Here is a 72,089-nt window from a genome sequence, read left to right on the forward strand (position 1 = left end):
CACCTAGATCGGATATGAACTCCTTCATCCAGACTCCTTCATTTGCTGCTTCCGAAGCAGCTATGTACTCCGCTTCACACGTAGATCCCGCCACGACGCTTTGTTTAGAACTGCACCAACTGACAGCTCCACCGTTCAATGTAAACACGTATTCGGTTTGTGATTTAGAATCGTCCGGATCAGTGTCAAAGCTTGCATCGACGTAACCATTTATGATGAGCTCTTTGTCACCTCCATAAACGAGAAACATATCCTTAGTCCTTTTCAGGTATTTCAGGATGTTCTTGACCGCTGTCCAGTGATCCACTCCTGGATTACTTTGGTACCTTCCTGCTAGACTTATAGCAAGGCATACATAGGTCTGGCACACAGCATTGCATACATGATAGAGCCTATGGCTGAAGCATAGGGAACATCTTTCATCTTCTCTCTATCTTCTGCAGTGGTCGGGCATTGAGTCTTACTCAACTTCACACCTTGTAACACAGGCAAGAACCCTTTCTTTGCTTGATCCATTTTGAACTTCTTCAAAACTTTGTCAAGGTATGTGCTTTGTGAAAGTCCAATTAAGCGTCTTGATCTATCTCTATAGATCTTGATGCCCAATATATACGCAGCTTCACCAAGGTCTTTCATTGAAAAACTCTTATTCAAGTATCCCTTTATGCTATCCAGAAATTCTATATCATTTCCAATCAGCAATATGTCATCCACATATAATATCAAAAATGCTACAGAGCTCCCACTCACTTTCTTGTAAATACAGGCTTCTTCAAAAGTCTGTACAAAACCAAATGCTTTGATCACACTATCAAAGCGTTTATTCCAACTCTGAGAGGCTTGCACCAGTCCATAAATGGATCGCTGGAGCTTGCACACTTTGTTAGCTCCCTTTGGATCGACAAAACCTTCCAGTTGCATCATATACAATTCTTCTTCCAGAAATCCATTCAGGAATGCAGTTTTGACATCCATTTGCCAAATTTCATAATCATAAAATGCGGCAATTGCTAACATGATTTGGACAGACTTAAGCATCGCTACGGGTGAGAAGGTCTCATCGTAGTCAATCCCTTGAATTTGTCGAAAATCTTTCGCAACAAGTCGAGCTTTATAGACAGTAACATTACCGTCAGCATCAGTCTTCTTCTTGAAGATCCATTTATTTTCAATGGCTTGCCGATCATCGAAGTCGAAGGCCTTCTTAATCTCTTTCCTCTTCTACGCCGTCAGCCGCTTGCGCCCGTCCCTGTCCCTCCGGTAACCGGGCCGGGAGACCTCGGCCGAAGGCTCCTGCAGCCGCCCTCTGAAATAGCTCGACTACATGCCAAACGAAAAACAGAGCTCAGCTCAGCGTATCACTCTCCCATTGAGAAATTGAGCTCTTTTCTCCCGTGAAGTAGAACAAGATAGGCCAGGTAATCAATCAACGCAACAGCAAAGAAGAGCAGCAAGTACTAATTAGCTAGAACAACAAGAAAAAATCCCGTGATCGCAAGTAACTTTGCATCAGCTTATCTGCATACAGAATACATCAGTCGCGTACCATTTGGAGGAAGCGAAGCAGAGCAGAGGTTTGTTCCGAGCTCCCACCTGCGCAATTATTAGCCAGCCCGACTGGCACCTTCTTCTTCTCCTCCTTTCTTAAGACTCCCTTTCTTGGAGAAAGTGGGAGAACGATCGGATTGGGTCTTCTTCTTTCCACGAGCCAGAGAGAGCAAAGTAGAGAGGGGAATTGGGAAAAAAGATATGCTTGATGACTAATTTTTTTCATACACATTATACATTTTTTAATATATCAGGACTATTTTTTTAATACAAGATAAACAATTTTCAAATATACTATTAACATTTATTATACACGGTAAATATTTTTAATATTTTTATGCTCAAAAATTTAATACACATTCTACATTTTCTGTATACATCAGGAAGATTCTTTTTGTACAGCTTTAAAATTTGTGAAATAAATGATTAACATTTTAGAAAAATTGTTTGATGAATACTTTTTTCATACACATTGTAAATTTTCGATATATATCATGAACATTTTTTATAGATGTGTAACATTTTTAAAATATATGATTAACAGTTTACCATATGAGAAACATTTTTTAAAATTTTAAATTTGATGTTCTAAATTTATAATACATGTTTTACATTTTTTAGACATCAGGAATATTGTTTTTGTACATCCATGTTTGCTTTCACTAGATTTAGTGGGCCGGCCCATCAACGCATGCATGTTTCTGTGAAGCTCTCGAAAGGTTTTGGGAAGTTTTGAGAATCTTCTGTTCTGGATTTTCCGTTTGTGTTTTTTTTTGGGTCCGGTTTTGTATCGCCTTAGATACACCCGCTGGTCACTGGTAGTTAGTCCTGCATGATCTAGACTGGCCCCATAGATCAACACCAACCTTTCCTTTGCACTTTGTCCTCACTCATGCACATCTGGGGCCAATTTCCCAGTCGGCAACCATCCTAAGATTGCTCTAAACTGAGCATGCTTAACTTTTGAGTCTTTCCGAATGGGCTCCTGAAAAAAAGAATTCTTTATTCATATGAGTAGTCTACCATCCCTATTCACAGGTTTTTCTCTCGTTTTATTTCTTTCTTTTCTCAAGTGCTTCTTTTTTAAAAAAATCCAAAGCACATACTTTTTAAATACGATTTATTCAAATTTGTGAAATTTATACAAATTCAAGAATTTTCTGCAATTATTAGCAAGTTTTCCATCAGTTCATCTACATACCATTTGGAGGAGGCGAAGCAGAGCAGAGCAGAGGTTTCCTTCTAGCTCCTGCCTTCGCAATTATTAGCCAGCCCGATCGACTGGCATCTTCTTCTCCTCCTTTATTAAGACTCGGATAGTCAGATTCTTGGAGAAAGTGGGAGAATGATCAGGTTGGGACTTCTTTCCACCAGCCAGAGAGAGCAAAGTAGAGAGGGAAATTGTGAAGAAAGTGCTGACAGAATCGCGTTCCCTCGTGTTAAAAACAGAAAGGGGGTTATTAGATTTAGATAGCACAGGTGACAGACTAACGTGCAACTTTGGCACAACTTTTCCGGGGTTCAGTGGCTGTTTCGTGTTGCAGGAAACGATAGCGCCGTGCGTACTTGTGTCGCTTTTAATCACCCAAGGCCAGAATCTAGATTTTCACTATGAAGAACTAGTTTGAGTATATCCAAGAAATGCCTTAAATAAGGTAACAACATAAATTTGTAAGATTGATTGGAAGCGTGTCTACCCCGTAGGGCCGCGGTGGTTTATATTGATCGATGGCAAAAGCCTGCCGTGGCGTACAAGCACAGGACGATCGCTAGGATTCATCCAGATACACGAGGACATCAAGAAAGAGTTCAAACAGAGTTACACGAGGCGTGGAGTTACAGGAGGCGTAGAGAAGTCTATCTCTACTTTGTCTAACACTTCCCCTCAATCTAAACCCTATGAAATTTTACCAAGGTTGAGATTGTATTGGAAGTCATCTAACCTTCTCATCGTGAGAGGTTTTGTGAAGCCATCAGCAAGTTGATCACCTGTTGGAATGAACCGGATATCAAGCAATTTGCGCGCTACTCTTTCTCTGACAAAGTGAAAATCAACCTCAATGTGCTTTGTACGTGCATGAAAAACAGGATTAGCTGAAAGATAGGTTGCACCAATGTTGTCACACCACAATCTCGTAGCTTGTGGAACTTTAATTCCAAGTTCATGAAGCAATGTCTGAATCCACATCACTTCAGCTGTAGCATTTGCTAACGCCTTATACTCTGCCTCAGTACTTGACCTTGAGACTGTAGCTTGTTTTCTTGAACTCCACGACACAAGATTTGTTCCCAGAAACACAGCAAAGCCACCGGTGGATCTCCTATCATCAGCACACCCTGCCCAATCTGCATCAGAATAGGCAGACACAAGTAGAGATGGAGATTTCACAATCTGAAGCCCAAGTCCCTCTGTAAATTTGAGATACCTCAAAATCCTTTTTACTGCAGTCCAATGAGTTGTAGTAGGAGCATGTAAATACTGACATACTTTGTTCACAGAATAGGAAATATCAGGACGTGTAAGAGTCAGATACTGTAATGCACCTACAACACTTCTATAATTTGTTGCATCCTCTGATCCAAGTGCTTCTCCACTTTCAACAGTAAGTTTTTCTGAAGTAGAGATAGGTGTACTGACAGACTTACATTTTTCCATATCTACTCTTTTGAGAATATCAATGGTATATTTTTCCTGTGTAAGGAGAATGCCATCTTTGACCTTCTTGACCTCAATTCCAAGAAAATAATGAAGATCTCCCAAGTCCATGAGAGCAAACTCTAGTTTCAGATCCTTAAGCAGACAGGAAGTGGCATTTGGACTTGAGCTAGCAACAATTATATCATCAACATAAACAAGAACAAATATGGTAATATTGATCTTACTGTAAAAGAATAGTGAGGTATCTGCCTTTGATGGTGTAAAGCCAAGCTTCTGTAACTATGTGCTCAGCCTTGAGTACCAGGCTCTTGGGGCTTGTTTCAACCCATACAAAGCTTTATCCAACTTACAGACATAATGTGGCGTGCTTTTGTTTTCATATCCTGGTGGCTGCCGCATGAACACTTCTTTCTCAAGAACACCATGAAGAAACGCGTTCTGAACATCTAGCTGTCGTAGACTCCATCCTCTGGAAATAGCAATGGACAATACAAGTCGAATAGTAGGTGCTTTAATAACAGGACTAAAGGTATGTTCATAGTCAATACCAAATCTTTGCTTGAAACCCTTTGCAACTAGTCTAGCCTTGTATTTGTCTATGCTTCCATCAGCTTTTCTTTTGATTTTGTATACCCACTTACAATCAATCACATTGTTACCCCTTTTTGGTGGTACTAAATGTCAAGTTCTATTTTTAACAAGTGCATCATATTCACTATCCATGGCTTTCTTCCAATCTTTGTGAGCAAGAGCATCATGTAAATGAGTTGGCTCACCGGTGCTAGTAAGAAACACACGCTTGATTGTATCATACCTGATAGTACCATCAGTGTACTGTTTTTCCTTTACAATACCTGACTGAGATCTTGTATGCCGAGGAGGAGGAAGCACATCTTCTGTTGTTCGTGCCGCTGTAGACCTCACCACAGAAGATCTAGGGGAGGCAGGTTCTGTTGCTAAGGATCCCTCCACAGAAGATCCGGCCGGTTCAGCTGCAGAATCCGACATGAGATCCGAGGACGTAGACAGGATCGGACTCCCTCGTCCAAGATCAGTGCTCCACGCGGCACCTGATGCGCGGTCGAGCGTGCGTGCCCCGCTGCGGACCCCACTGGGCCCGACAAGCAGACTCGTGGCGCCGGGCGAGACGTCCCCGCCCGTGTCGGGTGGGCTCCGCGCCTGCTGGGCTGTCGGCCACCCAGCCGCCTGAGGCGCATGCGCCAACGAGATCCTCCTGGGATCCCGCACTTGTCGGCGCAGCAGGCCTGCAGGACGGATCAGTCTCGGATCGCGGCGATCGGCTGGCAGGACTGCAGCCAGCATCATCTTGGGATCCAGTGCCAGTTTTGGCTATATCTGTGTACATAAAATCATGCCCTGTTTCTGCACAAGTATCACCAAAATCAAAATTTTCCATGGATTTTTGCACATGATCCGTTCTAGTTAATTCACCCCATGATCAGGATTTGATAGGGAGTCTGGAAGAAGGGAAATTTCAGCACGTAATAAAGCTCCGGCATTAGGATGAAGTTTGGCAAAAGGAAATAGTGTTTCATCAAAAACGACATCGCGAGAAATATAGATACGACCTGTTGCAATCTCTAGACACTTATATCCTTTATGAAGATTACTATAGCCAAGAAAAACACACTGAGTGGAGCGAAACTCAAGTTTGTGGCGGTTGTATGGTCGTAGATTTGGGTAACATGCACACCCAATTTTTTTGAGAGAGTTGTAGTCTGGTTTTTGATGAAACAAACGTTCCAACGGAGTGGTGTTGCCAATGACTCTACTAGGTAAACGGTTGATAAGATAGGTAGCCGTGATGAAAGCTTCATCCCAGTATTTGAGTGGCATGGATGCATGAGCTAAAAGAGATAAACCAACTTCAACAATATGACGATGTTTTCGTTCAGCCGAGCCATTCTGTTGGTGTGCATGGGGGCAAGACACATGATGGATAATGCCTGTGTGGCGAAAGAAAGAGTTGAGTTTTTCATACTCTCCTCCCCAGTCACTTTGGACTGCAAGAATTTTTCTATCAAAGTGTCTCTCAACAAGTTTTTGGAATTCTTGGAAAATAGAGAAGACTTCAGATTTGAACTTAAGCAAATATATCCAAGTGAATTTGCTATAATCATTGATAAAACCGGCATAGTATTTTTTTCTTCCAAAGGAATCTCTTGCATGACCCCATACGTCACTAAAAATAAGCTCCAAAGGAGCATGAGACACACTATTTGAAATAGGATAGGGAAGTTGGTGACTCTTGGCACATTGACAAGCTTCACACACAGACTCATTATTTGAACTAGTTGACAATGAAAGATTGCCTTTATTGACTACTTGCTTGACTACTATTGAAGATGGATTTCCTAATCTTTGATGCCACCTTGCCAGGGAGGGCTTGATGACGGAGTGAACTTGATGATGATGCTTGCGACTAAAGACTCTTGATGTGATGGGGTAAAGCCCTCCAATGCATCTACCGTGATGAATGAGCTCCCTCGTTGCCCGATCCTTTATAAAAAAATAGGTGGGATGAGTCTCAAAGAAAACATTATTGTCAGAAGTTAAACGAGACATAGATGCTAGGTTTTTGTCGGCTTGTGGAACATGAAGGACATCTTTTAGAACTAGATCACACGTTTAAGGCTAGGGGAATTAATAGAAGCTTGAACAATGTGATGAATTTCCATACCTCCACCGCTTGCGGTGTGAATCTGATCGTTGTCGTGGTATCTCTCGCAGAGAGCGAGCTTTTCTAGCTCGTTTGTGACATGGTCCGTGGCACCAGAATCCGCATACCAGACCGTGTCACCATCACCTTCTCCTTGCTCCCGAATCGCAGCAGCTGCATGACGTGCATCAGGTACATAATCCTCATCATACCGGTGCCAGCAGTCAATGACTTCATGGCCCGGTTTCTTGCATAGCTGGCACCTGGTTCGGCGAGAGTTGGAGGAAGAGCCGTGGGCGTTATTGTTGCTGTAGCCGCCACCACGATCATTGTTGCTGTAGCCGCTACCACGATCGCCCGCACCAGAGCAGGCTGGACCCTGGTTGTTGCCACGCCCGCCATAGTCGCCACCGCTGCTGTTGCGGCCGCGCCCCTGGTGACCGCGTCCACGCCCTCGTCCACGGGACGCAGCGTTGGCCGAAGACTGACGCGGATTCATCCCTTGGAGCATACTATGGCAGGCGTCGGAGCTCAGAAGCTGACTGTACAATTCCTGAACTGAGACGGGCTCGAGCCGTGCCGCGAGCGCTGAAACAACGGGGTTGTAGTCGATGTCGAGGCCGGACAGGATATGGGAGGTGATCTCAGCATCACCGAGCGGTGCACCGGCGCATGCAACTTCATCTGTAAGAGCTTTAATCTTTCCAAGATATTCTGCCATGGTTAGATTACCTTTTTGCACATTGGTGAGAGCAATTCTTGTGTTGATTGCTTGGGCTTGAGTTTGAGCAGCAAACATGGCATGGATATGGCTCCATACCTCGGCCGGTGTCTGAAGCATCACGACCTGTGCAAGGACCTCGCTGGACAGGGACCCCATCAAGTAACCTTGAAGCTGCTGCTGCTGTGCGTACCAGAGGTTGCGGGCGTAGTTGACGACCTGCTCCCCCTTCCCCTCATTGGTGACGGTGAGTGTGGCCGGCGGTACTGGGCTCTTGGCGTCGAGGTAGTGTTCCATCTGTGCGCCCTTAATCTGGGGTAGCACGATGGCCTTCCATAGCAGGAAGTTGCTCCTCGTGAGCTTCTCTAATGGCGATGATCCGAGAGTCATGGTGGAGGTACTACTGGAGGGTGCGAAGGTCGAGGATGATGCGGTGGTGAGCGCACTTGAGGTGCTGGAAAGCGCGGAGGTGGTGGTAGACATGATTTCTCAGAAGCTAGATGCGATCTCCTTCAATCTATGAGGAAGACGCTCTGATGACCATGTAAGATTGATTGGAAGCGTGTCTACCCCGTAGGGCCGCGGTGGTTTATATTGATTGATGGCAAAAGCCTGCCGTGGCGTACAAGCACAGGACGATCGCTAGGATTCATCCAGATACACGAGGAAAGCAAGAAAGAGTTCAAACAGAGTTACAGGAGGCGTAGAGTTATAGGAGGCGTAGAGAAGTCTATCTCTACTTTGTCTAACAAAATTATCATCCTTGCCAGGTATAACCAATATGTGTCGGACCTAGGTTTTTGAAAGCTGAATAAAACTGTTGCTTATTGATGATTTGGTGCGGCATACAAGAGTATATAAGAGGGTACAAACCGACTTGGGGTAGGGGTACAAAACTGACTTGGACTAGAAGTCGTATACCATAATGACTACTCTAACATCCCCCCGCAGTATCAACGGCAGGCTCGACGACGTTGAGACTGAAACAGGTATCTTGAAACGGCTTAGTAGGCAGTGCCTTGGTGAAAATGTCAGCAAACTGAGCCGTAGAGGGAACATGAAGCACCCGAACCTGACCAAGAGCAACCTTTTCACGAACAAAATGAATATCAATCTCAATATGCTTTGTGCGTCGGTGTTGAACTGGATTGCTAGTCATGTAGACTGCTGATATGTTGTCACAGTAGACAATAGTGGCCTGCTCAATAGGCCTATGTAGCTCGGAGAGTAACTACCGAATCCAGATTGTATCTGCAACGGCATGTGCCACAGCGCGATACTCAGCCTCGGCCGACGAACGTGAGACTGTAACCTGTCTTTTCGAAGACCAAGAAATCAAATTGTTACCAAGAAAAACACAAAAACCGAAAGTGGACCTTCGAGTGTCAGGACAACCAGCCCAGTCTGCATCAGAGTATGCGGTAAGCGAGTTTGGAGAAGAATTATTGAGGTGGAGACCATGATTGAGAGTTCCTTTTAAATACCGAAGAATGCGTTTAACATGATTGTAGTGAGGAACCCGGGGATGATGCATATAGAGACATGCTTGTTGAACAACAAAAGAGATTTCAGGACGAGTAATGGTGAGATATTGGAGAGCACCTGTTAGGCTACGATAGAGAGTAGGATCGGAAAAGGGTTCACCGGTAGCCGAAAGTTTAAAACTAGTATCGACAGGAGTGCGAGATGATTGACAGTCAAGCATACCAGCACGATTAAGAATATCAAGAATATACTGGCGTTGGGAAAGAAAAAGGCTGGAGGAATCTCGAACAACAGCAATGCCTAAGAAATGATGAAGGAGTCCTAGGTCAGTCATAGAAAATTCAGATCTAAGAAGAGAGACAATATGATCTAAGAACTTTTGAGAGGAGGCGGTAAGAATGATATCATCTACATAGAGAAGTAAATAGGCAGTGTCAGAAGTTTGATGATACACAAAAAGACAGGTGTCGGAGAGAGATGGAGTGAAGCCTATTGTTTGAATGAAGGAGGAGAAGCGTTGAAACCAAGCTCGTGGGGCCTGTTTAAGACCGTAGAGAGATTTCTGAAGAAGACATACATGAGTTGGAAAGGATGGATTTTCAAAACCCAGAGGTTGCTGGCAGTAGACAGTTTCTTGAAGGGAACCATGGAGGAAAGCATTTTTCACATCAAGTTGGTGAATGGGCCATGAAGAGGAGACAGCAACACTAAGAACGGTGCGAATGGTGCTAGGTTTAACAACAGGAGAGAAGGTTTCTTCGTAATCAATTCCTTGTTGCTGAGAAAAGCCATGACAAACCCACCTGGCTTTATATCGTGAGAGGCTCCCATCGGAGTGGAACTTTTGGCGAAAAATCCATTTGCCAGAAACAATATTTGTATTGGGAGGACGAGGAACAAGTTGCCAGGTGTTGTTTTGAAGTAAAGCATTATATTCTTCTTGCATGGCAAAGTCTTCGCTGAGGCCGACGACGACGATATTGATTAGCTGTGAGTCGCTAACTGTATCGCCGAGTTCGCGGAGCTCATCGCCAATGGTCTTAACGCGCTGGCAGAACAGGTTCACCGGGGCGTCTCCTTGCACCATATTGCAAAGCTCGGTGTGGAGAGCGTTTTTCCGAGCGTCGGTGTTGCTTTGGAAGAGCTGACGGAGGGAGTGCCAGATGTTGGCAGCGGTGGCGCCGTCGTGATCGAGCATGTTGAAGATCTCGGTGGTGATACGGGTGTAGAACCACTGGACGATCGCGAGATCGTCTTTCAACCATTGCGGATCGTCGGGGCGGGGAAGACAGTTGGGGGCAACATGCGAGCGCAGGTTGCAGCGGCCGAGGTGGAGATCGAAGAGATGTCTCCAATGGTAGTAGTTGTGGGCGGCGAGATCAAGAACTATGGGGGTGTAGGGGCTGACGTCGGAGATTGTGTCAGCAAGAGATATTGGTGCGGCGAGGATGGGTGCAGGGTAGTTTTGTGGAGCTATGGTGAGGGCCGAGAGAGAAGCGGCCGCGGCGTTGGCAGCCTTGGCGATGAGTGCGGCCCGGCGCTCGAAGTAGCCGGGCGGCGGCGGCGGTGGCGTTGGCGAAGCCATACCCTAAACCCTGGGACCGGTATCTGATACCATGAAAGCTGAATAAAACTGTTGCTTATTGATGATTTGGTGTGGCATACAAGAGTATATAAGAGGGTACAAACCGACTTGGGGTAGGGGTACAAAACTGGCTTGGACTAGAAGTCGTATACCATAATGACTACTCTAACAGTTTTCACCCAGGAACTCGAGACCAGGTGCTTGAATAGCACCATCATCGATGTCACTAATGCATTGTCGCCACCACTTTTCTATGATCCCTGCAGCTACGTCCATCATGGACCACCACTACTGCAGAACCATCCCTTTGCGGCAAGTCATCGTCCATTGTTTGCATATCCCCATGAAGTCATCAACCAACATGAAGTCTGCTTGATGATCTGGCAGAAAAACTTTTTTTGTGTGTGGCTAGACCTTGGTCGATTAAGACTTAACCAAGTCTCAGTCGAGTGACAAAACATATTTAAAAGTAAAAAATGAAAATGAAAAGTTTGCATGAATCTCCATGTAAGATCCCATAAATATATCATCGCCTGAGACTTGGTTAAGTCGAGATTTAGCAATCCCTTTATTTAGATGTCTGATGGAAAAAACTTGACCCGTGTGATGATGAACTTGATGATCTTGATGCAAAAGAATACTTCAGTGCCAACATTCGTGCGATGTGTTGTATGCGCGGCCCATCCTACACAGTCCGACTGTAGTGTCGGGAATGTGCTCTCTCCCGTTCCCGCAATATTGCACCAAGCAAACCACAACGGAACAAAACAAAACGCGAAAAAAAATATAGTTTGTGGTCTTTGGGAGTTTTTACTTATATGCAAATAATAACATTAGATTAGTGATAAAACTAATTCACAATATGGTTATCTATGATCTCTTACTTACAAATGTATCGAAAACTACTGAAAATAATAATAATAATAATGATAAAATAAAATACGAAGATGTAAACTACATTAATTTTTAAGTGAAAAGAATATAAAATTATTTTGACTTCGACCAAACTAACATGTCGCATGCTCTCATATAGCAACCAAATCTGGAAAATGTTGCTCAACCGGAGTTCACGAAATAACATTATCTACCGTGACACAAAAAATACTTAATACTTATAAATATATTAAATAATGACATTACAGATAATTGTAACTTGAAATAAAAAAGATTGGACCTACAAATATATGTAATTAATTTTTGATCAATCATAACTTGGTGAACGGTAGGTAAAAAAAGAACATTTTCAAATAATATATCCAAGTCTGGTCACATTGTATCATCGGCAGAAGGTGGCCATGGTGTACGAAATTCGTGGTCGCAGAAGCCCCACGGAGCTGCATCGCGGTGGTGTCGTATACCATGGCGGCCTCCTCAACGATGTTCAAGGTGTCGAGCTGCATCCGCACGCATTTGTTCGGGTCACGGATCTCAGTCGTGTACTTATCCACGGCCGCCGCCGTACACCATGAAATTTTGGCTACAATGGAGGATTCGACCTCTTGGAGTTCAACTCCACCCATGAATAATATCCTTATGAAGATTCTGATAAATAATATTTTATTTGTTCGGTAATTAAGAATTATATAAATTTTTTCAATAATTAGAATTTATAAAAGTTTCATATTTATAATAAACTCTTCTACTTTTTGATAACTAAGTATGTTTACTAAGAGTGCAATTTGTTTAAACTTAAACAATGGCGAGCCAATTTTTTCCAAAACTCAGACCACATTTTGGTAGATTTGATGTTGATTGCCAAAGTTAGGTCCGTAGTTAGAAATATTTTGCTAAACCATAGTTTGAGAGATACAAAAGGTGAAACAAAATAATATTTCCCCAGTTAACTTATTTCTTTGATAGTCTTTATTTGTATGCATTTAAAATCACTTTAGTTTCTTTTTAAATACCTAGAGGCTTCTCTAGTGCATAATGATCTAACAAATATCGTGAGATGTGTTTATACTGTAACGAGATAGAGAATTACGAAGTGTTTGCGATATGTACAATTAGTTTGTTCTAGAAATATTTTTTCGTTTTTTCTTGGTTCTGTCAACTATCAAATATGCCCATGCCAGGTTAATAAACCAATTGGTACGGCAATGACTATGCATGCTACCCCAAGAGAAAACGCCTCGTAACATCTATATCTATACTACCAATATAAAAAGACTCAAAGGGGCAGATCCAATTAATCTCGGCCATCAAATCATGTCAATCCAACGACCTAGACTGCTTCAATGTCGAGCGCTCAACACGTTTAGCTTGCAATTAATTTCATGTCAAATATAGTGCTAACATAATAACACACAAATAATATCCTACTTAATGTCAGCTTCAAGATTTTCATCAAAGTGGCCACTAATCGGCTCAACACGGCTGCAGACCATGTTGTCCGACCATCTCAAACTGCTTTCATGCAAGGAAGAAATATACTCGATGGAGTAGTGATCCTACATGAGACTGTTCATGAGATGCATCGAAAAAACATGAGTGGAGTAGTTCTCAAGATTGATTTTAAAAAGGCCTATGATAAGGTCAAATGGTGCTTCCTTCAACAGGCCCTAAGAATGAAAGGATTCTCCGATAAATGGCGCGAGTGGATCCAAAATTTTGTTACTAGAGGTAGTGTGGCCGTCAAAGTAAATGATGACGTAGGCCATTACTTCCAAACGAAAAAAGGACTACGCCAGGGCGACTCCATGTCCCCAATGTTATTTAACATTGTTGTTGATATGTTGGCGGTTCTGATTGAGTGCGCTAAGCAGGATGGTCAGATTGCAGGAGTAGTGCCACACCTAGTGGATGGCGGCCTGTCCATTTTGCAATATGCCGATGATACAATTGTTTTTATGGAACATGACCTACACAAGGCTTAAAACTTGAAACTCTTGCTTTCGGCGTTTGAGCAAATGTCGGGCCTTAAAATCAACTTCCATAAAAGTGAATTGTTCTGCTTTGAAGAAGCCATTGAGGCGGCGGCTGATTATGCCGACCTGTTTGGTTATGCACAAGGCCAATTCCCAATTAAATATTTGGAAATTCCGATTCATTACCGTCGTCTCACAAATGCGGAGTGGAAATATGTAGAGGAGCGTTTAGGGAAACGATTAAGCAGTTGGAAAGGCAAGTTGCTCTTTGTTGGAGGACGACTGGTCTTGATCAACTCTGGTCTCACAAACATGGTTCTCTATTTGCTTTATTTTTTCCAACTCCTAAGAGGGGTCTTGCAAAGACCGGATTATTTCAGATCCTGATTCTTTTGGCAAGGAGACAACAAAAACAAAAAATACAGACCGGCAAAATGGAGCGTGGTTTGTAGGCCTAAGAACAAGGTGGCCTTGGCATTCATGACCTGCAAGTCAAGAATGATGCCTTACTTAGTAAATGGTTGTTCAGACTTCTTACTGAGGATGGTGTTTGGCAAACCCTGTTGCGCAACAAATATCTATGCCAAAAAGCTGTGTCTCGGGCCTATTGGAAACCTGGTGATTCACACTTTTGGGCAGGTCTAATGGCGGCAAATAAACATCTTTTTCGCTTTGGATCTTTAGCGATTAAAGACGGGTCTGAGATTCGTTTCTGGGAGGACATCTGGCTAGGCAATGCCAGTCTCCGGGAACAATATCTAGCTTTGCACCGCATTGTTCGCGATAAGAATGAAACTGTTGCACAGGTGCTCAGTTCCTTTCCACTAGATATTTCTTTCAGGTAGGATTTGATTGGCCCCCGTCTTGTGTCATGGCAACATCTTTTGTCCCGATTGGATACGATTAATCTGACACAAGAACGAGATGTGTTCTGCTGGAACCTCACTGCATCTGGGTCCTTCACAGTCGACTCGATGTACCGTGCGCTCACGCATTCAGAGGTCCTAGTGGATAATAACAAGAAAATCTAGAGATCAAAGATTCCACTGAAAGTTAAGATCTTCATGTGGTACCTTCGGAAGGGAGTGGTGCTAACCAAAGATAACCTCTCCCGTCGCAACTGGCATGGAAGCAAGAAGTGTGGCTTTGTACTCACGACGAGACAATCAGACACCTCTTTTTCCAGTGCAAGTTTGCATGTTCTACATGGTCAATCATCCAAATAATGTCTAATCTTTGTCCGCCCACAGATGTTGCCAATATTTTTGGTCACTGGCTGGATGGTATTCCTTATAGATTAAAAACGCTAATAAGGGTGGGAGCGTATGCCTTATTATGGTCGCTGTGGCTATGTAGAAATGGTGTGATTTTAATGGCAAGCACTCTCCTCCTTTGCAGGTTATTTTTCGTTGTACGCAATCGCTTCGTACGTGGTCTATGCTTCACCGACAGAGTTCCAACCGCTGTTCAAGGCAGTGTGTACGCAATTGGAGCGAGTGGCCATGGAGGTTTTTTCCCAACATGGGTGGCAGCATAACCTCCATATCGGCCCATCACATCCTTCAACATAGGCATAGTGACGGTCTTATTTGACTCTACTATTGCCGATATGTCATCTTTTTATTTTCTTTCAGACTATTTGTGTTTGGCTGTGTGCATCCTAACTATGCAGAGACCGGGTGTTACCCATCATGATTTGTATCTTCTTAATGCTATGTTTTGAGTTAATAAAGACGCCCTTTATCGAAAAAACTAATAGTCTTCGATCCGTGCACTCAGAAAAACTATCGCTTTTCCGGATCAATTGATCGCACCCCCAAACAACACACGAGGACGTGGGCTTCTACCATGGCTAGGGCTTGCTTGACGCACCGCATGAGAACACGCACGAAGAAGCGGCTGATCTGGCACTTGAACGCAGAGATAGAGCGGGCTGCAGGGGGTTGTATCTTGACGGTGACCATGATCGCAGAGTTGCATCATGGATGAGGATGGCCGCGGCAACTCTTCGACCTAGCTCGGATGCCAATGTTGGAAATTTATCTGTGGACCGTGCCACTCACAATGCATTACTGAGGTTAGGGGGTAGGGACCTTCTTATACTGTGTTTCCAAAAAGCCCACCTCTTATACAGATAAGATTCCTAGTCTTTTCAACTAGTTTTTCGGGATAGAGTCCAGATCAAATTACCAACCACGGTCATATTTGTCTGTTAACGAATTCTACCAGTTATGTCCCCGGAGCACGTGCCTGTGAGCAACGCGTCATAATAGAGTGTAAATTCCTCTAATTATGTAGACCAACATTAGAGCTGTAATCTAACTATATGATCTAGCTCCTTCCGATTATCACTGTACCCGGGTTATAAATACTCCCTCCGTCCCAAAATTCTTGTCTTAGATTAGTCTAGATACGGATGTATCCAACACTAAAACGTGACTTGGTACATCCGTATTTAGATAAATGTAAGACAAGAATTTTGGGACAAAGGGAGTAGTATATTATATTCCACTGATAATCGACCAGCTTCCTTAAGCATACAACTTAAATACATTCCAGCAAGTGATAATTCCATCATAATCATGTAAAGTAATTCCATGCATAAATACATGTATAATTCCATAACGAGGTATTCCGAATATTAGTAATTTCTTGTAATTTGAATATAGTTGCAGGACACATAATTCCAACACTCTCTGTTTAGCCTCCACCTCGCTGGGGGGTTTCTGCTTTGGACCTGTAGGACACCGAAGGGCACAGAATCAACCGAGTGGCATATCCCCGCACAACAACATGCCTTGCGGCACTCCGTCGTTGGCAGAGATACTTAGGCGTACATGATGTCAGCATGCCCTTGGTTTCTTCAGTTAGCACTTGATAATTATTCATCACTAAGCCGCGTATCTAGCGGTCAGTTGTTGGTATTTGCTCTAGAGGGAGGCCTACCTTCTAATCACAAAGACAACAAAAGATAATGTTTGCACTTGGGTTTTGCCTCGAGGGCACAACAAGGCACATACGTGGTTTATAAATCATAGATGACCCAAGCTGACTTCGAAGGGTTTCTCTCTCTAGATCCGATGGTTGACTTCAACTGGGAAATTCAAACTTTAAACTATAGACGACGACTTGACAAGGAGGGATGAAGGTACAATGATGGCAGTCACACATCTCATGTAGCTATTCGGTCGCGGAAAACTGGTGGCGGTAAGACATAAGTGAAGCCTATGGAGCAATCAGTCTCAAGCTCTGGGGTGAAAGCCAAGGTCTGATCTGAGTTGGTTATACTTGACATGACAATTTATTTGTGTCGTTACCCTGTTGAAGGCATTGCTCGAATATGCTCGGGCTAGTTTTCTGGGTGAGAGTTTAGATTCTAGCCTTGGATGATTTGATCCGGTGACAGTTTCTGGGTGAAATCTCGTCATCTATTTGGTGTCATCAGATGGTTGGTGCAGATATGATCAATGATGTAGTTTTCGATCGCGGATCTAATCGCTTTGTGGTTTGTTTTCCTCACCTGTACATAGCATTTGTCTTATATGGCTTTGGTATTTTCCGATGTGTATTTTGTGGGCGCGCGTTGGTGTTGGCTATATGCATCTTCGTTGTGTAGAGCTCAGGTGTGAACCTACTGTATTTGTATCCTCTTGATACGTCATCTTGAGCCAATAAATCCACCCTTTATACAAGGAAAAAAAGATCATCAAGAGTCATTCTTTGATGCACATGTTTAACGGCGATAATGCCCATGATTGGCCAAAATTTGCAAGAAAATGGACTACCGTTGTGACGCCCGGATAATTAAGCTACAGTGATTCTCCGCTAATGATGCACGTCACTTCGATTACTGTTGCTAATCTCGCGTTAGTTCAAAACCGATTCAAATTCAAAATTAAATTAAAAGCAAACATAAAAAATTCAAACTTTAAAACTAAAATGTTCGGGCCATGCCAAATAATGCATAGGTGATTATGGTGGTGAAACCAATTTTTTTTATGAAATGCTTAACTGCACTAAAATGATTTAAATAGTAGCAAACCTAATTATTTAAATGCCTTTACTAATTAGTAAAATATCAAAATAAATTATTTGGGGACTAGACTTTTTGTGACAGTGGACTAAATTGAAGAACTAAATGCTAAGTATATATTTTACAAAAACTAAAATAAAAGGAAATAAAACAAAAGGAATAAAAGAAAGGAAAAGACCCATGGCCAACTGGGCCAGACGGCCCCGCAGGCCAGTCCATTAACCAGGCGGCCCAACCGGCCCCACTCCCCTATAACCCCCCGAAACCCTAGCCGTTATCCCTCTCCTCCCCACTCTCCCCACGACTCCTCCCCTTTTCTCGATCTGGATTCGGGGCGCTCGGGCACCGACCCCGCGCCAGTCGCCGACGCCGGAGGCCACCTCACCGGAGCCTCTCCACCTCGACCACGCCGTCCTCGTCCACATCCCCGAACGGCCTCCACGAGCCCGCGTCGCCGACACGCCGAACCGCCGCCTCGACCTCCCCCATCCTCGACCACCCCTCGCCGGCCGCTACTTCCTCGTCCTCGTCGTCACCGTCGCCACCGCCGCCTCGAGCTCACTCTCGCACACCTGCAGGGCCTAGTGAGCAACCGCCCCCTCCCTTTCTCCTCTGCGCCTCTCGTCGTGTCTCTCCCCCATCGCCTCCCCCGTCCGGTCTCGTCACCGACCGCGGTCACCTCGCGCTGGCCGCGCCCAGCGTGCGTGCCCGGCCCCGTGACCTGCGCGCCCGTGCCTCGCCAGCTCCACCACGGCCCAACGCTCCCGGGCTGAGCTCCGACCGCCCTCGAGCCCCGCTGCAACTGCTCGCCGGCGAACGTCGTCGACCGGCCCCCGCTTCTGCTCGCCCCTGCATCGCCGCGCCCGCGTCGGCCTCCACCCCCTCCACGCCCGCAGCTGGGCGCCCGCGCCCTCCATTCTGCTGCCAGCTGCCGCCTACCTCGCCGGCCTCCCCTTCCATGCCCTGTCGCAGCCCAGGCCTGCGCCCGCCGTGCCTGCCGCCCCCCCACCGTCGCCAAACGCTCCGGCGCCCGGCATCGGACGCCCGCGCCAGCACCCTGGGGCTCCATCGCCCGTTCGGGCTGTGCCCTGCACCCGACGCCCGCTAGGCCTCTGTGCCACTGGACAGCGGGCCCCACCCCCAGAACGATTTTAAATAAAAAATAAAAATGAATTAATAAAATAATTAATTAATTAGTAAATTAATTAAGTTAAGTAATCTTGTTTAATTAATCTAATTAACTAGTTAGGTTAATTAAACAGTAATTAGATTAGCTAAATCCTAATAAATCTAAACAGAGTATGACAGGTGGGTCACACTGAACCCACACGTCAGTTTGACTAGTCAACACCTCTGTTGACGGCTGACGTCATGATGACGTCAGCACGCACTATTCTGGATAATATTGAATTAAATTAATTAAATAAATTCTAAAAATGATTTAAAACTTTAGAAAATCATATACAATAAACTGTAGCTCAGATGAAAATACTTTCTACATGAAAGTTGCTCAGAACGACGAGACGAATCCGGATACGGAGCCTGTTCGTCCGCCACACACCCCTAGCATATCGAACATGCAACTTTCCCCCTCCGGTTCATCTATCCAAAAACACGAAACACCGGGGATACTTTCCCGGATGTTTCCCCCCTTCGCCGGTATCACCTCTTACCGCGTTAGGGCACACCTAACACCGCTGTTTGCTTTGTCATGCATCGTTATGCATCTGTTTGCATTGTATTCATTGTTTCTTCCCCCTCTTCTCTCCGGTAGACTACGAGACCGACGCCGCTGCTCGTGCCCCGACCGACTACGCTGTTGACGACCCCTCCTTCTTGCCAGAGCAACCAGGCAAGCCCCCCCCTTGATCACCAGATATCGCCTATTCTTCTCTATACTCTTGCATTAGAGTAGTGTAGCATGTTACTGCTTTCCGTTAATCCTATTCTGCTGCATAGCCTGTCTTTGCCACTACTGTTGTTACCTTTACCTGCAATCCTACATGATTAGTATAGGATGCTAGTTTTCCATCAGTGGCCCTACATTCTTGTCCGTCTGCTGTGCTATACTATCGGGCTGTGATCACTTGGGAGGTGATCACGGGTTTATACTATATACTTTATACATTATACATGTGGTGACTAAAGTCGGGCCGGCTCGTGGAGCACCCGCGAGTGATTCACGGATTGGGGGCTGAAAGGACCTATGTCCCGACGGCCCTCTGGGTGGATCTTTGTGGCGGAGCGACAGGGCAGGTTGAGACTGCCTAGGTGAGAGGTGCGCCTAGCCCTGGTCGGTGTCCGTGGTTACATCAATTAACACGCTTAACAAGATCTTGGTATTTGATCTGAGTCTGGCCATTTGGTCTATACACACTAACCAACTACGCGGGAACAGTTATGGGCACTCGACGTCGTGGTATCAGCCGAAGCCTTCGTGACGTCAGCGACTGAGCGGCGCGCGCCAGGTTGGACCGCGTAACACAACTTCCTTTGAAATGGAGGTTGCTAGGTCTGCTCTCCGGCCGCGTACGCAACGTGCAGGTGTGCAATGGGCGATGGGCCCAGACCCCTGCGCGCATAGATTTAGACCGGCGTGCTGACCTCTCTGTTGTGCCTAGGTGGGGCTGCGACGTGTTGATCTTCCGCGGCCGGGCATGACCCAGAAAAGTGTGTCCGGCCAAATGGGATTGAGCGTGTTGGGTTATGTGGTGCACCCCTGCACAGAAGTTTATCTATTCGAATAGCCGTGTCCCTCGGTAAAAGGACGACCCGGAGTTGTACCTTGACCTTATGACAACTAGAACTGGATACTTAATAAAACACACCCTTCCAAGTGCCAGATATAACCCGGTGATCGCTCTCTAACAGGGCGACGAGGAGGGGATCGCCGGGTAGGATTATGCTATACGATGCTACTTGGTGAACTTACCATCTACTCTCTCCTACATGCTGCAAGATGGAGGTGGCCAGAAGCGTAGTCTTCGACAGGATTAGCTATCCCCCTCTTATTCTGGCATTCTGCAGTTCAGTCCACCGATATGGCCCTTTACACATATACCCTTGCATATGTAGTGTAGCTCCTTGCTTGCGAGTACTTTGGATGAATACTCACGGTTGCTTTTCTCCCTCTTTTCCCCCTTTCCTTTCTACCTGGTTGTCGCAACCAGATGCTGGAGCCCAGGAGCCAGATGCCACCGTCGACGATGACTCCTACTACACCGGAGGTGCCTACTACTACGTGCAGGCCGCTGACGACGACCAGGAGTAGTTTAGGAGGATCCCAGGCAGGAGGCCTGCGCCTCTTTCGACCTGTATCCCAGTTTGTGCTAGCCTTCTTAAGGAAAACTTGTTTAACTTATGTCTGTACTTAGATATTGTTGCTTCCGCTGACTCGTCTATGATCGAGCACTTGTATTCGAGCCCTCGAGGCCCCTGGCTTGTATTATGATGCTTGTATGACTTATTTTATTTTTAGAGTTGTGTTGTGATATCTTCCCGTGAGTCCCTGATCTTGATCGTACACGTTTGCGTGTATGATTAGTGTATGATTGAAACGGGGGCGTCACAAGTTGGTATCAGAGCCGACTGCCTGTAGGAATCCCCCTTCCACACTCCTTGGCCGAAGTCGAGTCTAGACATTGCAAAACTTTTTACTAACATGGCTGTGTGTCTTACGGGCCCACGTTGCCATTGGGTGGTATTAGGATCTTTTATTCCTCGACCTATACTCTGGGACTCTGATCTCTTTTCTATTCGGGTTAAATGATTTTTACTAACGCCGACTCTAGGTTCTCGTAACTACTTCCACCCGGAGAGCCCCTTACTCCAGATGATTACTTGGTGCACCGAAGAATTTCGAAGATACTCTCCGATGTTCTCTCGAGACTTTGTGCCCGTTGCTTTTTCAATTCCCTATCATCGATATATCCCTATGGATAAATACATACACTTGCCGTTCATACCTTCAGTCGAAGTTGCTCTTGTTATTCCTAGATACCACGGAAAATTTGCCAATATCTCAAGAATCCTTTGTGCCTACTGTTAGCTCCTTTCAGCGTGAATACACCTGCAAATAATTCCTCACACTTATCAAGGATTCGTTCATCCCCAGTTGATCACGTGTTTCACAAAATTCTTTGAAATACTATTCGGTCTCCCGAAAATCCTCAGCAGCCTATTGCTCTTGAAATTCTTGCTTGCTTGCATTATGGTTAATTCCATAAGTCTCGTAATCTTATTGACTTCCCTTGTCATTTTCATTTTGAGTCCGTTGATTCAATATGTTGCGAATGCCCGCAATCCTCAGTCAGATCCTAGAATTCATCCTTCCGGCTCAGACGTCATTTTAAGCATGAGCTTGTTCTCGACCAATCTATTTGCCGTCAATTTTACCCTTCGGTCTATTGAACTTATCCACCCTTGATCAGAGCGTCTGCTTCCGATCCTTCGATTTGGAATCATAATTCCTTTGCATTTAAGCTCTGAATTATTCCGATGATTTCATAACTTGTTGCATTTGCATTCTTTCCTCTTCTGGTTGAGTACCGATACTCATATCAAATCCTTTGTGGACCATCAAGTCCTTTGTTGGATTGTTATCCGACAGTGTCCTTCATATTTAATCACTGTGGAAGTTCTTTCCATGATACATAATACCATTTGTAAATCATATTCTTTGATTTGGCCAACCATGCTCTGCTTTCGAGCTGGTGGTATTTACTATTGAAGCTTGTGGTATATGTTTCCATGATACCCTGATGGGTTGAACCTTTGCCTTCCTTAATATGTGTGAACTCGGAAGTTTTCACGAGTCATACTCATCTGGTATTTCACCAGGTAAAACTTTCAACACTAATGCCTTTATCAAAGCGAGAAGTGAATGGAAGGTTATACATTGAAGAAGTGGGAGTCGACCTTGAACCTTGCGTTCATGCCCATGGACACGATGTATAACTTATCATGGAAGCTGCCCGTAAAAATAATTACCCCCTTGTTATAAGTTCATCTTGTATCCGTGGTTCGATCATTTATGATCGTGGTTTCCGACCATGTTCTCCTTTAAATACCATTTCTCGTGCAAGTTTAAGCACTTGTCTTCTGCAGAGTAATACCCCAGTCCAACCTCTACTTTGATTTGTCGTCGAGTATTACCCCCTGGTATCTCAAGATTATCACAGAACTGCATAACTTCGTATGAGTTCTTCATCAAGTGCTACATTCTCATTGATTCCAATTTTTCACGGGCTCTGAGTTATTTAACACTCAAAGACACCGATAACTGACTCGAGTCCGCATCGCGATTAAGCAACTCTTGGTAAACTTCATTACTTACGAGTTTGAACTCAATCACGTCATTCCTAGCCTGTTTGGCTATATCCTTGTCGTGTCGATTTTAACTGTGCTACCTGGTCCTCTTCCCAGAGCACAATTTTTGACGATGAGCTAAGCTTACGTCGATCTTTCCTCATCTTATCATTTCGCTTTGGACAGCAATCTTGCTTGGGAGTTTGTGTCGTACCCTTGGTTCCATTAACCTTTCGCTTCATCATTCCTTTGACTTGATGTCATCGCCGGTCTATTACATCTTCGTGGAGCCTCTCGACAAAATTTGTCGTGATCATCATCAACATCTTGACTCCTTCCTGGATATCAATTGAATTCATGATGAGAAATACCATCCTTGCCCTCGATGAATTTTATTATCATCGACCACTTTATTTCCTTCCCACCAACACAGCTTGTTCGTGTTTGGTGTTATACCTTGAGTTCCCTGCCATCCAGCAATTGTTCTTCTTTACTCGGAACATTACCATCTCTTATGTCATCAATGTTGTGAGAATTACACCACCTCTTAAGAATATGTGATACAGTGATGCTTCTCACCATCACCATTCTTTTCTTGGTCCCCGTGTTGAGTGAAATATGTTGTGCAAATTTAATATCTCTAGCAACCCTATTGCTTCAGAGTTATTGGACAATAATTCCAATTTAGTGTGTTGGGTTGCTCAATCGCCATTCCGACGTTGGGCGTGCAACCCAACCCATATTTCGAGTGCACCTTTCAACCCATGTTTAATTGTGTATGTTTTCCTCCAGCATACATCATTAAGTCATTTGATCTGGCTAATGTTATCTCCTTGTTCACATAGTTGTGGAAATCCATCCTTTTTCGAAATGTCAATGGATTGTCGCTGAGTCAATCAGTCACCTCCTCAACTCTCCTTGATTTAATGATGAACTCTTGTTTCGGAACTCGCTTCCATGGTTTAATTCCCGAGAATCATACAATGTCACCTCGACAATTTGTGTTGCACCTTTCTTCTCAGGCATCCTGAGTCTAAGGTATCTTGACACCAATCAGATCTGAATCTCGGTCAGATATGATGGTTGGAACATATTTTCAAGAGTTATAACATTGGTCCCTATATGCCCCGGTAAGGTGATGTCATGCCTAGCACGCCTGACCAGAGGACCTAGTGTTATAGTTTCCTTTTTAACAAGGTTAATCATTTTTCCATGAGGAAATTGAATGCCTTGTTTAATAAGTTTATCCTGATGGATCCTTTGTGTATCCAAAGTCTGATTTTTGCTTGAAGACCATGTCAATGCTATCCCGAAGCATGTCTGTGGTACTCCGATTTTCAATAAGAGCATTTGAAGCACAATGCTAAATTCTCTTTATCAATTATCCAAACACCGCTGTATGGGTAATGTCATGAACTTCCTCTCCCCTTAACTAAAGGGTTTTCTACATTATATCCTGTCATGGATATCATGCTCTGCTTGTCCTTGGGAAGGGTATGCCCTTGAAATATGTGTTTAAACACATTTTCCTTTCCATTGTTCTGTTTAATCTAATAATCATATTTTCCTTTCCATTGTTTGGCTTAACCTTTCTTGTGATCTATATGATCTAAGCAGTAATATTCTTCTGCTTAGGTAAACATCTCGGTGTACAATTCTGTCAGCAAAACCCTGTTACTATAGTTGATGACATTCCGGTAACCACCGATGGACGAGAACCTTGCCTATTGGTCCGCCTCGTTCAACGATTAGGAGAATGGTTCTCTTCGTCCCTTGCCCTTGGTACCAACGTTGTTACCAACATAACTGACAGGCTATTCTCTGACCTATCTTGCTATCATGACCATGCAAGATGTCAGTGCCCTTTCTACTTTTAACCCACATGGTGGGCCCATAACCCACAGTTCCACAGGATCGAAACCCGACTCTCCTGTACCCCCTGTTTCCAAAGTTATTCCTCACGCGCGACTTTGTATGTAATTCACGAGCCACCTTTCGAGAGATCACCAATTCTGGTATCCGAAACAATACTTATGCCCATTGCTCTGAACCCCTTTCACACTCTATTTCAGGCAACAAATGATTGCCTATCCGCTTGAAACTTCTTATTGCACCTTCCTACCTTGCTCTCGATATTTTCTTAAGTTTCAATTCGAGAGTTACTTTCAGCCACCTTCCCCGATGTTATCGACCAGATAGTCAACCTTGCAGAGATAGGTTCTTCCGGAATACCCACACGTTATTCTTTCATAAGTACGATGGAGTTCCTGAAGAAAGGATGCCGACTTCATCATGATGACCTGAAGCAGAGAAATGAAGACATCAATGTAATGGGTTGACCTCTCCGAGATGAGCAACAAGAATGAGAAGATCCGTTAGAATTTCGTAACCAAATCTTTCCCCCTTACTCCATCACTTAAATCTTGGGACGAGATTCGTTGTAGTGGAGGAGAATTGTGACGCCCGGATAATTAAGCTACAGTGATTCTCCACTAATGATGCACGTCACTTCGATTACTGTTGCTAATCTCGCGTTAGTTCAAAACCGATTCAAATTCAAAATTGAATTAAAAGCAAACATGAAAAAAATTCAAACTTTAAAACTAAAATGTTCGGGCCGTGCCAGATAATGCATAGGTGATTATGGTGGTGAAACCAATTTTTTTATGAAATGCTTAACTGCACTAAAATGATTTAAATAGTAGCAAACCTAATTATTTAAATGCCTTTACTAATTAGTAAAATATCAAACTAAATTATTTGGGGACTAGACTTTTTGTGACAGTGGACTAAATTGAAGAACTAAATGCTAAGTATATATTTTACAAAAACTAAAATAAAAGGAAATAAAACAAAAGGAATAAAAGAAAGGAAAAGACCCCTGGCGGACAGGGCCAGATGGCCCAGCAGGCCAGTCAATTAACCAGGCGGCCCAACCGGCCCCACTCCCCTATAACCCCCTGAAACCCTAGCCGTTATCCCTCTCCTCCCCACTCTCCCCACGACTCCTCCCCTTTTCTCGATCTGGATCGGGGCGCTCGGGCCCCGACCCCGCGCCCGTCGCCGATGCCGGAGGCCACCTCACCGGAGCCTCTCCACCTCGACCACGCTGTCCTCGTCCTCATCCCCGAACGACCTCCACGAGCCCGCGTCGCCGACACGCCGAACCGCCGCCTCGACCTCCCCCATCCTCGACCACCCCTCGCCGGCCGCTGCTTCCTCGTCCTCGTCGTCACCGTCGCCACCGCCGTCTCGAGCTCACTCTCGCACACCTGCAGGGCCCAGTGAGCAACCGCCCCATCCCTTTCTCCTCTGCGCCTCTCGTCGCGTCACTCCCCCATCGCCACTCCCCGTCCGGTCTCGTCACCGACCGTGGTCACCTCGCGCTGGCCGCGCCCAGTGTGCGCGCCCGGCCCCGTGACCTGCGCGCCCGCGCCTCGCCAGCTCCACTGCGGCCCTCCGCTCCCGGGCTGAGCTCCGACCGCCCCCGAGCCCCGCTGCAGCTGCTCGTCAGCGAACGTCGTCGACCGGCCCCCGCTTCTGCTCGCCCCTGCGTCGCCGCACCCGCGTCGGCCTCCACCCCCTCCACGCCCGCAGCTGGGCGCCCGCTCCCTCCATTCTGCTGCCTGCTGCCGCCTACCTCGCCGGCCTCCCCTTCCATGCCCTGTCCGCCCAGGCCTGCGCCCGCCGTGCCTGCCGCCCCCCCGCCGTCGCCAAACGCTCCGGCGCCCGGCATCGGACGCCCGCACCAGCACCCTGGGGCTCCATCGCCTATTCGGGCTGTGCCCTGCACCCGACGCCCGCTAGGCCTCTGTGCCACTGGACAGCGGGCCCCCACCCCCAGAACGATTTTAAATAAAAAATAAAAATGAATTAATAAAATAATTAATTAATTAGTAAATTAATTAAGTTAAGTAATCTTGTTTAATTAATCTAATTAACTAGTTAGGTTAATTAAACAGTAATTAGATTAGCTAAATCCTAATAAATCTAAACAGAGTATGACAGGTGGGTCACACTGAACCCACACGTCAGTTTGACTAGTCAACACCTCTGTTGACGGCTGACGTCATGATGACGTCAGCATGCACTATTCTGGATAATGTTCAATTAAATTAATTAAATAAATTCTAAAAATGATTTAAAACTTTAGAAAATCATATACAATAAACTGTAGCTCAGATGAAAATACTTTCTACATGAAAGTTGCTCAGAACGACGAGACGAATCCGGATACGGAGCCCGTTCGTCCGCCACACACCCCTAGCATATCGAACATGCAACTTTCCCCCTCCGGTTCATCTATCCGAAAACGCGAAACACCGGGGATACTTTCGCGGATGTTTCCCCCCTTCGCCGGTATCACCTCTTAGCGCCTTAGGGCACACCTAACACCGTTGTTTGCTTTCTCATGCATCGTTATGCATCTGTTTGCATTGTATTCATTGTTTCTTCCCCCTCTTCTCTCCGGTAGACTACGAGACCGACGCCGCTGCTCGTGCCCCGACCGACTACGCTGTTGACGGCCCCTCCTTCTTGCCAGAGCAACCAGGCAAGCCCCCCCCCTTGATCACCAGATATCGCCTATTCTTCTCTATACTCTTGCATTAGAGTAGTGTAGCATGTTACTGCTTTCCGTTAATCCTATTCTGCTGCATAGCCTGTCTTTGCCACTACTGTTGTTACCTTTACCTGCAATCCTACATGCTTAGTATAGGATGCTAGTTTTCCATCAGTGGCCCTACATCCTTGTCCGTCTGCTGTGCTATACCATCGGGCTGTGATCACTTGGGAGGTGATCACGGGTTTATACTATATACTTTATACATTATACATGTGGTGACTAAAGTCGGGCCGGCTCGTGGAGCACCCGCGAGTGATTCACGGATTGGGGGCTGAAAGGACCTTTGTCCCGACGGCCCTCTGGGTGGATCTTTGTGGCGGAGCGACAATGCAGGTTGAGACCGCCTAGGTGAGAGGTGCGCCTGGCCCTGGTCGGTGTCTGTGGTTACATCAATTAACACGCTTAACAAGATCTTGGTATTTGATCTGAGTCTGGCCATTTGGTCTATACGCACTAACCAACTATGCGGGAACAGTTATGGGCACTCGATGTCGTGGTATCAGCCGAAGCCTTCGTGACGTCAGCGACTGAGCGGCGCGCGCCAGGTTGGACCGCGTAACACAACTTCCTTTGAAATGGAGGTTGCTAGGTCTGCTCTCCGGCCGCGTACGCAATGGGCAGGTGTGCAATGGGCGATGGGCCCAGACCCCTGCGCGCATAGGATTTAGACCGGCGTGCTGACCTCTCTGTTGTGCCTAGGTGGGGCTGCGACGTGTTGATCTTCCGCGATCGGGCATGACCCAGAAAAGTGTGTCCGCCCAAATGGGATCGAGCGTTTTGGATTATGTGGTGCACCCCTGCACAGAAGTTTATCTATTCGAATAGTCGTGTCCCTCGGTAAAAGGACGACCCGGAGTTGTACCTTGACCTTATGACAACTAGAACTGGATACTTAATAAAACACACCCTTCCAAGTGCCAGATATAACCCGGTGATCGCTCTCTAACATGGCAACGAGGAGGGGATCGCCGGGTAGGATTATGCTGTACGATGCTACTTGGTGAACTTACCATCTACTCTCTCCTACATGCTGCAAGATGGAGGTGGCCAGAAGCGTAGTCTTCGACAGGATTAGCTATCCCCCTCTTATTCTGACATTCTGCAGTTCAGTCCATCGATATGGCCCTTTTACACATATACCCTTGCATATGTAGTGTAGCTCCTTGCTTGCGAGTACTTTGGATGAGTACTCACGGTTGCTTTTCTCCCTCTTTTCCCCCTTTCCTTTCTACCTGGTTGTCGCAACCAGATGCTGGAGCCCAGGAGCCAGACGCCACCGTCGACGACGACTCCTACTACACCGGAGGTGCCTACTACTACGTGCAGGCCGCTGACGACGACCAGGAGTAGTTTAGGAGGATCCCAGGCAGGAGGCCTGCGCCTCTTTCGGTCTGTATCCCAGTTTGTGCTAGCCTTCTTAAGGCAAACTTGTTTAACTTATGTCTGTACTCAGATATTGTTGCTTCCGCTGACTCGTCTATGATCGAGCACTTGTATTCGAGCCCTCGAGGCCCCTAGCTTGTATTATGATGCTTGTATGACTTATTTTATTTTTAGAGTTGTGTTGTGATATCTCCCGTGAGTCCCTGATCTTGATCGTACACGTTTGCGTGTATGATTAGTGTACGATTGAAACGGGGGCGTCACAACCGTGGGAAATTTGGTGCGGGCATGCAAAAATAAGTGGCATTAATCCAAACAAGGGTCAAATTTGGGGGCATAGTTGGTTTTGGTCACCAAACAAAAAAGGTACAAATTTCTATTATGTTACGAGGCGTTTTTGGTTGGTGTATCATGCATAGTCATTGCCGTATCAATTGGCTATTTAACTTGGCATGAGAATATTTGATCATTGATAGAACCAAGAAAAAACGACAAAATATTTCTAGAACAAACTAGTTGTACATATCGCAAACACTTCATAGTTCTCTTTCTTCTTATAGTATAAACACATCTCAAGATATTTTTAGATTATTACCCTAGAGAAACCTCTAAATTGGTATTTAAAAAGAAACTAAAGTGAATTTTAACGCATACAAATAGAGACTATACTACAGATATAAGATAACTGGGGAAATGTTGTTTTGCTTCACCTTTTGTATCTCTCAAACAACGGTTTAGCAAAATATTTCTAACTGCAGAACTAACTTTGAAATCCAACATTAAATCTACCAAAATGTGGTTTGAGTTTTGCAAAAAATTGGTTCACCATTGTTTAAGTTTAAACAAATTGTACTCTTGTAAAACATAATTAGTTATCGAAAAGTAGAAGAGTTTATTATAAATATGCAACTTTTATAATTTCTAATTATTGAGAAAAATTATATAATTTTTTATTGTAGAACAAATAATATATTATTTATCAGAACCTTTAGACTCAAATTTTTCATTGTTAATAATTAGAGTTGAACTTTGTGAGGTCGAATCCCCCATTGTAACCAAAATTTCATGGTGTACGACGGCGGCCGTGGATAAGTACGCCTGATATCCGTGACCCTAACAAAAGTGTGCGGGTGTGGCTCGACACCTTGAACACCGTCGATGAGGCTGTCATGGTGTACGACACTGTCGTGCCTCAACTCCGTGGGGCTTACGCGACTACGAATTCCCTACACCATGGTCGCCTTCTGTTGATGATCCAATGTGACCAGAGGATGTCTTAATTAAATATGTTTTTACTTAACACTTACTGACATATGATTAATCAAAAGTTAATTCGATATATTTATAAATCAAATATTTTTCTTTCAAGTACATCTATTTGTAGTGTCATTACTCGATATATTTATAACTAGTAAGTATTTTTTGTGTCATGGTAGATAATGGTCATTCATGAACTTTGGTTAAGCAGCCTTGTCGAGATTTGGTTGCTATACAAGAGCATGCGATAGGTCAGTGTTGTCGAAGTCAAAATAATTTTGTACTCTTTTAATTTAACAATTAATATAGTTTCCATCTTTGTATTTTATTTTATCATCATTATTAGTATTTTCATTATTTTTTGATATATTTGCAAGTAAGAGATCATACATAACCATATTATGAATTATTTTTATCACTAATCTAATATTATTATTTGCATCTATACCAATATAAAAAGACTCAAAGGGGTAGATCCAATTAATCTTGGCCATCAAATCACGTCAATCCGACGACTTAGACTGCTTCAATGTCGAGCGCTCAACACGTTTAGCGTACAGTTAATTTCATGCCAAGTATAGTGCTAATCACATAATAACACGCAAATAATATCCTACTTAATATTCGCATGCACTTAATATACTTCCAAATTAACATGCATTGCACGTACACATTGACTAGTAATAGAAGTTCCCAAGTGGTTAGCTTGGTAAGCTATCAACATAAATTTGCAAACATAATAGAAGTTTTGAACCGGTTTTTGTTTGATGACCAGAACCAACTATGCCCCAAAATTTGACCCTTGTTTGGATTAATGCCAATTATTTTTGCATGCCCACACCAAATTTCCCACGGCAGTCCATTTTCTTGCGAATTTTAGCCAGTCATGGGCATTCTCGCCGTTTGGCATGTGCATCAAAGAATGACTCCTGATCCTGATGCGATATTTTTTCTTTATAAAGGGTGGATTTATTGGCTCAAGATGAAGTATTAAGAGGATACAAACACAGTGGGTTCACACCTGAGCTCTACATAACTAAGATGCATACAGCCAACACCAACGCATGCCCACAAAATATACATCAGAAAATAGCAAAGCCATATAAGACCAAAGCTATGTGCAGGTGAGGAAAAGAAACCGCTGATATAATAACTCATCATGATCATAATAATATAATAATCTCTAAATTGCTACTGGATAAAAACTTGTATAACGATGTATAAATACATTACAAAACAAAAGATAAATGGAATGCGGAAGAAGAGTAGTAGCGTGGGGCCGGGACGCGCTGCTAGTAATTAACAGTAGCGCGTGTTGAAACACACACTACTGTTAAAAGTTAGTTGTAGCGTCATAGCAGTAGTGCGGTCCTCCGCGCTACAGCTTGGACGTTTTCCCGCCCTAGTAGTGCACCCGAGAGCTTGAGACGTCTGATTGCTCCATCGACATCACTTATGCCTTGTCACTGCCACTTTTCTGCGACCCAATAGCTACATGCGATGTATGACTGCCATCGCTACACAACCATCTCTCGATGTCAAGCCGTCGTACATTTTGTTTAACTCAAACATTGGCAAACACAATTTTTTTGAAAACTTTAACCACATTTTGCTAAAATTTATGTTGATTTTCAAAGTTAGTTCTGTAGTTACAAATATTTTGCTAAACCGAATTTAAGAGATATGGAAAGTGAAACAAAATAACATTTCCCCAGTTATCCTACTTCTTTAGCATAGTGTGTTTTTGTATGCATTCGGATTCACTTTAGTTTCTTTTTAAATATCATTTTAGAGGCTTCTATAGGGCAATAATCTAACAAATATCTTTAAGATATGTTTATACTGGCTAGATGAGAGTTACGAAGTGAGGGCGACATCTACAACTAGTTTGTTCTCAAAATATTTTGGTCGCTTTTTCTTGGTTCTATCGACGGTCAAATATGCTTGCGAAGTTAAAGAACCAATTGATAAGGCGATGGCTACGCATGCTACCCAGATCAAAATCGCCTCGTGACATAATGGGAGTTTTGAACGGGTTTTTGTTTGATGACCAAAATTGACCCTGCCCCAAAATTTGGCACTTGTTTGGATTAGTGCTAGTTATTTTGCATGCCCACAACAAATTGTGCACGGTAGTCCATTTTTCATGCGAATTTTGGTCAGTCATGGGAATTGTACATCAGCAGGTAAACATGTGCATCAAAGAATGACACCTGGATCCAGGTGCGATAATTTTATTGGCTCCAAGTGAAGTATAAAGAGGATACAAACACAGTGGGTTCACACTTGAGCTCTGCATAGTGAAGATGCATACAACCGACACCACCACACGCCACAAAATACACACCAAAAAATATCAAAGTCATATAAGACCAAAGCTATGTGTAGGCGAGGAAAATAAACCACAAAGCGAATAGATCCACGATTGACAAACTACATCATTGATCATATCTACACCAACCATCTGATGGCACCACATAGGCGACAAGGTTTTTTTAACAGCGATGCCTTCAGGAAGGGAGCAACGCTTAAGCGCCGCCGTCACCGGATCCGATCATCCAAGGCTAGAATCTAAGTTTTCATCCAGAAAAACCAGCCCGAGCATATCCAAGCAATGCCTTCAATAAGATAACAACGTAAATAAATCGTCATTGTTAGGTATAACCAACTCGGTCAGACCTAGGCTTTCACCCCAGAGCTCGAGACGTGTCATTGCTCCATCAACATCACTTATGCCTTGTAGCTGCCACTTTTCTGCGGCCCAATAGCTACATGCGACGTGCGACTGCCATAGCTACACAACCATTCCTCCACGTCAAGCCGTCATTCATAGTTTGAATTTCCTTGCCGAAGTCAACCATCGGAAGGAACCCTTCAAAGTCAACTCGGGCCATCTATGATTTATAAACCACGTATGTGGCCCGTTGTGCCCTCGAGGGAAAACCCAAGTGGAAACCTTATCCTTTGTTGTCTTTTTTATTAAAAGATAGGCCTCCCTGCAAAGCACACACTATTTTTAGGGGTTGGCCGCCTTGTTTGGTTAGGTCAACCCGGTGATCTTTTATTCGCCCCTGTAAACATCGTGCCGTCTTAATAAAGCTTGTGAGTTTTCCTAAAAATCGATCATAAAAAAATGGGGATGGTGGAGAGGTGGAAACGGGACAATAAAAAAATATGACATCAACTTAGACGTGTAATAACTATTTCTTATTTAGATGAGCGATGAAGGGACCGCTTATATTTTTTGACAGGGAGAATACTTTATTCATCAGACCATAATAGTGATACCATTTACAAGTAAGTATTTACGTGAGAAAAAAACATAGAAAGTGTATTATTATTATTATTGGCAAATGAACAGCACCACTTGTCTGGGCCAGGATGATTTTGGAAACCCGATTGCCAGTTTGAGGACTAGCCCAGTACATTTCTCAAATTGATGGACTAAAATGTTTCCACAGGACAAATTGATGGACCCTAAGCCGCAGTTACCACATGTTTTTTTCTTGAGACATGCGCAGTTACCACAGGTGCAAACATGCGAAACTACATGTACTACGTATGCAGCACGATCTAGTAGGCACATGTACAGTACAATCGACCAACTATGTCGGCCCAGTGCTTGGCACTCCTTCCACCCCGCACTTGTCCTCTGCTCATCAGCTCTAGAATCCGGCGCCGAAGCCCGTCCGCTTCATCATCTTCATGAACTCCTCCATGTCGACCTCGCCGTCACCTGCACGCATGATCAGATCGAGTCAGCGCAGATCAATACTTGAACCACAAAGCAACCTAGACGATACCAAAGAGAGAGAGATGTGCAGGTGCAGGTGCAGTACACGGACCGTTTTCGTCGGCGGCCTGGATCATCTCTCTGACCTCGTCGAGCGTGAAGTGCTCGCCGGCCTCGATGGCCAGCCGCTGGATGTCCATATCCGATATCTTCCCCTGCGGATGGATCATGGATGATTGCATTAACAGAGAGACAGAGATTGCCACAACATATCGCAAATTCCCAATCTCTTTGTTGTTTAATTTGGTTGGTGAGTGGTCGTGAGTAGTGTGCGTACGTTGGCGTCCTGGTCGATGATCCGGAAGGCCTTGTGGAGCTCGTCCCTGGCGTCCCTCTCGCCCATCTTGTCCGTCATCATGTGTATGAACTCGTCCAGGTCGATGGTCCCGCTGCCGTCCTTGTCCACCTCCGCGATCATCTGCTGGATCTGCTCCGGCGTCATCTCAAACCCCAGCGCTCTGCAAATCAAGAAACATATATATCAACACATCAAGGCACACGAACGAATCAGATGATGGACTCACTCCCTGGATGACTGAATCACAATCAAAATTCAAAGGTACAGGTTTCCGACGGCGCCGGAATCAAATCAAGAAGAGTAGACTGAGCAGTCAGTGGTACCTCATTGCGACGTTGAGCTCCCTTGCATCGATGGTGCCGGAGCCGTCGGTGTCGAAGAGATCGAAGGCCTCCTTGATCTCCTTCCTCTTCTGCGCCGTCAGGCGCTTGCGGCCGCCCCTGTCCCTCCGGTAACCGGGCCGGGGATCATCAGAAGAAGGCTCCTGCCGCTGCCCTCTGAAGTAGCTCGTCTACATGCCAAACGAAAAGCAGAGCTCAGCTCACCGTACTGTTACTCTCCAGTGGAGTAATTGAGCTCTTTCCTACCCTGACTACATAACTAAGGGGAAACAAGGAAAACTCTGCTTTCACTGAAGTCTACTCCTACATATCATTGGGCGGGTTATCAATCAGGGGTGGCAAGAGCAAAGAGGAGCAGCAAGAAATTAGCTAGAACAAATCCCGCGATCGCAAGTAACTTTGAATCAGCTGGTCAGAATACATCAATCGCGTACCATTTGCAGGGGGCGAAGCAGTGCAGAGCAGAGGTTTCTCCCTAGCTCCCGCCTTCGCAATTATTGGCCAGCCCGACTGGCACCTTCTTCTTCTCCTCCTTTCTTAAGACTCAGATAGTCAGATTCTTGCAGAAAGTGGGAGAATGATCGGGTTGGGTCGTCTTCTTTCCACGAGCCAGCGAGAGAGGAAAGTAGAGAGGGGAATTCTGAAGAAAGTGCTCACGGAACCACGTTCCCTTGTGTTAAAAACAGAAAGGGGATCATTAGATTTAGAGAGCACAGGTGACGGACTAGCGTGCAGCTTTGGCACATGCTTTTCCGGGTTTCAGTGGGCTGTTTCGTGTTGCATTAAACGATAGCGCCCTATGTGCGTGCTTGTGTCACTTTTACGGCCCGGACACGTAACAGGCTGCCCCCAACAGGCGACTGTGACCGGAGCGCTGGACGGCTCAAGGCTCAAGGCTCAAGAGTCAAGGGTGTGTGTGATTGTTCTATTTTGCAAAGTAGATGAATATTAATTGGATACTACTGTTCGCCATTTGATTCTGACGGCGACAGGTTTTTCGTGTTGTAGCTGCAGCTGACTGTGAGATACAAAAATCCGTATCCGCCACTTTCTAGCAGGGCCCACTCCAGCACTCTTTGCAAGATGCCCCTTTTATTTTCACCATTCTGCATCTTTAATAATTGATAGAAAAAACAATGTCCTTAACGAAATCGGCGTCCGCATGTTGTGGCGCGGCTTGGACGTACGGCATTGGCTCGGGGCGGCAGGCGTCTGAGCCGGCGTTTTTCTCCACGCGGCTCGCTTCCTCCCGGCCATCACATTTGCGGTCTACTGGTCGTAGGTGCACCGCTGTTCAAGTTTTTGTTTAGCTCTCCGCCGGCTTGATCCTAGTTTCCATGTGGTACCCTGCTCGCAGTTGCTCTACTATGTAGTTCTTGATCGTGAGCGAGCACTGTCTGTTATCTTTCAGTTTTTTCTCCAAGCTTTTGCCTTTGTAATCAGCATCACTGTATGCTAGCCGGTTGATGGCTTCATTAATTTAAAAAGGGGCTTTATGAATTTTCTCTAAAAAGCACGTGGACCCACAGGCCGCAAGCAATGTTCCAAACATGTACACCGCGCTTTTGGGACAAAATGTATTTAAACCCGAGTAGGAAATAAAGCCTGATAGGCCCAGTGCCCATTTGGGCAGATAGGATCGATAGAGACCCGGTCGATTCTACAAAAGAAAGACCCGACCCGTTTAATCATGAAATTAGTCATATAGTACAATTTTATAAACGAGACGAGACATGCAAAAGCAGTTAACAGAATTGAACCCGTGAAAATGTAAATTGTTACACTGACAAGAAACTTAATGCTGAATAGTAAGCACCTAATGAAAAAATAACACCTACGGTCATAGGATGACATGTACTCTCATAGCTTGAAAAATGAACTTATATTGTGGGACGGAGGGAGTAATTAATTAATTGTGTGATTAAATTGCACTAACTATTTTTGCCACGTCTACGTCAAACTGCACTAACTATTTGCTATTACGCGATGCTTTTTTCCTCTGTTGAGTAGAGTAGAAAGGGGTTTCGACAAAAATGATGGTTGTTGCATTTTCAAAATAATAATGGTGGTTGCATTGTTTATTGCTGTTGGGTACGTTTGACATTCATAATTTACTAAAACATCCAATTCGTAGTAGATTGGCCAAAAACTAAAGTATCTAGAATTCGTTCCTTAGAGCTGAAAGTGCTACTGAAGCATCTATTACAAGAAACACGGACCAAAACTTGAAGTCGTTGGATCGCCAAAACTGCACGAAGAACGCACCCATTACCAAAACCTCCATGGATCCTGGTAAGGAGGAACATATTTCTCTGTCGGGGGGAGGAGGTGAAAGGATGCCACAGCCTTTTGTAGCAAAGGTCCCATCTGTGTTCCAAGAGAGGTTTAATCGTTAGTAAGTAGATGAAATTACATAAGATAGGTTCAAAGAAAAAGACATGTTTCTGTTAAATGAAAATAATAAAATGAACCCACAATACTATTTTTTTGTAATAACATAAGAAGAAACTATCAAAAACAGTATAGAACTTACAGATTCCCACTGCTTGCTGAGAGTGGAGGCATTTAACGAGTAGAGGAAACCTAGTGAAAAGAAAGGGGAGTGAACAAAGCCATCCTGTAAATATAAGGGACTAAAATGTCTTGAAAAAGAATGCAAAGATGAAACAATACCATCTCGCTCAGCAGTACATGCTACATTGTGCCGAAACAGATTAGGTTCTGGTGCCTGAGACAACAAAGGTAACATGTTATCTTATATTCCTGCACAAGCCACAACCTCACACCAACCAGTCAACGCAGTGCTTCAGAAAAGCATTATAATGCAAAATTTTATCCCTTGATCTTTCACATGTATGTTTTGTTATCAAATACTACTCCCTCCGTCCGGAAATACTTGTCGGAGAAATGCATAAAAATGAATGTATCTAGAACTAAAATACATCTAGATACATCCATTCCTCCGACGAGTATTTCCGGACGGAGGGAGTACATAGATGGCTGAAAAACTTACAGATTTTGTTGGTGATTTCCGAACAATATATTCATAATACCAGTATGGCTCTCCATCAACCTACAAACAAATTTTACAAATGTGCCAGATGCATATCAGCTCCAAAAGAAAAACATGACTACGAGTCACCGGCGAAAGTCGCCAGAACTTACATCTGTAGTGTGTGCATCAAGGACGGAACTCTCCGCCATTCGCTGGCTTGTCGTTACCTTCTGCAAAGGGATGTAGTTTGTCATGAGTATCTGACCTGTGACTCTGTTTTTGGCTGAACTTTGCTTTTTAGATATACCAATATGTGAAAAGCATGATAAACATTAAACCAGAAATTTCTTCTGAAATTAATAATGTACGTATGTGATTGCTCTTGTCACAAAGAATGATACCCTTTTTCGAGATTAAGAATGATGCCATTTTCATTTACATAGATAGAAGAAATAGTTACCAATGAAGATTTGTCAGACAGAACGCAATCAGCAACATCTTTTGCAGCCCAAGTTTTCTTGTCTTTCGAAGGTAGAAAGCGTGAACTTGGTGGCCCAATCTGCAACAGAAAGCTGATGAGCATTGGTGTGTTGTATTATTGGTCGATTTGTTTTACTTTTGGGAGCTCAGCTGACACGAGACCATGTACACAATCTGTTTGAACATCATCAACTTGCACTAAACCACCAACCAAATTGCTAACAGAATCTTTTGCACAGAGCAAATTTGGACATCTCCAAGTACCAGATAGTACTCCCTCCGTCCCAAAATAAGTATCTTAACATTGTACTAACTTTGTAGTACAAAGTTGAGACACTTATTTTGGGACGGAGGGAGTAGTATTTTAGAAATTACCGAGACTGAGATGACAGCATTGTTGATCATGTCAAGGCGCTCCGATACGATGCGTTGCCGTGCATCAGCTGCAAAGAGTATGTCAGCTTCGCCTCCCATTCAAACCACACAGGAAGACTCTGAAAATGTGTTTCTGCTATACCGGGGACTACTCACGAGATAGTGGCGCCGCAGAGGAATATCGCTCCGATTTCCTCGACTCTACCCTGGAAAGCAAAACATTAGTAAGTTTTGTCTGGTGAAGAAGACAGCAGAGCATGTAAACAAAACATGTTTCATAGGAAGTTTCAGACAGGGGACTGGAAAAATACCATCTGAAGGAGGTTTTCTTCCCTGGCAGCTGAACCGGGTAAAGAAAAGAGTAGGCGTTGGTCTCGTCTACCAGCATGGCCATCTTCACGCCGTCGTCGTCCACCTCGGCAGCAGCAGCACACGATTCTACTACTGGATCAGCATGCATGACCAAAGAACTTTCACATCAGAAAGGTGAAACAGTAACACAAACCATCATCAGAATGTGAAGACGCTCACAATGCCATCTACAATCCACTGGTAAATCCGAGGACAAGGAAATCTACAACTTAGGAGAGATCGTGAGTGAAATGAGTAACCCACCTGAAATCGGGAGGACGATTGCAAAGGAGCAGGCGAGGCCGGACAGCACGAGCTGCCTCCGCTCCAGCCCGCGGCTCCACGAATCGGGCGCGCACGAGCACGAGACCGCCCTCCTCCTGGACGGCGGAGCGCACCATGCTGCACCAGCCGCGCCCTTGCTCCTACAGAGCTCCCAAGAATCAGGACGCTCCAACGGACAAGGTTGGCCATGGAACAATTGGCTGCACATGTGTGTGGATGGAACGATAAGTACCTGGGGTGGGCCGCGGAGGAGGAGCGGGGGAGGGGGGAGGCCGGGGAGAGAAGCGCCGCCGCCATGGCCGCCCTGTCGCCGGTGGCCGGCCTCACTCTCGTCGAGGAAGAGCAGAGGAGGACACGAGAGAGCTTCCCCCCGGCAACGAGGAAACGTTATCCTGATAGCACGGCACGGTTACACGCCTACTCCACGCCACGGACACGCGGTGACTCGTTGGCATTCACCCTGCCCCACCTTCCTTCTCTGCCCATCCAGTGGCTGGAGACCGCACACCTCTGCTTACTACTCCTATTCCACGCCTCGTCGCTGTCCGCGCGGTCGCTTGCCATGCTGCTCCGGCCAGAGCACCGCCTCCGCTCGCCGCCAGCGACCGCGCCCGCCCCTTCCCGAGCCTCCATTTCCGTCTCCGCGCCGGCGCGCCCTGCCGTCTCCCGCCTCCCTCGCGGCGCGCTCCGGCTCCCCCGCGCGGCTTCTCCGCTCAGGGGCAAAGCGTCGAGCGCCGTGCGCGCGTCGGCCGGACCGGCGGGCATGCCGTCCGTGGCGCACCGGGAGGTGGCGCGGGCCGTGGCGGGAGAGGCGGAGGCGCGGCTGGGCGACCGGCTGCTGCCCTCGGCCGTCCCCGCCGACGTCGCCGAGTTCCGCAACGGCGACGGCACCGCCCTCGGCTCCCTGGACGTGCGCCGCGGCGCGCCCGGCTCCTCGGTACTTCCTCTCGCCCCCGAGGTCTCACTCACAAAATACTACTACTCCCTCCGTCCGGAAATACCTGCATTGAAATGGATGTATCTAGATGTATTTTAGTTATAGATACATTCATTTTCAATCCATTTTAATGACAAGTAATTCCGGATGGAGGGAGTACTACTTACTACCCACCACGACTCAACTAGAATCGGAAGACATTTGCTCGGATGGAACTTTTGCGTGGCAGCTCCATCTGAAACTTTTGTTAACACGGTCGCCAGAAAGAACAGGAGCATTGGAATCATGAAAGCAAACTCACTTATAAAAACTTGCTTTACTTTGCTTGCTCCTTTTGAAATCATACAACAGCAAGGAACAACAGTTACAGCTCAAGTGTTCTTTCTTGTCTACAGATCGATTTCATGCTGCAGTCGTCGCTTCACTGCAAAGTCCCGAACGGTGCAATCGACATCACGTCTCTCTTCATTAACCTAAACGCCTCGACGGACGCGCCACATTTCGTCATGGAGTTCATACAGGGCAGCCCAACTTCAATGGTTGTGCTTCTGGACCTGCTGCCACGGAAAGACCTCGCGCTCCACCCGGAGTACATCGAGAAGTACTATGGAAATACTGAGGCGGACAAGCAACGCAAGATCATCGAAGAATTGCCGCAAGCCCGCCCGTACCTTTCGCCGTCCCTCTTCGTGCGCAGCGCGTTCTCTCCCACGGCGGTGTTCTTCACCATTGACTGTGGGCAAGGAGGGGAGAGTGTCTTGGAGGAGATAGTGCATGGTCATCTGGCGTCTGTTGTTAAGGGTCTTCTTCAGATATGGCTTGGTACTTGCGCCGGTGACACCTCTGAAGTGGACGAGGGCGAGAGGGAGATCATGGTTAAGAGGGACCGGACTGTAAGATCAAAGTCGATCGAGGTCGACCTGACCGCGAATTTGCCGAGGATGTTTGGCCCCGACGTGTCCGGCCGTGTCATCGCCGAAATTCGTAAGGCCTTTGGGGTGGAGGAGGCCTAGCATTCAGAAGTAGAAATGTGACTTTAGATTACAAGCCAATGGGAATGGAAATAGTTATTTGGTGGAAAATGTTTCTAATCTGTAATCCGTCTTGTCAGAATCACTGAACTGAATGGTGTGATGATGATTTGCCAACAAGATGCATTATCTCCATCATTTTTGTGTGTGTATGAAACGACCCTTGAGGCCTCACATTTGGTGATCTCCAGTTTTGGGTAGCAACTGTACAGAGGTTAGGCAAGGTTTCTTGGAGCTACACATTCCTTTCGCTTTCACTGCTTTGCTTTCCTTCTCTACGTGTCGAGTGGTCTGTGGGAAGCAAACATTATCCATTCAGACTTTTCTTAAGGAACTAAAAGAGTATATAATCAAAACAACTCCCGGAAAACATTGAGCAAAAAAGGCGCGAAGGTTTAGGCGCTGCTCGGATTCGGTGTAAGTTTATACACCCGGATTTAATTTACAGGTGTAAATTACCGGCCGCACTGTATTTTCCGTCTGGAATAGAAACCTCTGTATCGATTACGGAGGTATTTGGGAGGCAACCGACAATTCAAACGAGCCTTTGTTTATACTTTGCGGATGTTCCGTTTAGGGGCGGTGCCATTAAGGATTTGGATATGAACTAACTATTGTCTATATTGGGCGGAGCATGCTAATAAATCCAGGGTAAGCTCTACCAAATTCTTCACAACTTATTTCAAGGTTGGGAGCCAATGCCCCCCCCCCCCCCCCCCCACCCTTGAGTATATGTACATACACTGGTGCAGCGATGTACTATACAAAAGGGTTTGAGGTAAATACACTAGAAGTCACAGAACTTGCACACAACGTTCAGTTTAGTGCATAAACTTGTAGAATACGTGTTTCTGGTCATCTAACTTGTCCTCTTATTCATATACGGTGCTTTCTACGGTATCCAGTCGTATCCCTATGCGTGCCACATGGAGGGGCCCACTGTCAGTAGCTGAGATGGTGGTAATCCGCATGCACTTTTTTAGATAGCACCCTTGTATTTTATTTATTTACACACAAAAAATCTGAAATAAATGGAAAACATTGGAACGCTTGTGGGATTTGATCAGACGACCTGCTGTGATTCGCCCACTATAGACTGCCACTTGACCAGCTGAAGTTTTACATTAAATGTATACAATTTGCTTTATATAACATAGACCATACGAATTAAAGTAAAAAATCAAACCGGGAAAAGGGAAACCCCACTTCAAACCGGCGACCTGTTGCACTAAAGCGGGCGTCCTAACCAACCGCCTAATGTTACTTCATGTTTATTTGAGACTACAAAGATATATATCCAAGTGTAAAAGTACACGTTCTGAACTATATTTTCTCTTATCTAGATTATTAATTTAAATTTATTTGAATTCAGACAAAATTTCTGTTGATTTGTCTGAATTTTTTCATTACTAAAACCGAAGTTACTTGGACTACTATTATGAAAAAGTTCAGACCTCGAGCTCGAGCACGTAGTCCGAAAGAAATTTGTAAACATTCATTCTGAACAATATTTTCTTTTATCTAGATATTCACATTCAAAGAATTTCTTTTATGATTTGTCACAAAAAATTATGTGCATTCATTTTGACCTATATTTTTCTTTATCTAGATTTTAAAATTTCAAATTATTCAAATTCAAAACACAATGTCATTGATTTATCCAAAAGAATTTACGTACATTCATTCTGCACTATATTTTCATTTATCAAGATTTTAAAATAAAAATTGTTCCAATTCAAAAAAAAGAGTTGATTTGTCCGAAAAATTAACGTACATTCATTCTACACTATATTTCCTTTCATCTAGATTTTAATTTTAAGTTTTTTCGAATTCAAACAAAAAATATTTGATTTGTCCAGAAGAATTTATATACATGCATTCTGCACCGTATGTTCTTTTATTTAGATTTTTAAATTTACATTTATTCGAATTCAAGCATAAATGGAGTTTGTTTGTCTGAAAAACATACGTACATTCACTGTGCACTATATTTCCTTTTATATAAATATTTCAATTTAGAATTATTCGAATTCAGACAAACATTTCGTTGATTTGTCCAAAATAATTTACGTATATTCATTCTACATTTTATTTCCTTGATCCGATTTTAGAATTTTAAAAATCAAATTCAACCAAAAATTTCGTTGTTTTGTCCAAAATAATTTGCATTCATTCAATCTGCACTATTTTTTGCGGGAATATATATTCAAAGTTAGGTACTATGTGCAAAAAACATAGCTTGCTGCCATTGGAATACATAAAATTTATACTATACAATACATAGCACTTTTATCTTTTTTTATATCTATTTATCACTGATAAATTAAAATCAAATCTATCTTACATAGAAAAAAACAATACACAAGATAAAATTTGTTTATGTTATTAAGTGTCGTTGTGGCCTGATGGTTGGCACTTGTACACGATGCCATAGTATCAAACTGGGGCTTTCCCTTTTCAGCAACCCTTTTCACTAGTAGAAAAGAGGGCTTTGGTTCAGGCCGGGTCAGCCCATTAGTCCCGGTTCAGTCCAGAACCAGAACCCATGGGGGCACTGGTCCCGATTCGTGAGGCTAGGGGCCTGCCGGGCCTCGTGGGGGCATTGGTCCCGGTTCGTCTGGCTCCTTTGGTCCCGGTTGGTGGGACGAACCGGGACCAATGGGCCTCGCTCCTGGCCCACCACCATTGGTCCCGGTTGGTGGCTTGAACTGGGACCACAGGCAGCCCTTTAGTCCCGGTTCATGCCACGAACCGGGACCAATGAGGTGCCTATATATACCCCTCGCCCACGAGCAGAGCACTCCAGTGCTCTGTTTTTCTCTGGCCGGCGAGGGGAGGGCTTTGTGGTGCTCTACCTCACCTTCTATGCACATGAGGTGTTCGATGAAATGCCCGAGCCACACTAGTTAAGCTTTCTCGTCTCGAAGTTCGACCTCAAAGCTCCATTTTCCTCGAGATTTGTCTAGGTTTAGCGGCCCGTCACGTCCCATTCTCGTCTTCACCGCCGTCGATCGCCCGCGCCGATCTCGTCGCCGGCACCACCATGGTGAGCCTCTTGTTCTTATCTTCTTTCTGAAAGAAAAAAATTCTTACTTTAGATAAATACTTGTCTAATTTTTTTACTATTTTATTGCTTGTTATTATATAGTGCGATGGTTTTGGTATCCGCCCCCGTCGGCCCTCATCCTTGAAGGGGTTCGTAGCAGAAATCAAAAAATTTCTACGCATCACCAAGATCCATCTATGGAGTTTACTAGCAGCGAGAAGGAAGGAGTGCATCTACATACCCTTGTAGATCGCGAGCGGAAGCGTTCAAGTGAACGGGGTTGATGGAGTCGTACTCGTCGTGATCCAAATCACCGATGACCGAGCGCCGAACGGACGGCACCTCCGCGTTCAACACACGTACGGAGCAGCGACGTCTCCTCCTTCTTTATCCAGCAAGGGGGAAGGAGAGGTTGATGGGGATCCAGCAGCACGACGGCGTGGTGGTGGAAGTAGCGGGGATCCCGGCAGGGCTTCGCCAAGCGCAAGAGGGAGGGAGAGGTGTCACGGGAAGGAGAGGGAGGCGCCAGGGGCTAGGGTACTGCTGCCCTCCCTCCCCCCCACTATATATAGGGGTCCTGGGGGGGCGCCGGCCCCCTGGAGATCCCATCTGAGGGGGGGGGGGGGCGGCGGCCAAGGGGGTGGCTTGCCCCCCAAGCCAAGTGGGGCGCCCCCCCACCCCCAGGTTTTCCAACCCTAGGCGCAGGGGAGGCCCAAGGGGGGCGCACCAGCCCACCAGTGGCTGGTTCCCCTCCCCACTTCAGCCCATAGGGCCCTCCGGGACAGGCGGCCCCACCCGGTGGACCCCCGGGACCCTTCCGGTGGTCCCGGTACAATACCGATAACCCCCGAAACTTTCCCGGTGGCCGAAACTGGACTTCCTATATATAATTCTTCACCTCCGGACCATTCCGGAACTCCTCGTGACGTCCGGGATCTCATCCGAGACTCCGAACAACTTTCGGGTTTCCGCATACTAATATCTCTACAACCCTAGCGTCACCGAACCTTAAGTGTGTAGACCCTACGGGTTCGGGAGACATGCAGACATGACCGAGACGACTCTCCGGTCAATAACCAACATCGGGATCTGGATACCCATGTTGGCTCCCACATGTTCCATGATGATCTCATTGGATGAACCACAATGTCGAGGATTCAATCAATCCCGTATACAATTCCCTTTGTCAATCGGTACGTTACGTGCCCGAGATTCGATCGTCGGTATCCCAATACCTCGTTCAATCTCGTTACCGGCAAGTCACTTTACTCGTACCGTAATGCATGATCCCGTTACCAACCACTTGGTCACTTTGAGCTCATTATGATGATGCATTACCGAGTGGGCCCAGAGATACCTCTCCGTCATACGGAGTGACAAATCCCAGTCTCGATCCGTGTCAACCCAACAGACACTTTCAGAGATACCTGTAGTGTACCTTTATAGTCACCCAGTTACGTTGTGACGTTTGGTACACCCAAAGCACTCCTACGGCATCCGGGAGTTACACGATCTCATGGTCTAAGGAAAAGATACTTGACATTGGAAAAGCTCTAGCAAACGAACTACACGATCTTTGCGCTATGCTTAGGATTGGGTCTTGTCCATCACATCATTCTCCTAATGATGTGATCCCATTATCAATGACATCCAATGTCCATAGTCAGGAAATCATGACTATCTGTTGATCAACGAGCTAGTCAACTAGAGGCTCACTAGGGACATGTTGTGGTCTATGTATTCACACATGTATTACGATTTCCGGATAACACAATTATAGCATGAACAATAGACAATTATCATGAACAAGGAAATATAATAATAACCATTTTATTATTGCCTCTAGGGCATATTTCCAACAGTCTCCCACTTGCACTAGAGTCAATAATCTAGTTACATTGTGATGAATCGAACACCCATAGAGTTCTGGTGTTGATCATGTTTTGCTCTAGGGAGAGGTTTAGTGAACGGATCTGCTACATTCAGGTCCGTATGTACTTTACAAATATCTATGTCTCCATTTTGAACACTTTCACGAATGGAGTTGAAGCGACGCTTGATATGTCTGGTCTTCCTATGAAACCTGGGCTCCTTGGCAAGGGCAATAGCTCCAGTGTTGTCACAGAAGAGAGTCATCGGGCCCGACGCATTGGGAATCACCCCTAGGTCAGTAATGAACTCCTTCATCCAGATTGCTTCTTGCGCTGCCTCTGAGGCCGCCATGTACTCCGCTTCACAAGTAGATCCCGCCACGACGCTTTGCTTGCAACTGCACCAGCTTACTGCCCCTCCATTCAAAATATACACGTATCCGGTTTGTGACTTAGAGTCATCCTGATCTGTGTCGAAGCTAGCGTCGACGTAACCCTTTACGACGAGCTCTTCGTCACCTCCATATACGAGAAACATATCCTTAGTCCTTTTCAGGTACTTCAGGATATTCTTGACCTTTGTCCAGTGTTCCATGCCGGGATTACTTTGGTACCTTCCTACCAAACTTACGGCAAGGTTTACATCAGGTCTGGTACACAGCATGGCATACATAATAGACCCTATGGCCGATGCATAGGGGATGACACTCATCTTTTCTCTATCTTCTGCCATGGTCGGGCATTGAGCCGTGCTCAATTGCACACCTTGCAATACAGGCAAGAACCCCTTCTTGGACTGATCCATATTGAACTTCTTCAATATCTTGTCAAGGTACGTACTCTGTGAAAGACCAATGAGGCGTCTTGATCTATCTCTGTAGATCTTGATGCCTAATATATAAGCAGCTTCTCCAAGGTCCTTCATTGAAAAACACTTATTCAAGTAGGCCTTTATACTTTCCAAGAATTCTATATCATTTCCCATCAATAGTATGTCATCCACATATAATAAGAGAAATGCTACAGAGCTCCCACTCACTTTCTTGTAAACACAGGCTTCTCCATAAGTCTGTGTCAACCCAAACGCTTTGATCATCTCATCAAATCGAATGTTCCAACTCCGAGATGCTTGCACCAACCCATAGATGGAGCGCTGGAGCTTGCATACCTTGTTAGCATTCTTAGGATCGACAAAACCTTCCGGCTGCATCATATACAATTCTTCCTTAAGAAAGCCGTTAAGGAATGCCGTTTTGACGTCCATTTGCCATATCTCATAATCATAGAATGCGACAATTGCTAACATGATTCGGACGGACTTCAGCTTCGCTACGGGTGAGAAAGTCTCATCGTAGTCAACCCCTTGAACTTGTCGATAACCCTTAGCGACAAGTCGAGCCTTATAGATGGTCACGTTACCATCCGCGTCTGTCTTCTTCTTAAAGATCCATTTATTTTCTATGGCTCGCCGATCATCGGGCAAGTCAGTCAAAGTCCATACTTTGTTTTCATACATGGATCCTATCTCGGATTGCATGGCTTCAAGCCATTTGTTGGAATCCGGGCCCGCCATCGCTTCTTCATAGTTCGAAGGTTCACCGTTGTCTAACAACATGATTTCCAGGACAGGGTTGCCGTACCACTCTGGTGCGGAACGTGTCCTTGTGGACCTACGAAGTTCAGCAGTAACTTGATCCGAAGCTTCATGATCATCATCATTAACTTCCTCCCCAGTCGGTGTAGGCACCACAGGAACATCTTCCCGCGCTGCGCTACTTTCCGGTTCGGAAGGGGTGACTATCACCTCATCAAGTTCCACTTTCCTCCCACTCACTTCTTTCGAGAGAAACTCTTTCTCCAGAAAGGACCCGTTCTTGGCAACAAAGATTTTGCCTTCGGATCTGAGGTAGAAGGTATACCCAATGGTTTCCTTAGGGTATCCTATGAAGACGCATTTTTCCGACTTGGGTTCGAGCTTTTCAGGTTGAAGTTTCTTGACATAAGCATCGCATCCCCAAACTTTTAGAAATGACAGCTTAGGTTTCTTCCCAAACCATAATTCATACGGTGTCGTCTCAACGGATTTCGACGGAGCCCTATTTAAAGTGAATGCGGCAGTCTCTAAAGCATAGCCCCAAAATGAGAGCGGTAGATCGGTAAGAGACATCATAGATCGCACCATATCCAATAGAGTGCGATTACGACGTTCGGACACACCATTTCGCTGAGGTGTTCCAGGCGGCGTGAGTTGTGAAACGATTCCACATTTCCTTAAGTGTGTACCAAATTCGTGACTTAAATATTCTCCCCCACGATCTGATCGTAAGAACTTTATTTTCCTGTCACGTTGATTCTCAACTTCACTCTGAAATTCCTTGAACTTTTCAAAGGTTTCAGACTTGTGTTTCATTAGGTAGACATACCCATATCTACTTAAGGCATCAGTGAGAGTGAGAACATAACGATAGCCACCGCGAGCCTCAACACTCATTGGACCGCACACATCAGTATGTATGATTTCCAATAAGTTGGTTGCTCACTCCATTGTTTCGGAGAACGGAGTCTTGGTCATCTTACCCATGAGGCATGGTTCGCACGTGTCAAATGATTCGTAATCAAGAGACTCCAAAAGTCCATCTGCATGGAGCTTCTTCATGCGTTTGACACCAATGTGACCAAGGCGGCAGTGCCACAAGTATGTGGGACTATCGTTATCAACTTTACATCTTTTGGTATTCACACTATGAATATGTGTAACATCACGTTCGAGATTCATTAAGAATAAACCATTGACCAGCGGGGCATGACCATAAAACATATCTCTCATATAAATAGAACAACCATTATTCTCGGATTTAAATGAGTAGCCATCTCGAATTAAACGAGATCCTGATACAATGTTCATGCTCAAAGCTGGCACTAAATAACAATTATTGAGGTTTAAAACTAATCCCGTAGGTAAATGTAGAGGCAGCGTGCCGACGGCGATCACATCGACCTTGGAACCATTCCCGACGCGCATCGTCACCTTGTCCTTCGCCAGTCTCCGCTTATTCCGCAGCTCCTGTTTTGAGTTACAAATATGAGCAACCGCACAGGTATCAAATACCCAGGAGCTACTACGAGTACTGGTAAGGTACACATCAATTACATGTATATCACATATACCTTTGGTGTTGCCGGCCTTCTTATACGCTAAGTATTTGGGGCAGTTCCGCTTCCAGTGACCACTTCCCTTGCAATAAAAGCACTCAGTCTCAGGCTTGGGTCCATTCTTTGACTTCTTCCCGGCAACTGGCTTACCGGGCGCGGCAACTCCCTTGCCATCCTTCTTGAAGTTCTTCTTACCCTTGCCTTTCTTGAACTTAGTGGTTTTATTCACCATCAACACTTGATGTTCCTTTTTGATCTCCACCTCCGCTGATTTCAGCATTGAATATACCTCAGGAATGGTCTTTTCCATCCCCTGCATATTGAAGTTCATCACAAAGCTCTTGTAGCTTGGTGGAAGCGACTGAAGGATTCTGTCAATGACCGTGTCATCCGGGAGATTAACTCCCAGCTGAGACAAGCGGTTGTGTAACCCAGACATTTTGAGTATGTGCTCACTGACAGAACTATTTTCCTCCATTTTACAACTGAAGAACTTGTCGGAGACTTCATATCTCTCGACCCGGGCATGAGCTTGGAAAACCATTTTCAGCTCTTCGAACATCTCATATGCTTCATGTTTCTCAAAACGCTTTTGGAGCCCCGGTTCTAAGCTGTAAAGCATGCCGCACTGAACGATGGAGTAATCATCAGCACGTGATTGCCAAGCGTTCATAACGTCTTGGTTCTCTGGGATGGGTGCTTCACCTAGCGGTGCTTCTAGGACATAATCTTTCTTGGCAGCTATGAGGATGATCCTCAGGTTCCGGACCCAGTCCGTATAGTTGCTGCCATCATCTTTCAGCTTGGTTTTCTCTAGGAACGCGTTGAAGTTGAGGGCAACGTGGGCCATTTGATCTACAAGACATATTGTAAAGATTTTAGACTAAGTTCATGATAATTAAGTTCATCTAATCAAATTATTCAATGAACTCCCACTCAGATAGACATCCCTCTAGTCATCTAAGTGAAACATGATCCGAGTCAACTAGGCCGTGTCCGATCATCACGTGAGACGGACTAGTCAAGATCGGTGAACATCTTCATGTTGATCGTATCTTCTATACGACTCATGCTCGACCTTTCGGTCTTCCGTGTTCCGAGGCCATGTCTGTACATGCTAGGCTCGTCAAGTCAACCTAAGTGTATTGCGTGTGTTCCGAGGCCATGTCTGTACATGCTAGGCTCGTCAACACCCGTTGTATGCGAACGTTAGAATCTATCACACCCGATCATCACGTGGTGCTTCGAAACAACGAACCTTCGCAACGGTGCATAGTTAGGGGGAACACTTTCTTGAAATTATTATAAGGGATCATCTTACTTACTACCGTCGTACTAAGCAAATAAGATGTAAAACATGATAAACATCACATGCAATCAAATAGTGACATGATATGGCCAATATCATTTTGCTCCTTTGATCTCCATCTTCGGGGCGCCATGATCATCTTCGTCACCGGCATGACACCATGATCTCCATCATCATGATCTCCATCATCGTGTCTTCATGAAGTTGTCACGCCAACGATTACTTCTACTTCTATGGCTAACGTGTTTAGCAATAAAGTAAAGTAATTTACATGGCGTTATTCAATGACACGAAGGTCATACAAAATAAAGACAACTCCTATGGCTCCTGCCGGTTGTCATACTCATCGACATGCAAGTCGTGATTCCTATTACAAGAACATGATCAATCTCATACATCACATATATCATTCATCACATCTTCTGGCCATATCACATCACAAGGCACATGCTGCAAAAACAAGTTAGACGTCCTCTAATTGTTGTTGCAAGTTTTACGTGGCTTCTATAGGTTTCTAGCAAGAACGTTTCTTACCTACGTAAAACCACAACGTGATATGCCAATTTCTATTTACCCTTCATAAGGACCCTTTTCATCGAATCCATTCCGACTAAAGTGGGAGAGACAGACACCCGCTAGCCACCTTATGCAACTAGTGCATGTCAGTCGGTGGAACCTGTCTTACGTAAGCGTACGTGTAAGGTCGGTCCGGGCCGCTTCATCCCACAATACCGCCGAAACAAGATAAGACTAGTAGTGGCAAGAAAAATTGACAACATCTACGCCCACAACTGGTTTGTGTTCTACTCGTGCATAGAAACTACGCATAGGCCTGGCTCATGATGCCACTGAAGGGGTTCGTAGCAGAAATCAAAAAAATTCTACGCATCACCAAGATCCATCTATGGAGTTTACTAGCAACGAGAAGGAAGGAGTGCATCTACATACCCTTGTAGATCGCGAGCGGAAGCATTCAAGTGAACGGGGTTGATGGAGTCGTACTCGTCGTGATCCAAATCACCGATGACCGAGCGCCGAACGGACGGCACCTCCGCGTTCAACACATGTACGGAGCAGCGACGTCTCCTCCTTCTTGATCCAGCAAGGGGGAAGGAGAGGTTGATGGAGATCCAGCAGCACGACGGCGTGGTGGTGGAAGTAGCGGGGATCCCGGCAGGGCTTCGCCAAGCGCAAGCAGGAGGGAGAGGTGTCACGGGAGGGAGAGGGAGGCGCCAGGGGCTAGGGTACTGCTGCCCTCCCTCCCCCCCACTATATATAGGGGTCTTGGGGGGGCGCCGGCCCCCTGGAGATCCCATCTGAGGGGGGGCGGCGGCCAAGGGGGTGGCTTGCCCCCCAAGCCAAGTGGGGCGCCCCCCACCCCCAGGGTTTCCAACCCTAGGCGCAGGGGAGGCCCAAGGGGGGCGCACCAGCCCACTAGTGGCTGGTTCCCCTCCCTACTTCAGCCCATAGGGCCCTCCGGGACAGGTGGCCCCACCCGGTGGACCCCCGGGACCCTTCCGGTGGTCCCGGTACAATACCGATAACCCCCGAAACTTTCCCGGTGGCCGAAACTGGACTTCCTATATATAATTCTTCACCTCCGGACCATTCCGGAACTCCTCGTGACGTCCGGGATCTCATCCGGGACTCCGAACAACTTTCGGGTTTCCGCATACTAATATCTCTACAACCCTAGCGTCACCGAACCTTAAGTGTGTAGACCCTACGGGTTCGGGAGACATGCAGACATGACCGAGACGACTCTCCGGTCAATAACCAACAGCGGGATCTGGATACCCATGTTGGCTCCCACATGTTCCACGATGATCTCATCGGATGAACCACGATGTCGAGGATTCAATCAATCCCGTTACAATTCCCTTTGTCAATCGGTACGTTACGTGCCCGAGATTCGATCGTCGGTATCCCAATACCTCGTTCAATCTCGTTACCGGCAAGTCACTTTACTCGTACCGTAATGCATGATCCCGTTACCAACCACTTGGTCACTTCGAGCTCATTATGATGATGCATTACCGAGTGGGCCCAGAGATACCTCTCCGTCATACGGAGTGACAAATCCCAGTCTCGATCCGTGTCAACCCAACAGACACTTTCAGAGATACTTGTAGTGTACCTTTATAGTCACCCAGTTACGTTGTGACGTTTGGTACACCCAAAGCACTCCTACGGCATCCGGGAGTTACACGATCTCATGGTCTAATGAAAAGATACTTGACATTGGAAAAGCTCTAGCAAACGAACTACACGATCTTTGCGCTATGCTTAGGATTGGGTCTTGTCCATCACATCATTCTCCTAATGATGTGATCCCGTTATCAATGACATCCAATGTCCATAGTCAGGAAATCATGACTATCTGTTGATCAACGAGCTAGTCAACTAGAGGCTCACTAGGGACATGTTGTGGTCTATGTATTCACACATGTATTATGATTTCCGGATAACACAATTATAGCATGAACAATAGACAATTATCATGAACAAGGAAATATAATAATAACCATTTTATTATTGCCTCTAGGGCATATTTCCAACAGTCCTGTCTATGATTCGGATGTGGTATATATTATCTTGATAACTATTAGTTCATTTATTGTTTATGAAAATTATGCCGACCAACGTGACATAGATTTTATTTATCTAGGAGGTATGTGAACCGGAAATTCCAACCGACCCTATTGTCGAGAGGTTAAATTTAGTTGAAGAAGAAAACAATTTCTTGAAGGAAAAAATAAAAAAAATTGAGGAGGAGAAGATGATATTGGAGTTGCATGTTGCGGATGTCGTCGATGATCACAAGATCAAGATGGATGCAATGCGCTTGAAGATTAGAAAGATTAGAAAATATGCCATTCATACCGAGGCTTGGTATCATTATGCCGTTGGATCAATTGTTACCTTGGTTGCGATTATGATAGCATTTCTTTTCGCATTGAAATGTTTTACATAGTTTCAATGTATGGTTTAATTAATTAGATGCTCTGGAGAGCTATATGTTGTTAGCTGAGAACTATGTATGTACTTTGGTTTTAATGTGATGATGAACTTCTATTAATTTGGTCACTTAATTATCTATTCATGATGTTCTGTAATGGTTTTTGACACACTTAATTATATATTATGCACGCAGATGAACCGGCAATGGATGTACGGTGACAGACACACCTTTGAGTACATTAAGGGCGTGCATGATTTTCTCGAAGTGGCTGAGGCAAACAAGCAGAATGGTTTTATGTGTTGTCCATGCCCTAAATGTGGGAATACGAAGTCTTACTCTGACCGGAAAATCCTTCACACCCACCTGCTTTACAAGGGTTTCATGCCACACTATAATGTTTGGACGAGGCACAGAGAAATAGGGGTTATGATGGAAGACGGCGAAGAAGAAGAGGACGATGACAACTATGTGCCCCCTGAATACGGTGATGCTGCAACGAGGGAAGCTGCTGAAGATCAAGAGGAACCAGACGATGTGCCCAATGATGCTGCAACGGGGGAAGCTGCTGAAGATCAAGAGGAACCAGTGCCCGATGTGATGATCTCCGCCGGGTCATTGTCGATGCAAGGACGCAATGCGAAAGTCAAAAGGAGAAGCTGAAGTTCGATCGCATGTTAGAGGATCACAAAAAAGGGTTGTACCCCAATTGCGAAGATGGCAACACAAAGCTCGGTACCGTACTGGAATTGCTGCAGTGGAAGGCAGAGAATGCTGTGCCTGACAAAGGATTTGAGAAGCTATTGAAAATATTAAAGAAGAAGCTTCCAAAGGATAACGAATTGCCCGACAGTACATACGCAGCAAAGAAGGTCGTATGCCCTCTAGGATTGGAGGTGCAGAAGATACATGCATGCCCTAATGACTGCATCCTCTACCACAGTGCGTACAAGGATCTGAACGCATGCCCGGTATGCGGTGCATTGCGGTATAAGATCAGATGAGATGACCCTGGTGATGTTGACGGTGAGCCCCCCAGGAAGAGGGTTCCTGCGAAGGTGATGTGGTATGCTCCTATAATACCACGGTTGAAACGTCTGTTCAGAAATGAAGAGCATGCAAAGTTGATGCGATGGCACAGTGAGGACCGTAAGAAAGACGGGAAGTTGAGAGCACCCGCTGACGGGTCGCAGTGCAGAAAATCGAGAGAAAGTACTGGGCTGAGTTTGCAGGTGACCCAAGGAACGTATGGTTTGGTTTAAGCACGGATGGCATTAATCCTTTCGGGGAGCAGAGCAGCAATCACAGCACCTGGCCCGTGACTCTATGTATGTATAACCTTCCTCCTTGGATGTGCATGAAACGGAAGTTCATTATGATGCCAGTTCTCATCCAAGGCCCTAAGCAACCCGACAACGACATTGATGTGTACCTAAGGCCATTAGTTGAAGAACTTTTACAGTTTTGGAATGGAAACGGTGTACATACGTGGGATGAGCACAAACAGGAGGAATTTAACCTGCACGCGTTGCTGTTTGTAACCATCAACGATTGGCCCACTCTCAGTAACCTTTCAGGACAGACAAACAAGGGATACCACACATGCACGCACTGTTTAGATGACACTGAAAGTATATACCTGGACAAATGTAGGAAGAATGTGTACCTGGGCCATCATTGATTTCTTCCGACCAACCATCAATGTCGAAAGAAAGGCAAGCATTTCAAAGGCGAGGCATATCACCGGAAGAAGCCCGCCATGCGTACCGATGATCACGTACTTGCTATGGTCAATGATTTACACGTAATCTTTGGAAAGGGTCCCGGCGGACTAGCTATTCCGAATGACGCTGAGGGACACGCACCCATGTGGAAGAAGAAATCTATATTTTGGGACCTACCCTACTGGAAAGACCTAGAGGTCCGCTCTTCAATCGACGTGATGCACGTGACGAAGAACCTTTGCGTGAAACTGCTAGGCTTCTTGGGCGTGTATGGGAAGACAAAAGATACACCTGAGGCACGGGAGGACCTGCAACGTTTGCACGAAAAAGGCGGCATGCCTCCGAAGCAGTATGAAGGTCCTGCCAGCTACGCTCTTACGAAAGAAGAGAAAGAAATCTTCTTTGAATGCCTGCTGAGTATGAAGGTCCTGACTGGCTTCTCGTCAAATATAAAGGGAATAATAAATATGCCAGAGAAAAAGTTCCAGAACCTAAAGTCTCATGACTGCCACGTGATTATGACGCAACTGCTTCCGGTTGCATTGAGGGGGCTTCTACCGGAAAACGTCCGATTAGCCATTGTGAAGCGATGTGCATTCCTCAATGCAATCTCTCAGAAGGTGATCGATCCAGAAATCATACCAAGGCTAAGGAGTGATGTGGCGCAATGTCTTGTCAGTTTCGAGCTGGTGTTCCCACCATCCTTCTTCAATATCATGACGCACGTCCTAGTTCATCTAGTCGACGAGATTGTCATTCTGGGGCCCGTATTTCTACACAATATGTTCCCCTTTGAGAGGTTCATGGGAGTCCTAAAGAAATATGTCCGTAACCGCGCTAGGCCATCTCCATGGGCCATCAAACAGAGGATGTCATTGGGTTTTGTGTTGACTTCATTCCTGGCCTTAAGAAGATAGGTCTCCCTAAATCGCGGTATGAGGGGAGACTGACTGGAAAAGGCACGCTAGGAGCGGACTCAATAATATGCAGGGACGGGCATTCTTGGTCTCAAGCACACTACACAGTTCTACAGAATTCTACCGATTGAACCCATCCGGACAAAGGAAGCATTTGCTGCTCAGTGCGGGGTTCTTGTTAGGGACAAGATCCCGATCAGCATCCACCAATGGTATAAGCCTAAGAAGGAAGACCCTGAGGTGTCTTATGTCAATGATATGCAGAAAGATGATCTTTGGACTGAGCTGAAGGCAAATTTCACCCTACCGCCAGAGGAGGATCCGGAGAAGCCAGTTAAAGAGCAATTAATCAAGTCTCATGCTCTTAAGAAGATGGCAGACCTATTCAGGAGGTGGAAGAATGAGCTGAAAATGTTTGTCGACAAAGAAGAGACACCAGAATTCATCGGCAAATATGAGAAGATCAGAGATCACTGGCCCGCATTTGTGGCCCACAAGACATCGGAAAATAGTAAGAAGTTGTCAGCGACAAACAAGAAAAATGCTACGAAGAAGAAGCTTCACCATCGCACGGGGTCAGGTGGCTACCTCAAAGCCCGACCTAAGTGGGCCAAGGCTAAGAATGATCTGCTTGATAAAGGGATCGAACTAGAGACAATGAACTGGCCAGACCGTTGCCGGACTTGGTTCTTCGGGGCTGGGGGAACCTTGGACCCTGTATCAGGGAAGTGCATTTGGACGGACGAGCAAATGAGAATACCAGTCAAGAGGCTTCAGCACTATATCGATGCAGCGCACCAAGGGATGTTCGTTCCAGACAGAGAGAACGACGAGCTCACAATGGCCCTCGGGAATCCTGAGCACCCTGGACGGACACGAGGCACGCCAGGCTCCGTTCCATGGAAGGCTGGTTTTCCGGACGCAGGCGGTTACAAATGCCAGGAGAGGAGGAAAAAAGTGGAACAGACCCAAATTCAGAAGCTGCACGAAAGGGTTCAAGCGCCAGAGGAACGAGACGTAGCTCGCAATAATCGACCTGCCGAAACTACCCCTGAAGCTACCCCGCCATCTCAGCGGAGAAGCAGCATGGCTTCCACCGAGCTACTTCAGCCGGAGCATGTCTTGACGGCTCCTGCTAGCTACCCCGTGGATGCTATCACGGAGTCTCAACATTGCCACCTTATGACGCGATGGGAGAACTTCAAAGTCAAGGCGGCTGTCGGCTCTGTTCGACCTCCTGAACCCGGCGCAACTTTTCACTGTCGTCCGATTCCAGAAGGATATGCTAGGGTGACGGTGGACGAAATAACGGAGGGATTTGAGGACCTCCAGCTTGACCACCCTACCGGTGAAGGGGAGACTCGGCTGGGTTCTGCTCTGAAGACTCCATGCCTATGGCGGAAGGAGCTCATCAACTTTCCGAACTGGACGCCTCTGGCGAGTAAGGGCACTCCGCCTCCTCCTCCGGCGAGTGATCAGGGCACTCAGCCTCCTTCTCCGGTGCGTGGCGGCACTCCGCCTCCTCCTCCGCCTCCTCCTCCGGCGAGTGATCAGGGCACTCAGCCTCCTTCTCCGACGCGTGGCGGCACTCCGCCTCCTTCTCCGCCTGCGCCGGCGCGCCCGAGCTGCCAGCCTCCTCCTTCTCCGCCTCGTCAGCAAGGGCGGAAGAGACCCGCCGCCGCTCCGGCTGCTCCGGCGCATCGTAGTCCTTCTCCTCCGCCTCGTAAGCAAGGAAAGAAGACAGCCACAGCCACTCCGTCTGCTCTGCCGGCGTCTAGCAGTACAGCCAGAGGCGGGAGGCAATACAGATTCGGTCCTTCTCTGAAGACTCCAGAGAAGTTACCATACGAGAGGACCGAGGAGGAAACCACGAAGATCGTGTGAGCCGAAGTGACGAACTTCTTTGAAGGGGTGAAAGCAAAGAAACATCCACCTCCGGAGGAGAAGGTAGATCCGGTGAAAGCGAAGCGCACTCTGGCTGCCCTGACAAAACCACCAAAGTCTCCGCCGAAAGGCAACTATGAGCGCATTATTGCAAAGACATTTGTCGAAGCGGAGCGGTCGGGAAGTACTGTCAGTGATCAAAGGTTAAAAGAACGACGAGCTGGGAAAAAAATTGCCCAGCTCGGCGAACAAGCGAACCAATCGTTCCCCCCGCTCAAGGTGTCTAGCGACATCGTCGCTAATGATCCGAGGATGGTGCCCGGTTATAGCAATCTTGGAGATTACCTGCCCGATGATGTACATTATGATTTCTTGGAGGTGGACGAACACAAATACCATTACGGGAAGCCTCTCGTCAAAGATGAAAGATCTCTAAGAACGATGATGCGAAGATTACATGATTGGTACATGAAAACCTGCAGAGAGTCTGGGGGGAGGGATACTTTGACGCTGAGAGTTAAAGAGGAGCATGACCTCGTTGGAATTGAACTGTTGAATGTTCCATTTGAGGAGTTCTTCCAGTTTTTCAATCAAAAGGCCCTCGATAAATCAACGGTCACTTGCTACTGTCTGTAAGTAGTACTACTTCTGTCATTAAGTCTCTCTATATAGGTCAGCTCTTTCATTGCATGTATTTATAATTATCCTCACTATATTATGCAGATTGAAGATCGCCGAATTGAAGAAAAGACAAATCGGTGATATTGGATTCATTAACACAAATCTCATAGATGAAACTGAGGTTAAATATCATGCCGAAAATACCGAGGCCAACTTGCTACGATCGTTGGTAATAAATGAAAACAAAGATATAATACTCTTTCCTTACAACTTCAAGTGAGTGTTACTGTCTTGTGCATATTCGGTTTCCCTTATTAGTCCAGGTTATAGTAATGTAATTGATGACTTATGCATGCGTGCGCAACTTCCACTATATTCTCCTAGAGATTAAGCTTGAGCAGGGAGTAGTAATCGTCTTAGACTCGAGACGAAAAGATCCCCAGGACTATGCGGACATGACTCAAATGCTCGAGAAGTAAGTTAAATCGATCATTATCCACCATATCAGCAACTTTGTTCATTTCCTGATATCAAGTAATTGTTTTCTTTGTCTGGCAGGGTTTGGAGAAAATTCACCAAAAAAGCTCCGGGACTGCCGAAGAAGCTGCAATTTAGACACCCGAAAGTAAGTACTATAGTAGCATGTTCCGCGCATCTCCTAGTGATTCAAGCGCTAGTTTCATCAATACCATTTAGCATGCTTGCTTATCAGTTTGACTGACCTCTATTTCTTGTAAAGTGGTTGTGCCAGGAACAAGGGAATGATTTCTGTGGATACTACGTTTGCGAGTCCATCCGCCACACGACCTGTGAGTGGGGCTACTCTGACGAACAATATGAAGTGCGTAAGCAATAATATTCACAATTTTATTTTATTACCATCATTTGTGTTGAGTTTCATTTATTCATATATATATATGTATTGACCCCCTTCTTCAAATTAGATCTTTCGGATGCGGGATGAACTCCTAGCACCAGATCGTATGTGAGCAATTCAAGAGGAATTGGCGGCATTCTTCCTTGACCACGTGATCGCTGAAAACGGAGAATACTATGTGGACCCTGTGTTCATATATAATTAGGAGATTATATTGTAAGAGATAATTATTGTATATATGTAGCCGGTAGTGTCGGATAGATATACGAGAACTTGTTGTTCGACCAATCTCTCGGAGAAGGAGAGGTGGTCGATATCACTTCTCTCTGTATGCATATGTTCATGACGATCTTCTGTTTCCTTCATTTGCTTACTAGCTAGCGTGTCTAGTCCTCTCTATACGTATATAGTATGTAGCGTCGACCAAGCACGGAGATAAGAGAGGACACTTCTCTCTATTAATTAGCTAGCTAACACAATATATGAAACACCTAAATTAACCCCCCAAAACCCCCAACCCCCCCTTTCAAAAAAAACAAAAACCCCAGCCCCTGAAATGCTGACGCGTGGATGCCTATTGGTCCAGGTTAGTGCCACCAACCGGGACCAAAGGCCCTCCTGCCTGGGCTCGCCGCACCGGCCACGTGGAGGCCCATCTGTCCCGGTTCGTGTAAGAACCGGGACTAAAGGGCTAGGGCATTAGTAACGACCCTTTAGTCCCGGTTCAAAAACCGGGACAAAAGGCCCTTACCAACCGGGACTGACGACCCTTTTTCTACTAGTGTTTGTCGTTTTAATTTCTATTTTTATTTATGTAGTACGTGTTAAATAGCTTTAACTGTGCATTTTAGCGTCAACTGTTAGTTGGTCTAGTGGCTCTCTATGCTAGGCGGATCGTGCTAGCTCCTCGGTTTGAATCCCATCATGCGCTGCAGCTTCTTTCATTTTATTTGAGGATTTGTTGTGTAAAAATAAATAGAATGTATGGGTCCTTTCTTACAAAAAAACCAGCCTCAGCCACTGACGGTGGCCCTGCCACGTTGGCACGCGTAGGGATACGGTAGGAAGCACCGTATATGAACGAGATGACAAGTTAGATGACCAGAAACACGTATTTTACAAGTTTATACACTAAACTGAATGTTGCGTGCAAGTTCTGTGACTTGTAGTGTATTTACCTCAAAGGGTTTTACAAGTTTACCTCCTTTTCGCGACAGAGTTTTAACTCTCGTCTTGTCTGTGTGTATGGGGAGGGGAGCGCTCATCCCACATGACCTAGGAAACGTCTACGATAACTCCTCCGGTCACACATGCTTAGCACATATGCTCGTGTGCAATCGAGGGAGCTAACACAGAAGATTTCGTCGGACAAGCCGTGTGAGATCGTCTTGCCATCCTACACAGTAATTATGAAACAATTGTTTATGTTAGACCGCATCACACATAGCTTTATGTATAACCTCGTCTGTGATAGGTGGAGTGATCACAGACGCTCTGCCCTTAGTTAAGCATTTGTGTTATTCAAGTATATCACATACGATTCGGCGGTGAAGAAAACTATATGACATTGGGCTATCCATCACACACGCTTCTACTGCTAGAACGTTTGTAGAGTGTCATGACCCGTTTAGCAGGTTTACCACTTTCATATCAGGCACACAAATATATTTTAACACCATAGTACAATAGCAACGTCACAACAACACAGTACATCATATAGCTGTTGGGGAATGTAGTAATTTCAAAAAAATCCTACGCACACGCAAGACCATGGTGATGCATAGCAACGAGAGGGGAGAGTGTTGTCCACGTACCCTCGTAGACCAAAAGCGGAAGCGTTATGACAACGCGGTTGATGTAGTCGTATGTCTTCACGGTCGACCGATCCTAGTAGCGAACGTACGGCACCTCCGCGATCTGCACACGTTTAGCTCGACGACGTCCCATGAACTCATGATCCAGTAGAGCTTCGAGGGAGAGCTTCGTCAGCACGACGGCGTGATGACGGTGATGATGAAGCTACCGGCGCAGGGCTTCGCCTAAGCACTACGACGATATGACCAAGGTGGATTATGGTGGAGGGGGGCACCGCACACGGCTAAGAGATCAATGATCAACTTGTGTGTCTATGGGGTGCCCCCGTCCCCCGTATATAAAGGAGTGGGGGAGGGGGAGGGCCGGCCCTCTACTATGGCACGCCCTGGGGAGTCCTACTCCCACCGGGAGTAGGATTCCCCCCTTCCAAGTAGTAGGAGTAGGAGAGAAGGAAGGGGAAGAGAGAAGAGAAGGAAGGAGGGGGCGCCGCTGACGGTGTCCTGGACTAGGGGGTACTCACCACGTCATCTCCCGATCAGTTGGATTGGGCCGAGGACCCCCATTGCCGTTTACTCATGGGCCAGTTCGGACAGCCGATGACATGCACGAGGAAGATTCCACAAGACTTGGTGATCAAGACAAGGACTCCTATCCACCGGCGTATTCGACTAGGACTCTTGTTATCCTAGGCCTCTGGAACATTATATAAGCCGAGGCCAGGCTAGTCGCTAGATCATTACGACATTACTCATCATACCCTTAGGTCTTAGACCACAACATATGATCTCGAGGTAGATCAACTCTTGTAACCATATATTCATCAAGATCAATCAAGCAGGAAGTAGGGTATTACTTCGATAGAGAGGGCCCGAACCTGGGTAAACATCGTGTCCCGTGTCTCCTATTACCCATCAATCCATGACACATAGCTTGGGACCCCCTACCCGAGATCTGCCAGTTTTGACACCGATAGCCACCCCTCCCCTAGTCCAATTCGGACTAGGCCTTGGGGGGGGGGGGGGGCGGCGCCTGCCCTAGTCTGCCCCCCTCTCTCTCCCCTAAAGCGCAATAAGGCCCATATACTCCCCGGCGAATTCCCGTAACTCTCCGGTACTCCGATAAATACCCGAACCACTCAGAACCTTTCCGATGTCCGAATGTAGCCTTCCAATACATCGATCTTTACGTCTTGAACATTTAGAGACTCCTCGTCATGTCCCTGATCTCATCCGGGACTCCGAACAACCTTCGGTACATCAAAACACATAAACTCATAATACCGATCGTCACCGAACGTTAAGCGTGCGGACCCTACGGATTCGAGAACTATGTAGACATGACCGAGACTCATCTCCGGCCAATAACCAACAGCGGAACCTGGATGCTCATATTGGCTCCTACATATTTTACAAAGATCTTTATCGGTTAAACCGCATAACAACATACGTTGTTCCCTTTGTCATCGGTATGTTACTTGCCCGAGATTCGATCGTCGGTATCTCAATACCTAGTTCAATCTCGTTACTGGCAAGTATCTTTACTCGTTCCGTAATGCATCATCCCGCAACTAAATCATTAGTTACATTGCTTGCAAGGCTTATAGTGATGTGCATTACCGAGAGGGCCCAGAGATACCTCTCCGATATTCGGAGTGACAAATCCTAATCTCGATCTATGCCAACCCAACAAACACGTTCGGAGACACCTGTAGAGCATCTTCATAATCACCCAGTTACGTTGTGGCGTTTGATAGCACACAAGGTGTTCCTCCGGTATTCAGGAGTTGCATAATCTCATAGTCATAGGAACATGTATAAGTCATGAAGAAAGCAATAGCAACATACTAAACGATCAAGTGCTAAGCTAACAGAATGGGTCAAGTCAATCACATCATTCTCTAATGATGTGATTCCGTTAATCAAATGACAACTCATGTCTATGGCTAGGAAATTTAACCATCTTTGATTCAACGAGCTAGTCAAGTAGAGGCATACTAATGACACTCTGTTTGTCTATGTATTCACACATGTACTAAGTTTCCGGTTAATACAATTCTAGCATGAGTAATAAACATTTATCATGATATAAGGAAATATAAATAACAACTTTATTGTTGCCTCTAGGGCATATTTCCTTCAGTCTCCCACTTGCACTAGAGTCAATAATCTAGTTCACATCGCCATGTGATTTAACACCAATAGTTCACATCACCATGTGATTAATATCCATAGTTCACATCGCCATGTGGCCAACACTCAAAGGGTTTACTAGAGTCAGTAATCTAGTTCACATCGCCATGTGATTAACACCCAAAGAGTACTAAGGTGTGATCATGTTTTGCTTGTGAGAGAAGTTTAGTCAACGGGTCTACCAAATTCAGATCCGTATGTATTTTGCAAATTTCTATGTCTACAATGCTCTGCATGGAGCTACTTTAGCTAATTGCTCCCACTTTCAATATGTATCCAGATTGAGACTTAGAGTCATCTGGATCAGTGTCAAAACTTGCATCGACGTAACCCTTTACGACGAACCTTTTGTCACCTCCATAATCGGGAAACATATCTTTATTCCACTAAGGATAATTTTGACCGTTGTTCAGTGATCTACTCCTAGATCACTATTGTACTCCCTTGCCAAACTCAGTGTAGGGTATACAATAGATCTAGTACACAGCATGGCATACTTTATAGAACCTATGGCTGAGGCATAGGGAATGACTTTCATTCTCTTTCTATCTTCTGCCGTGGTCGGGATTTGAGTCTTACTCAATTTCACACCTTGTAACACAGGCAAGAACTCTTTCTTTGAATGTTCCATTTTGAACTACTTCAAAATCTTGTCAAGGTATGTACTTATTGAAAAAACTTATCAAGAGTCTTGATCTATCTCTATAGATCTTGATGCTCAATATGTAAGCAGCTTCACCGAGGTCTTTCTTTGAAAAACTCCTTTCAAATACTCCTTTATGCTTTCCAGAAAATTCTACATTATTTCCGATCAACAATATGTCATTCACATATATTTATCAGAAATGTTGTAGTGCTCCCACTCACTTTCTTGTAAATACAGGCTTCACCGCAAGTCTGTATAAAACTATATGCTTTGATCAACTCATCAAAGTGTATATTCCAACTCCGAGATGCTTACACCAGTCCATAGATGGATCGCTGGAGCTTGCACATTTTGTTAGCACCTTTAGGATCGACAAAACCTTCTGGTTGCATCATACACAACTCTTCTTTAAGAAATCCATTAAGGAATGTAGTTTTGACATCCATTTGCCAGATTTCATAAAATGTGGCAATTTGCTAACATGATTCGGACAGACTTAAGCATCGCTACGAGTGAGAAAATCTCATCGTAGTCAACACCTTGAACTTTGTCAAAACCTTTTTCGACAAGTCTATCTTTGTAGATAGTAACACTACTATGAGCGCCCGTCTTCCTCTTGAAGATCCATTTATTTTCTATGGATTGCCGATCATCAGGCAAGTCAACCAAAGTCCACACTTTGTTCTCATACATGGATCCCATCTCATATTTCATGGCCTCAAGCCATTTCACGGAATCTGGGCTTATCATCGCTTCCTCACAGTTCGTAGGTTGGTCATGGTCAGGTAACATGACCTCTAGAACAGGATTACCGTACAACTCTGGTGCGGATCTTACTCTGGTTGACCTACGAGGTTCGGTAGTAACTTGATCTGAAGTTACATGATCATCATCATTAGCTTCCTCACTAATTGGTGTAGGAGTTACAGGAACAGATTTCTGTGATGAACTACTTTCCAATAAGGGAGCAGGTACAGTTACCTCATCAAGTTCTACTTTCCTCCCACTCACTTCTTTCGAGAGAACTCCTTCTCTAGAAAGGATCCATTCTTAGCAACGAATGTCTTGCCTTCGGATCTGTGATAGAAGGTGTACCCAACTGTCTCCTTTGGGTATCCTATGAAGACACATTTCTCCGATTTGGGTTTGAGCTTATCAGGATGAAACTTTTTCATGTAAGCATCGCAACCCCAAACTTTTAGAAACGACAACTTTGGTTTCTTGCCAAACCACAGTTCGTATGGCGTCGTCTCAACAAATTTAGATGGTGCCCTATTTAACATGAATGCAGCTGTCTCTAATGCATAACCTCAAAACGATAGTGGTAAATCGGTAAGAGACATCATAGATTGCACCATATCTAATAAAGTACGGTTACGATGTTCGGACACACCATTACGCTGTGGTGTTCCAGGTGGCATGAGTTGCGAACCTATTCTGCATTGTTTCAAATGATGACCAAACTCGTAACTCAAATATTCTCCTCCACAATCAGATCGTAGAAACTTTTTTTCTTGTTACGATGATTTTCCACTTCACTCTGAAATTATATGAACTTTTCAAATGTTTCAGACTTATGTTTCATCAAGTAGATATACCCATATCTGCTCAAATCATCTGTGAAGGTCAGAAAATAACGATACCCGCCGCGAGCCTCAACACTCATCGGATCGCAGACATCAGTATGTATTATTTCCAATAAGTCAGTTGCTCGCTCCATTGTTCCGGAGAACGGAGTCTTAGTCATCTTGCCCATAAGGCATGGTTCGCAAGCATCAAGTGATTCCAAAATCCCATCAGCATGGAGTTTCTTCATGCGATTTACACCAATATGACCTAAACGGCAGTGCCACAAATAAGTTGCACTATCATTGTTAACTTTGCATTTTTTGGCTTCAATATTATGAATATCTGTATCACTACGATCGAGATCCAATAAACCATTTTCATTGGGTGTATGACCATAGAAGGTTTTATTCATGTAAACAGAACAACAATTATTCTCTAACTTAAATGAATAACCGTATTGCAATAAACATGATCAAATCATATTCATGCTGAACGCAAACACCAAATAACACTTATTTAGGTTCAACACTAATCCCGAAAGTATAGGGAGTGTGCGATGATGATCATATCAATCTTGGAACTACTTCCAACACACATCGCCACCTCGCCCTTAACTAGTTTCTGTTCATTCTGCAACTCTCGTTTTGAGTTACTATTCTTAGCAACTGAACCAGTATCAAATGCCGAGGGGTTGCTATAAACACTAGTAAAGTACACATCAATAACATGTATATCCAATATACCTTTGTTCACTTTGCCATCCTTCTTATCCGCCAAGTATCTAGGGCAGTTCCACTTTCAGTGACCATTTCCTTTGCAGTAGAAGCACTCAGTTTCAGGCTTGGGTCTAGCTTTGGGCTTCTTCACGGGAGTAGCAACTTGCTTGCCGTTCTTTTTGAAGTTCCCCTTCTTTCCCTTTGCCCTTTTCTTTGAAACTAGTGGTTTTGTCAACCATCAACACTTGATGCTTTTCTTGATTTCTACCTTCGTCGATTTTAGCATCACGAAGAGCTTGGGAATCGTTTCCGTTATCCCTTGCATATTATAGTTCATCACGAAGTTCTAGTAACTTGGTGATAGTGACTAGAGAACTCTTTCAATCACTATCTTATCTGGAAGATTAACTCCCACTTGATTCAAGTGACTGTAGTACTCAGACATTCTGAGCACATGCTCACTAGTTGAGCTATTCTCCTCCATCTTGTAGGCAATGTACTTGTCAAAGGTCTCATACCTTTCGACATGGGCATGAGTCTGAAATACTAATTTTAACTCTTGGAACATCTCATATGCTCCGTGGCGTTTCAAAAACGTCTTTGAAGCCCCGATTCTAAGCCGTAAAGCATGGTGCACTAAACTATCAAGTAGTCATCATATCGAGCTTGCCAAACGTTCATAACGTCTGCATTTGCTCCTGCAATCGGTCTGTCACCTAGCGGTGCATCAAGGACATAATTCTTCTGTGCAGCAATGAGGATAATCCTCAGATCACGGATCTAATCCGCTTCATTGCTACTGACATCTTTCAACTTAGTTTTCTCTAGGAACATATCAAAAATAAAACAGGCGAGCTAAACGCGAGCTATTGATCTACAGCATAGATATGCTAATACTACCAGGACTAAGTTCATGATAAATTAAAGTTCAATTAATCATATTACTTAAGAACTCCCACTTAGATAGACATCCCTCTAATCATCTAAGTGATCACGTGATCCATATCAACTAAACCATGTCCGATCATCACGTGAGATGGAGTAGTATTCAATGGTCAACATCACTATGTTGATCATATCTACTATATGATTCACGCTCGACCTTTCGATCTCAGTGTTCCGAGGCCATATCTGCATATGCTAGGCTCGTCAAGTTTAACCCAAGTATTCTGCATGTGCAAAACTGGCTTGCACCCGTTATATGTGAACGTAGAGCTTATCACACCCGATCATCACGTGGTGTCTCGGCACGACGAACTTTCGCAACGGTGCATACTCAGGGAGAACACTTATACCTTGATATTTAGTGACAGATCATCTTATAATGCTACCGTCAATCTAAGCAAAATAAGATGCATAAAGGATAAACATCACATGCAATCAATATAAGTGATATGATATGGCCATCATCATCTTGTGCCTTTGATCTCCATCTCCAAAGCACCGTCATGATCACCATCGTCACCGGTGCGACACCTTGATATCCATCATAGCATCATGGTCGTCTCGCCAACTATTGCTTCTACGACTATCGCTACCGCTTAGTGATAAAGTAAAGTGATTACATGGCGATTGCATTTCATACAATAAAGCGACAACCATATGGCTCCTGCCAGTTGCCGATAACTCTGTTACAAAACATGATCATCTCATACAATAAAATTTAGTATCATGTCTTGACCATATCACATCACAACATGCCCTGCAAAAACAAGTTAGACCTCCTCTACTTTGTTGTTGCAAGTTTTACGTGGCTGCTACGGGCTAAGCGAGAACCGTTCTTACCTACGCATCAAAACCACAACGATATTTCGTTAAGTATGTGATGTTTTAACCTTCACAAGGACCGGGCGTAGCCACACTCGATTCAACTAAAGTTGGGGAAACTGACACCCGCCAGCCACCTGTGTGCGAAGCACGTCGGTAGAACCAGTCTCGCGTAAGCGTACGCGTAATGTCGGTCCGGGCCGCTTCATCCAACAATACCGCCGGATCAAAGTATGACATGCTGGTAAGTAGTATGACTAGTATCGCCCACAACTCACTTGTGTTCTACTCGTGCATATAACATCTACGCATAAACCTGGCTCGGATGCCACTGTTGGGGAACGTAGTAATTTCAAAAAAATTCCTACGCACACGCAAGATCATGGTGATGCATAGCAACGAGAGGGGAGAGTGTTGTCCACGTACCCTCGTAGACCGAAAGCGGAAGCATTATGGCAACGCGGTTGATGTAGTCGTACGTCTTCACGATCGACCGATCCTAGTACCGAACGTACGGCACCTCCACGATCTGCACACGTTCAGCTCGACGACGTCCCACGAACTCACGATCCAGTAGAGCTTCGAGGGAGAGCTTCGTCATCACGACGGCGTGATGACGGTGATGATGAAGCTACCGGCGTAGGGCTTCGGCTAAGCACTACGACGATATGACCGAGGTGGGTTATGGTGGAGGGGGGCACCGCACACGGCTAAGAGATCAGTGATCAACTTGTGTGTCTATGGGGTGCCCCCTCCCCCGTATATAAAGGAGTGGAGGAGGGGGAGAGCCGACCCTCTACTATGGCGCGCCCTGGGGAGTCCTACTCCCGCCGGGAGTAGGATTCCCCCTCTTCCAAGTAGTAGGAGTAGGAGAGAAGGAAGGGGAAGAGAGAAGAGAAGGAAGGAGGGGGCGCCGCTGACGGTGTCCTGGACTAGGTGGTACTCACTGATGAAGCTATGTACCTAGGGTAGGGTCATAGGCCTGACCTAGACACCCCCCAAGGACATCACCCTAAAACCAGAAGTATTCGAAGGGTACCATCATCCACTCGACCATAAACATTCCACTCGGAAGAATCACAGTCACTCGACCGTAACGGGAACCACTCGACATACATAAGATCTAAAGTCAGTCTGCATGGCAACGGTCGGGCGTTTATTCTTAGACTTAATGATCATTTATAGCACTTTATTACAGACGTTACCTGTAACGCTCTTTCTTTATGTACATTGAACCCTGTGTAACGGAGGGGAGCTGGGGTCCTGGCGCACTCTATATAAGCCACCCCCTCCTCTGGGACAAGGGTTTGCACCCCATGTAACACACACACGCATAATCCAGTCGACCGCCTCCGGGCTCTGAGACGTAGGGCTGTTACTTCTTCTGAGAAGGGCCTGAACTCGTAAAACTCGTGTGTACAACTTCGCCATAGCTAGGATCTTGCCTCTACATACCTACTCCCCATTCTACTATCAGTCTTAGATCCACGACAGTTGGCGCCCACCATGGGGCCGGTGTCTTAGCGACTTGTTGGAGAAGTTGCGATTTTTCCGATCCCCATCATCATGGTTTCCGGCGGAGGGTTGGCTGAGGGCCGCGAGATCCGTCTCGGCGCGCTCGTGTTCGTCGCCGACGACTCCGCTTGGCTCCAAGAGGCTCCACTCGACGTCGAGGCGCTCCCCGTCCGCGGGGCAACGCACTTTCGCACGTGCGTCCGCGGTGTCCTTCTTCGGCAGCCGTCTACTCAGTATCGGTCGGCTCCTGTGGTGTCCTCGCTCCCCGATGTTCGCCGGCGCAAGCGTTCCGGTTGGTCGCGGCTCTAGCGGTGGGTGAGGCATGCGGTGGCCCGCCAACCGGCCACCCCGCAAGTCGCGGCAATCGAGCCTGACGAAACTCTCTACGGCATGTTCGACCTGTCGACTGGCTCCGGGAGCTAGCAGAGGTTTGATGCAGATCCGGGCTTTACTCCGGGCTGCGGGAGAGCAGAACATGGCAGTATCTCAATCGCGGAATAGGATTCATAGCAGGTATGTGATGGCAGACACAGTTCAGTCGGCTCACAACCCAAGATCGCCCCCGCGGCGTGAGGGACGTGGGGACCGGCGAGATCAGTACAGAAACCGTGAGCAGTATGATCATCGACTCGACCACGATGACCGCCGTCGAGTGCCCACACCTCCCCCGAGGAGTGGGTCATATGTGCCTCGACAGCACGATGACAGACGCCCTCACAGTGGCGAGCGAAGAATTCTACTCGACCCCAGGGAGCCAGGCTTTGATGCGAGATCTATTCTCGTTCAAGGTTTGGTCGACAGAAACAGAGCACACAGAGACGGTCATGACAGAGATCACCCGACTGGCAACAGAGTACATGTTTCAGGTCCAGAGTGTTTCAGCAGAGCCATCAGGGCTGCGGTGATTCCTCCCAACTTCAGGTTGGCGACTGGAGTCAGCAAGTTCACTGGTGAGTCCAAACCTGACACTTGGCTTGAGGACTACTGAGTGGCTGTGCAGATCGGTGGCGGCAATGATGAAGTAGCCATGAAGCACCTTCCTCTGATGTTGGAGGGCTCGGCCAGAGCGTGGTTGAACCAGTTAGCACCTGGCAGTATATATAGTTGGGAGGAACTTGCCCGAGTGTTTGTTAGAACCTTTGAAGGTACATGCAAACGACCAGCGGGGTTGACAGAGTTGCAGTCCTGTGTGCAGAAACCAAATGAGACCTTGAGAGATTATATCCTGAGATGGATCACATCGCATCACACAGTGGAGAATGTGTCAGATCACCAAGCAGTTTGTGCCTTCAAGGTGGGTGTTAAGTACATAGAGTTGAACCTGAAGTTCGGTCGGACAGGAGATATGTCCCTGAGTCGAATGATGGAGATCGCCACCAAGTATGCCAATGGTGAAGAGGAGGACCGACTCCGGAGTGGCAAGCACAAAACAGTCGCCCAAGAAACCGGAGGAGGGAATTCCGGTCGGAAACTGTTGGGGATCAGGGTGGACATAACAATCAAAGTAATCAGGGTAACCAAGGTGGCTATAATCATCAGGGCAATCAGCAGCAGCAGCAGTCGGGTTACCAGAGCAACCCGAAGCAGTTGAATAGTGGACAGCATCATGTCTTCACCACTAGCTTGGACAAGCGCGATCAGAAGCTTCATAAAAGGGCGGTGAATGCCGTTGAACCGGCGGTGCCCCGTTATTTGCGCTGGTCCGAGCAGCCGATTGTGTGGAGTAGAGAAGATCATCCACCCCAAGTTGACAATCCGGGTCATCTGGCTCTGGTGGTGGCACCTCAGGTGGGAGGTTATAAGTTCACTAAGGTACTCATGGATGGAGGGAGTAGTATCAATATCCTTTATTATGAAACTTTCCGTCGCATGGGGTTTACACATAAAAATCTTAAACCGTCCAATACGGTGTTCCATGGTGTGGTGCCTGGTAAGTCGGCATATCCTATTGGTAAGATAGCTCTGGAGGTGGCTTTTGGAGATGAGCATGACTCGAGATCAGAAACCTTGACCTTTGAAGTGGTGAAAATCAGAAGCCCGTATCATGCCCTATTTGGACGGCCAGCTTATGCTAAGTTTATGGCATGGCCTTGTTATGTCTATCTGCAGCTCAAGATGCCGGGTCACAAGGGAACTATAACCGTGCATGGGAGCCGCAAGATTGCTCTGGAGTGTGAAGAAGGTGATGCGGCTTATGCTGAGTCGGTTTGTGCAACAGAAGAGTTGAAGTTTTACAAGGACAATGTTGATCCGGCAGATATGACTTCGTTGAAGAAACCAACTACAGAGCATGATCCGGCCTTGAAGTTTAAATCGGCTGATGAGACTAAGCTTGTTGACTTCGTGTCTGGCGATTCGTCCAAGCAGTTTAGCATCAGTGCTAACTTGGATCCGAAATAGGAAAGCACGCTCATCGAGTTCATCCGTGAGAATCGGGACATCTTTGCATGGAAGCCTTCTGACATGCCAGGTGTAC

At 45.6% G+C, this 72,089-nt stretch overlaps 2 protein-coding genes and 1 non-coding gene across 4 annotated transcripts; 1 reads left to right on the top strand and 2 right to left on the bottom strand.

Annotated features, from left to right (window-relative positions):
- Positions 1 to 7,409: 7,409 nt before the first annotated feature.
- LOC120970105 (small nucleolar RNA Z247) lies at positions 7,410 to 7,548 on the bottom strand. Its single transcript, XR_005764851.1, has one exon. It is a non-coding gene; the product is annotated as a small nucleolar RNA Z247 (small nucleolar RNA).
- Positions 7,549 to 33,472: 25,924 nt separating this feature from the next.
- LOC109767333 (probable calcium-binding protein CML8) lies at positions 33,473 to 39,547 on the bottom strand. 2 transcript variants are annotated; one of them, XM_020326094.3, is made up of 13 exons: positions 39,300 to 39,547; positions 39,047 to 39,207; positions 38,743 to 38,875; positions 38,588 to 38,637; positions 38,432 to 38,499; positions 38,037 to 38,135; positions 37,747 to 37,806; positions 37,595 to 37,654; positions 37,115 to 37,198; positions 34,564 to 34,751; positions 34,220 to 34,400; positions 33,995 to 34,097; positions 33,473 to 33,885 (listed from the first exon to the last, which is right to left on the bottom strand). In XM_020326094.3, the coding sequence occupies exons 1-13, from the start codon at positions 39,362 to 39,364 to the stop codon at positions 33,815 to 33,817; spliced, it is 1,323 nt and encodes a 440-aa protein (XP_020181683.1). In that variant the 5' UTR covers positions 39,365 to 39,547; the 3' UTR covers positions 33,473 to 33,814. The 2 variants fall into 2 exon arrangements, with proteins under 2 accessions (XP_020181683.1, XP_040250951.1); XM_040395017.3 differs by lacking the exons at positions 37,115 to 37,198; positions 37,595 to 37,654; positions 37,747 to 37,806; ... (4 more) ...; positions 39,047 to 39,207; positions 39,300 to 39,547 and adding an exon at positions 35,016 to 36,772.
- Positions 39,363 to 41,173, top strand: LOC109767332 (red chlorophyll catabolite reductase 1, chloroplastic). Its single transcript, XM_020326093.4, has 2 exons — positions 39,363 to 40,004; positions 40,400 to 41,173. The coding sequence occupies exons 1-2, from the start codon at positions 39,363 to 39,365 to the stop codon at positions 41,015 to 41,017; spliced, it is 1,260 nt and encodes a 419-aa protein (XP_020181682.3). The 3' UTR covers positions 41,018 to 41,173.
- Positions 41,174 to 72,089: the final 30,916 nt, after the last annotated feature.

This window comes from Aegilops tauschii, chromosome 7 (assembly GCF_002575655.3).
Source record: "Aegilops tauschii subsp. strangulata cultivar AL8/78 chromosome 7, Aet v6.0, whole genome shotgun sequence".
In the NCBI taxonomy this organism is placed as follows: Eukaryota; Viridiplantae; Streptophyta; class Magnoliopsida; order Poales; family Poaceae; genus Aegilops; species Aegilops tauschii.

What these genes read in the sequence shown, in the direction of transcription:
- LOC109767332 (XM_020326093.4), top strand. Translation starts at nt 39,363, where the DNA reads ATGGCCGCCCTGTCGCCGGTGGCCGGCCTCACTCTCGTCGAGGAAGAG. An exon ending in GCGGCGCGCCCGGCTCCTCG is followed by an intron (nt 40,005 to 40,399) that starts GTACTTCCTCTC and finishes TCTTGTCTACAG; the next exon opens with ATCGATTTCATGCTGCAGTC.
- LOC109767333 (XM_020326094.3), bottom strand. Translation starts at nt 39,364, where the DNA reads ATGGCGGCGGCGCTTCTCTCCCCGGCCTCCCCCCTCCCCCGCTCCTCC. An exon ending in TCCTCCGCGGCCCACCCCAG is followed by an intron (nt 39,208 to 39,299) that starts GTACTTATCGTT and finishes GGAGCTCTGTAG; the next exon opens with GAGCAAGGGCGCGGCTGGTG. An exon ending in GAGCTCAACGTCGCAATGAG is followed by an intron (nt 34,401 to 34,563) that starts GTACCACTGACT and finishes CTTGATTTGCAG; the next exon opens with AGCGCTGGGGTTTGAGATGA.